The sequence below is a fragment of the Triplophysa dalaica genome, chromosome 16 (genome assembly GCF_015846415.1).
Source record: "Triplophysa dalaica isolate WHDGS20190420 chromosome 16, ASM1584641v1, whole genome shotgun sequence".
Lineage (NCBI taxonomy): Eukaryota > Metazoa > Chordata > Actinopteri > Cypriniformes > Nemacheilidae > Triplophysa > Triplophysa dalaica.
Window position 1 is genome coordinate 2,300,726 of NC_079557.1, and position 72,089 is coordinate 2,372,814.

Here is a 72,089-nt window from a genome sequence, read left to right on the forward strand (position 1 = left end):
TTAAGTCCAGGTTAAAACAATATAGATCCTTGGTATGTCCTCATTTAGATTAGATTTAGAGAGAGAGATATAGAGAGAGGGGGGGGGGGGGGGTAGGGTTGGAGAAGTTGGGTGAGTGTTGGCTTGGCTGACCGTCTGCGGTTCTGTCGCGGTTTTGAGAAATGTTCCTTTTGGATCGGACCGTGCGCTTTCATAACTCCCTCTCGTTTTCAAACGAACCGTCTCTCCCCACTCTGCCCTCTTGAGTTTTGCAGTTATGAAACGCGAAATGCATCAAAATCACTAAACTTCTGGAGGAACTGCAAAGAGCTTTGGCTGGTGTTGGCCCCGGTTTACCAGGGGTGGGGATTGGGGTTTGAACAAGTGGCAGGTTTTTTAACCTCTAAAGGCGCGAGGTTATGCTGGGATCTGGCCTAGGCTTGCTTCCCCGGAGTCGGTCGATAGCTGAGGGCAGGAACAATATGCGTCCCGGTGGGAAAGACGGTGTTTGCGGGCGTGCGCGCCGCGGTAACATCTCCTTTGTTGCGCACGGTGACATTGGCGATTGTGTTTTCGCTGTAGTCGGGCGGCATCACACGGAGACTGACTAATCTCGTTTGGATCCAATAAGGGCGAGTGTGTGTGTGAACGAAGAAGCAAGAGAGAGGGCGAGAGAGTGGGGGCTGGGGGAGGGAGGGTGGATTGATCTGGCGCTGTTAAAATCTTGTTCTGTTTTTTCTTGGAGTGATTTCTGCGCTCCGCCGTGCAGCTTCAGACCGGAGAGGAAAGAAGGAGCTTTTACGCACAGAGCTCTTCTGCTCTGCTTGTTTTTGCCAACGTTTTAACGTGCGTATTTGTGAATGAAAGCGGTTGAGGAAGAGGAGGAGGCGCAGGTTAAGTGGACGCTGTCTCCAGTGCGTGGATACCCTCATTTAATGCTCCAAAAGAAGACGCGTTTTATCTGTGCAAAGTCCTTTCTTCGTGCAGACTTGTGCGCTGTTCTGGGGGGAGCTGCAAACTTTCTTCATTTTTAAAAATAAATAAAAAGCTCAGATTGCATTCTTTCCTCCTTCAAACATTTTAGAGGTGATGTCATCGGCCCGTATTTTGGCTGCTGTTGCGCTGGCGCTCCAGGCAGCGGGCAGCGGTTGAGTCCGGGAAATCAGGTGCAGAGAGCGACTGTCGCTGCTGGCTGCGAGCGTGTGACACTCACCCGCACCACTTTCTGTGTCGTTCCTATTGCTTTTACGCCACATCCTCTGAGCTGGAACGCTCCGGACTCCCTGACGTTTCTCTGCGTTTTCAGTCTAGTGGACGCTTAAACCCCACTGCAGGGCGCAGCAGCCATGACCGAGCCCGCTGCACGGAACCCGGAGACCAGCTCGCCGCCACCGCGTCTTCATCACTCCACTACCCCTGTCCAGGTGACCTGCCTCCCACGGCGCGTTATTATGCCCGTAACGGGCCAGCACTAAAACACACGACCCCCTTCCACTCCTGTATGCGCATTCCAGATACATTTTTTTCAGTTTGAACCATATTTGTAAGCTTTCTGTGGAAGAACATTTCCGACAGGCGAGTTTGTGAATGTAACGCCTCAGACTGGAAAGTTACGCTTGGACAGACTACTTGGAAATACCGGGCACGAATCTGATTCTGAAAGTTTTTACGAGTTTTCACGGAAACGGCGCATAGGTGTGTGTTGTGTTTGAACTTCAATTCACCTGTTCCCCAGACTCGGGAGGACACAGCTGCGTACCGCTTACTGCCAGTTACCAACCTCCGCGCGCCGCAGCCACCCGTGAAGACGGTGACGCGCGCCCACCCCCTGACCCTGAGCCGCCCGTTACCGGGGAAGAGATGCAGTCAACCGGTGCAATCGGCAACCTCCGAGCACCGTGCATTTATACGGATTAAACAAACAATACAGACGTAAAGCTGTGACCCGGAGAGCCGTTTCTCGAGAGCGCACGGAGCCACTCGGACACGGAGGAAGCGATGTGGGCCTTTCTCTCCACGCTGGCTGTCGTGTAAGTTATTAAGGCTTGTGAATGACCTCATGCGTAAATCGTTAAATCATTGTAATGCGCACATTATTTATTCTGCTCTTAACAAGTTCAATTACCACGGTCTGTGTGCCACACGTTTAACTTCAAGTGACGAACTCTTAGGTCTTGTATACATAATGATTTTATTACATCACCTCTTCTGGGTTACCATGGAGACAGATGTCAATCACACCCAGCGCACAGGTGAGGCTCGGTCCAATGATAACTCCAATGGCATATCTCTGCCATTTACGTGTTTTTACTCTTTAAACTGCAGTGCACACATGGCAGTCATGTTGAGATGGTTAACATTCCTTTCCCAACCTGCAGACGGGACCAATGGCCCTGATAATCTGCCCAGAATCCCCGCCACTCCCCGGGCAGATGAAACGACTGCCTGGTCCCGTCCTGCACGAGTTTACAAAATTACCCACTAATAATACCCAAGGATGGTTATTCTAGCAGGTATAAAACTGAACTGGCACCTTCTGTTTGGCTAGAGAAGCAGCTGTGTCCTTCTCCAACAGGAAACTAGTTTGGAGACGGAACACTTCAAAAGGGGCATTTGTGCAGAGCAGGCAAAGATTTGTGAAAGTGAGACTAGATCATGTTTGAATTTTCCATGGCCTCTCCAGAAGCGCTTGTTTTCAAGGCTGGTGTCATTAAACGGGATTCCCTTAATCTAATAATTTGTAATAAAAGATATGTCATATTTGAAGTGGTTTTGGGTCAGGGTCTGTAGACAGTTGATGCAGATGTGCTGGGCTGTAAAAGAGAAAAAGAAAAGAAGGTTTTTTGTTTGAGTTACTTGCCATCTATCAGACATTTTCGGTTCAAAGCAACTCGCATCTGAGCAGAGTGAGTGTCCTTCTGGAGCACCTGAGGTTTAGTGATTTGTTCAAGGCCGTGATGATAAAGCAGTTCCTGGGTCAAATCCTCTTGGAATAAACTTTTACTAGCTATGATCTTTAACCATTAGTCAGCCACCAACCTGAGAAACACATTTACACACCGCATGCTCTGTAAGAAGAGTAATTATGAACACATTTAAACTCATTATGAAATCCACATGTTCCTAAACTTCAGCATGATTTGTTAGTGGAAGTTATACGAAAGAAATATCAAAATGTAATAACCCCACAACTGATTTTTTTTGTGGTTGACGTCACCAAACCCTCATATGTTTTCAACCCCTCCGCTCAAACCACCTGGCTCCATTCTCATACATTACGCCCACTTTTCACGCTTCAGTCAATTCCTGATGGAGAAAATCAAGTGTCCCGTTCCTCATCCTGTTTCGCTCCAAAATGAGTCAGATCCACTGTGAAAGAACCAGTTAACACCTGCATGAATTTCTCTAAACTAGTTTACAAGGCTGGTCTTCAGTAGTTGGTATGATCTTGAAACCTGAATAAACCAGTTAATTTTAGCCTCAAAGCCATTTTAAATCCAGATCTGAATGTGATTGTGTTCAATCCAACATTAACCTCAAACCAGAACCCACGTCTCTGACCCGGGGAAATTCGGCAGGTTGGGTTCGCAAGACCGTACGCCATTTAAAAGCGAGCCCGAGTTAATTTCTCCTTCCTTCCCTGTTCTGTTATATTGTTTAAACTTGGCCAGCGGTGTAAATTGTGCTTGAAGGGTGTGCTGGGTGATTTGGGATACGACTCCACCTCGCTGCGCTCGACTCTACACACGAAAGCCTCTAGGACACATTCTGTCTCAGGTTTGATGATGTCATCACCCTGCTTGTTTTGGCTCCCGACAATAGCGCTCAGCAGAGTAAAGCTCGCAGTTTCTCTCCCTCTCTCTCTCTGGCAGGCCGCAGGCTCGTTGCGGTTTGGGAGGGATATGGAGAATCCGAGGTTGCAGCTGAAGGTTTTTTTGTGTGTTTTCTTCCCCTCTTTTTCCTCTCGCTCTCTGTCAGTAAAGCACTACTGTTTTAACAGCTGAGAGTTCTTATGGGACCCGGAGCCAGTCTCACCTGCGCAGCCAGGCTTTGGCAAAAAGTGAACCGTACATGCACAAGTCTTGCGGACAGTTCTTCAACTTGTATGCATTGCGGCTCAAACACTGAAAAACTTTTAAAGCTGCAAAAAATATATCTTAATAACAAGAAAATTATGCAAAACTTTTTTATATGCAAGCAGCCAGTGAGCAGACTGAAGGCAGCTGTGGCAAGACACCTGTACATGTGTATCTGTACATGGAGAATTTGTTAAACATTATGTTTGTGAAGCAGAAACGCAGACAGCATAAATCAGTGCACATCGGGTATGCGTGGATATACATATTCATAAACAGCGTCACGACTCATGAATATCTACGCAGATGATATGCACGTTTGTTGACATAAAAGCCCAGACATGGTGTACGGGGGAGATGCACTCATGTGAGCAGGTGCACACACACAAAAACCTGGCCAGCACATGTACATCTGGTCACCGGAGGCCGAGGTGTGTGGCCGTTTAGGTACGAGAGCTCGGCGTTCAGCTGTGCCGGTCAGACAGTACTGTTGTACAGTACAACAGTGATCCGTTCCATTTACATTGTGATCGTGTAACTGAAAACTCTGAGGTATTCACAAACACACATGGAGAGCGCAGACAAACATGTGTTCGTGGCAAACCCCTCCAGTATGACCGGAGGTGAGGATAGGGTCATGTAGTCATCTCCACCTGATCTGCAAAGAGAAAACATTCATATGATGATCTGTTTTCCTACAGCTCCATTTAATATCTTTAGAAAATGTATCCCCTCTTCTCTTCCTCTCTCTTTCCCTCTATGGGGGAGAAAGCATCTGTTATGTTCTGATCTTTAGATAGGAATCTCTCGCTGCTTCAGTGTGAATCTTTGGAAGTCTGATTTTGTAAACAAATCCAGTCACAAAATAAAATCATGTCTCTGCTTAAACGGTTCCTTTTAAAATGCCATACATGTCCGTAGCACAGACGGATGACATATCATCTATATACATCTGATTATGGTAAAACTATACTCCCTGTAGACTATTTAACCCTTGTGAGGTCAAAGGTTAAAAGGGGCACATCATGGACAACAGGGTCTTCTTTCTCTTTTGAAATGAACGGTTTGGATGTACCATACAGACTCGGACCCTACTCCCTCGCCTACAAAGATTATTTACGGAAACTTAACTTCAAATGTGTGAATATTTTCCCAATTAACATGTACAAATCAAAATCAATTTCAAATAGACGGACAGCACATTTCGTTTTGAAAAGTGTGTGTTTCCCAGTGAATGAATGACGTAGGAAAGCACATTTGTGTGTGTGCTTGAGATGTCCGTACGAAATGCAAATTCATTCTATTACCCTCGTGTCTATTTAAACCGCTATGAATTTCGTCCTTCTGTTTAACACAAAGAAAGAATTTGAGATCATCTTGCTGGTCGCTTATTATTTTGATAAGTCTTTACAACGAAGTTTAACAAGCGCTGTTTTCAGTTACACGGGTTCTGTGTGTGATTCTTTGTAGAAAAGCAAAGAGACAATCGGACTTTTGCTGAATCAGGTGCGTTCAGAATCAGATATCGCACCTGTTCATGTGACATTGAGATATAGACAAGATTGTGAGCGGAGACACTTTGTGTACAGAAACAAACAACCGCCCTGAATTTTCTTTGATAGTGTGGATTTGTTTCACTGTATTTTTGACGTGTGTACATACATGTGGATATGTTGACAGGCATGAAAAAGAGTGTGCGTACATGTGTCTGTTTCACCGCAGCTGTCAGCTGGTAAGACACCTCCTCTCAATCTCTCTTTCTCTATCATAGCTGAGGCAGTGTGGGGGAGTTGTTCATTCTGCACTTCCAGACAGGGAAAGAGAGGAGGGAGAGAATGAACGAGGGATTAAAAACGACAAGATGAGAAACACTCTCTCCCAATTCTTTACATATCTCCTCCGTTCCTGGCTGTGTTTTGTTCTGTTCGCGGCGTCTCCTCTGACCCCGGCGCCGACGGGGTGAATTTTTGGGATGGGACCATCTGCATCATCCAGAATAAATCACAAACTACCGTCTTATCGCGATCGGCGCAATGTTAATGGCGAAAAGAGTCGCGATTCACACCAATCATAACATAAGACAGAGAAAACCTCACTGACTGGGAATCTCGCGGAATGAGCTCACCGATCTGCTGTTACATCAGGGGTCAGAGGTCGCAACTCATAAGAGGAACTGGAATAGGGATGCTTCTGAACACTCGAGGCTTTCTGAGGACATCAAACACACACATACACAGATTCTTCTTTAGGAGGGCTTTATGGAACCATACACATTTAAAAGAAACTATTTTTAAGACCATAATGATGTCATTCACAAAAGTCAAAAAGCAACCATATCTCAGATCTGTACTATTATGTAGAGCAGGACTCGGGACAAAAGAAGTCTCACTTTTCACGGGATGATATGTCCGATGGTGTGCCGTGCAAGATCTGGTTGAGACAGAAACTAAAAACGACTTGATTCCTTTGGTGTGTGTATTGGATCAACTCGCTGCGAAAGGACACATGAACCTGATGACATCAGAAGATTCACAGCGAAACGTCATCTGCGTGATTTATGAGCATCTGAAACACGTCCTCACCTTATTAGTGAGCGCATGCTTGGCCTCACAAACAAAGTAAATATCACATGCCACACACGCACAAGATCTCAGACGTTCGGTCATGGGAAGGTTGCGGGGTCACTGGTGAGATAAGGAGGAAGTGATGTGTTTGGCATTAATTTGCTTCACACCCACCCTCGCCCTCCGGATGAGTGACATCATACTGACCACACCCACACCACCCAGAGAGAGCAATATGTGATTCACTGCTTGTTCGTAACGGCTGCCAACAGCACGACAGGAATTCAGGGAGGGGATAAAACGCAGAGAGGGAAACGCACAGGCCATTAAAAAGACGGACGGTTTAAAGGGAAACACCAGTGGAAGTCTGACATTAACCTGTGACACAACTGTCATCACCAAACAAACGTAAACACGCTTAAAGATGACGCGTTTCGTTTCTGCGCCACCAGCGGCCCTCAACAGAATAACAAATAGAAACTTGAGTTTGAAAACAGTTTGAGTGAAAAATGACAGACTAGCAGCTTCTGCACATTAACCGAGAACCATTTATTTGCAGTGAGACATACCTGTAAGATAAATCAGAAGTAAATATTACTACACATTGGCGCAGCTAAGCCAAGCATCCATCCATCCGGCTGCATTTGTTTTAAAACTTCCTCCCGTAGACGAGAAAAATCTCAAAGATCTCTTTAATACCTTAATTGTTTTTCCAGAACATCAATGAGATTAAAAGGCCGATACTTCGAAGACTTTTGCCAAGATACCAACCTCTCCTTGACCTCAAAACATTTATAAACTTATTCTTTAAAACTCAAAATATCCAAGCTATGCTGTCCACGCTTGTTTTACTGTATGTCAAGTATGCGTGTGTCAAATTTATTTCGCCTTGAGGAATTTTAAGAGAAACATTTGAGACAAAGTTGATACACTGCTAAAACTGTGAACACCAAACCTTTTATAAGTTAAAAGCGAGCTGTAAACCTCTCCGTCAATTGGTTTTATATACGACGGCTAAACTAGCTTGTATTTTCCTGCATTGCATTTGAATGCGCTTCAGTGTGGTTTATTAATTTCTTCGCGCTCTCCAGCTGTGCTGTATTTGATGAGTTATGACAAACTGTTGGTTTGGCAGCGCGGACATTACTGCTGGCACAAAAATACCCTGTGACACACAAATCTCTCTTCCTCTCTCATTCATTATAACCCATAATAAACAGAAATATTCCCAAGATGACTACAAATACAGCATATGCTCATTTGTGTAGAGTGCAAACCTAACAAACAGTGTTTTCTTTGTTTAGCTAAAGCCGTGAGAAAGGAGATGATCAGACAAGACAGCGGGTTCTGATAGAAACCAAAAGAATTTCTTCTGGTAGTTGCCTCTGTCGTAAACATTTATACATCCCCAAAAAACGTACACCCATCACTGCTAAATGTATAGAACAGAAGTCAAATCTGCTCTTTCACAGGACTCTGTAGTTTTAACTTCTAGTAGGCGTTAGTTCCACAGGGACCTGTGGTCTCCTCTTTGGCTGTTATACCGTCTGACTTTTCCCACTGATTTATCCCGAGCAGGCGCACTGATCCGTCCTGCGGGCCTGTTCGGTTTCAACGTCACGGTCCCCTGCCAGAAAGAGGCCTGTGGTGACGGAGAACTCGACCGTGAGCTCTCAGCTGCCGAGCGGCCCTCATGCACTCGCCGCTACACACTTAAAACCTTACTCACATCCGCGGGTTTCCAAGTTTCCATGAAATTGTGAGTTATGTCTCAAATGTCAGGTTTTTCCTTTTTCTTACTTGGGAAGATTAAAGATGGCTGACCGAGTGAGGGAGAAACCAAAGCTGCGAAAAAAATCACCTCTCGTGTTCGGTACACTTGAGCATCCAGGCCGGCAAATGAGTTGAGATGTTAATGAGAACTTTCCGTTCCCTGTAGACTTGAATTGTCAGCAGGGATATGAGGTGGATTTGTTTTTGTTACCACGGTAACACTCACTAGACGTTGACTGTACTCTCTCTCTCTCTCTCTTTTAGATATATCCAGATGATGCTGGTCATGTGTGATCCTCTACAGGTGAGTCAACCTGGAATCAATATTGACTTCTGCTTCTGACACAGGTTATTGGTTCATGTTAAAGTGGTGATTTGCCCGAAATAGGGGTTTTTCTTTGGCTTTGGTGTGTTATAAGTTGCCCATGCATGTATAAGACACGTAAAATTGCACAAATTTCAGTGTCGGAACAAAAGATGTATTTTATCTAGGAGCGAATGCTCACCCAGACCTGCCTGAAACGCCACGTGTAACCGCACCCCCACAAATCTACGTCAGTTTGTAACACGATTTGACTAAGACCACCCAAATCTAAACGCAAGTAAGGTGGGCGGTCTTGTAAATCTCATTGTATCGTCCCCGGCGCAGCCTGATGTTCCGAATATGGTAAGAGGCGTTACATTTCCGTGCAGTATTCGACCAATCACTACGCACTAGTGACCTGGCCAATCATAGCACAACTCACTTTTCAGGGGGATCAGCTTTGTAAAATATCAGCACGTTTCAGAGAGGCGGAACAAAGAGAAGATACAAACATGCACGGTATGTGGAAAATACAGCGTTTTTTAACCTTAAATCGTATATACACGATTTATATTATTTACAATAATATTTATTTTAGGCTAAGGAGACACATTTGTGACAAGGTTTATGTTCTGAAAGTTACAGAACTTCATATCAAATAATGACATGCATTTGAAAAAGAAGCGTTACCTGTAGGACAGAGCTGTGCCACGCAACCCTCAGCCTCCAGGTCTCAGTAAATAAACGTCTCCAAATTTGGGCTAATGGATTCAAGTCCTCCAAAATCCACAGATTGCAATTGCATTTACTCTGATATAAAAGGCCGTTTATAAAAGTTAAATAAAAACCAATGTATTGAACAAAACACTGTTGTGTAACCACAGTAATGTCATCTAGATCCATGCAACTTTTTTGGTTGGCAGAATTATAGTATGCGCTTTACAGTGAGTCCACTGGAGAACATTTTCACTGGAGAAACTGGAGAAAGAGACGGAAGAGATAATACAGAAGAGCGCTTCTGACGTGTGTGTGGTCCCTTGCCTGCAGGTGTTTGGAGTGGATGGGGTGAATTTCAGCGTGCACGTTGAGAACCAGACTCGTGCACGAGACGCCATGAGTCGACGACATCATCGGGTGTACCAGCTGTACAGCCGCACCAGTGGGAAACACGTCCAGGTGCTGGGACGCAAGATCAGCGCGCGCGGAGAGGACGGAGACAAATATGGTAACAACACACACACACTTCTCATTTTCCCCTATTCTTGCAAACACATATGAGAAAGACCACCCACAAATCCACACACACGCTGGAAACAGGAAAGGATGGAGACAAAGTCGTCTGCTACTGCTGATACAGTGATTTATACAGAGAGAGAACAAATAAAGTCAGATCCTGATGAATTCTCTTTCCTGACAATGTGAAGACCAGAGGGACTGTATTTTAGATCAGTGATCGACTCATTTATGCATGTGCAAAAATTGGATGCTAAACAAGCAAAGACAAGGAAGAACTTGTTATACAGCATAAAGTTGGCAACAGTTTAAACGTGTCTCAGCATTTTTGTCTCAAAACTTTTTTGTGGGGGATTTTTACTCACAGTGCGTAACGTCAGGCTCTTCTGTACAAATGTCAGACTAATCTGTTAGAAATAAAACAGAGAATGAAGTATGAAGAAAAGAAATAAGCATTACCACAAATATACCTATAGATGTCCTCATCTCTAGAAGAATGTCCACAGATGCGTTTAGAGTCGCAGTCAATGAATGAAACTCATTCATTCACCTCAAGAAAACAGCTTAGGGTCAAAATTCGCACCAATACAATTTTTTCATGTTTTTTTAAAAAGACAATAAACGCAGTTTAGCACCAGTACATTTTTACTCCTAAAAAGTCATATTAAGGCATTTTATTTAAACTTCCCATTATTGTCATTGGAGATTGTTGTAATTTTATTGTCTAATATTAGAAAGAAATACTGTAGTACGATGACACTGCATTTAAATCAGCTTACATTTATAGGGAGTACAAGAAATGCCTCCAAATTGTGTAATGAAATGATCCTTTAGCGTTACAGTGTATAAAGAAATCATTTATTTGTAAGCATTACAACAATGACAATTATTGGTTATGAGTGAAATATTTTTTATGCAAAAATCGTAATGTTCTGTTGATTTCATGTTCAAACTGGACCAAATGTCTGTTTGAGAGAGAGCAAGAGAGATAAGAGGCGTTGTGAGGATAGATGTATTTACACAGCTAGCGAGGGATGTCTGGATGAGAAGAGATTGGAAGAGGACAAAGAGGTTATTGATCTCTGATGACCCCAGCGCTCATAAAGGTCACATAAAAGCAATGTCAGAGCTTTAACTCCCACATCCTGAAACACACACACAGCTGTGTCCTTAAAAGTCAATGGTGTTCATAATCTATGTTCTAAAAGGCACGCTACCATGCTATTCATATTATTTCTGCTGGATGAAGTATTGTGCAAGAGTATGCAGAGAATAAGTGAGTTGCATTGAACCTGAACACAGAGCGTGACACACTGTCACCCATAATGCAATGCATTAGTTGTCCCCACAGCGTGTCTTCAATAAAGAGGCATTTTTGATCATTTTCACAAGTTCACAAGTTCTTTGGGCCCACTGACATAAAGACATCAAAAACTCAGAAAGTTTTGTGAATGACAGACAACTTGTACATTTTGGGAATCAAAGATGTAAAATCTCATTAATGGCATGGAAAGAGTCAAATGTATTAAACTTTATTTTACTAATTTCATTTCTAAGCTTTAATCTGTTCCAAATCAGGTTTTTGTTATCTGCCTCTATTTTAACTCCTATTTATAGCTCAGTTCAAAGAAACAGAACGATCACATCAAATTATAAACCACCTCGATCTATAACTTACGTCACAGCAAAACCAGACCTCACGGTTATAATAAAGCAGAGCCGTCTGTTGTTGTCCTGTAGTAACGTCTGTCTGTCTCTCTTTCTGTCCGTCTCTTCACAAGCCCAGCTCGTAGTGGAGGCCGACACCTTCGGCAGCCAGGTGCGAATTCGAGGGAAGGAGACCAACTTTTACCTGTGTATGAACCGCAGGGGGAAGCTTGTGGGCAAGGTGAACATTTCCCTGCGTTGTTTCTTCAATGACCTGATGAAATGCTCTGATGAGCAGTTTCCTTTTCTGTGTTGATGTAATTCCACAATGAAACAGGAAGGCAGTTTACAGCCATCATCCTCATTTGCTACTTGGTCCTGCTAGAGGCGAAAAAGTGGAGATTTATTTAACAGAACAATGAAAGTTTGTAATAATGAGGCAAACTTGCGGTTTTGGAGGTCATTTATAGACAAAGTAACATCTCTGTGTTTGTGTCTCTTTGTGTGACTTTGTTTTGCTCTCAGAAGGCCAGCAATCGCAATGAGGACTGCGTCTTCGTAGAGAAGGTTTTGGAAAACAACTACACTGCTCTTATGTCAGCGCGCTACACGGGCTGGTACGTGGGCTTCACGAAAAGGGGTCGTCCTCGCCGTGGCCCCCACACGCTTCCCAATCAGCAGGACGTTCACTTCATGAAACGCTTCCCACCCGGAGAGCAGCCGGACCTCACGCCGTTCCGCTATACAACCGTCAGCAAGAGGACCAAGAGAGTTCGTGCGGCACGGCCACGCTAACGTCCGGAACCCCTAGAAAAAGGACTAGAAACAAACAAAGGGACCATCCTACATCACAGCCCATCAAAAGGACACTGCTTACCCAAAGCAGGACTGGTTGTGGTAGGCAGCTCCCGCCTTAAGTTCCTATCCGTGATAACATCACTCCATATTCAACTGGGTTGAACCTCGTGCGACCCTACTCATAAACACTAGCTGATTTACACCAGAGCTGTGGTTTACAACAGCTCATTTATGACATGGAGAAAACTAACCAAAGTAAACACGACTGTACGGGCAGAGGAAGCATTAGACTGCTAATCCACCCAGCGACCCACAATCCCGCAACGGAGAAACGATCCTCCCAACGCTAAACAAAACACAACCACACTGGCCTATAGACGCTGATCGTGTTGCAATTTTCCTAAGACAAGACTTCCATTCCTGGACGTCATCCCGCCTGAGGGAGAGGGGCAGATAGCCCAGAAGCTGGAGAAGTCGTAAAGGGACACAAATTGAGAGAAACAAATATGAGGGAAAGTCGACTGCTGGAAGCTCCTTCTGATAAGACCTGCCTTACAGGAAACATTCACTTTAAATATAAATAACATGTCATGATTTACTCGCCCTTATGTCGATGCGACTCGTGTGATCTGCTTTATTCTGTGGAAATTAAAAGGAGAATTTTTTAAGAAGCCTTTCATAGATTCATACACTAGTGGCCAACAGTGATGAGGTTGTATGGGACAAAAAACTTTTAGAATTATCCAGCAAAAGGCAAACTACAGCATATCAAGGAATGTTGCTTTTATCAAAACATACAAAAAAATGCATAGAAACATTAAAAGCGGATATAAAATAAAGCAAACGTTGACTACAGTTTTATGGTTCATTGATATTTTGTTAATCTCGTCATTCTCTTTGGTTTTGACTCAATAAGATATACATTTCTTTTAACAGTTTTAGCCTCAACACACAGAAAAGTATTCATCTACCTTTGATCAAAAATAAAAAAGAGCAAATATGTCAAATTTGTGGGACATCACGTTTGGCCACTACTGTAATGTATTCATCTCAATAACCCAGCGCAAAATAATTCACACGCGTTTAGACACAAGAAGCGAGAAAAGGACCCAATTGTCTACAAGCAGCTTCTACTCCATTTTACTATATGCATCCCATTGCAACACATTTAATTGCATTGTAATGTTGTTTGTCCCCCTTCATGACCAAATTTTTAAAACGACATGACTGAGTAAATAATGACATTATATGAATATCCGAGTGAACAGTTTCTTTAAAGCTAACGAGTGAATGGATGTAATGCTGTATAAGTGCGTGTGCATGTGTGTAATTACATAAGAGTAATATCTTTGGTTACATCAAGACCACGGGGATACAATCACACAAAAGACGGTCATTACTGGGACGGATGGAATTTACTACAACTGGAATGTCAAAGCTGAACCAAATACTATTGACCAAAGACACGTGGTAACCAATGACAGTACAAACCCTTCACGCTGCTCCCACGAGAGAAGAGCGGGGGGGAAGGGGATGGGGGGTTGCCACGAAACGACACGAGGAGCAACGTTCCTGTTTGGGTCCATGTGGAATGCTGCTACTGGAAAATCTAATGGAGAACCAAAGTCTTATACCAGCTCATTAAAGGGAAACCATTAAAAACCTTTTTTTTCCTAAATATAAATATATGAAAATTATCTATAAAGATAAATGCTGACTAAGTGATATAACTTTGACTGCTACTTTCATTGTTGTTACTATAAAAGAATTTCACTTATTTATTTTATCTCTGCGTATGGCAAACATCTTTCCAAAGCCAGTAAGCTCTAATGAAATGTGTCTGTGTTTCAAAACATACATGTGGTACGAGTCATTATTTCTTGTTTTGCATGTACTGTAAAAGTGGCGCGAGATAATTAGAGATATAATTATAGACCGCATGATTACAGAGATGTGCACTGTTAGCTTTCTTGTCAGACATGTGTTTTTTTAACCACAAAATGTGTTTGGTCGACAACAGTGTTGGGTGTAACTAGTTACTAAGTAATTAGTTACTGTAATTTAATTACTTTTCCCTTGAAAAAGTAAAGTAAGGGATTACTCTTATTTTTTCTGTAATTTAATTAGTTACTTTTGATGCAATTAAACTGAATAATTTGTGTAATGTGCGTGTGCAATATTGGAATTGACATCAAAATTCAAAGTCTAACTTTAAAATCCGTGCTTTAATGTATAATTCTCACATTTGTAATACTTTGGTCAGTTAATAATACTATATGTTGTTTAATATTATTTATTTGAATGAATTAAAATAAGCCGTTTCATGTCTGTCCTTGAATCACTATCAAGGTTGATGTAGGATATACAAAGTAATTAGTAATCAGTAACAATACTTTTTAGAGAGTCATTTGTTTTATAAAAAAAAAAAAAAGTTTGATTTGTACAGTAATCTAATTACACTATTGAATGAGTAATTAGTAACTAATAAATTATTACCTTTTCAGAGTAACTTTCCCAACACTGGTTGACAACAAAAAGTGTGGAAATGATATCAAACACTACGGTGGGACACAATCACTTGGGATAACCTAGGAACTGTATAGAAACGCGCTAAAAAACACTGCAAAATCCTGAGCACCCCCACAAAGCACTAAACTAGCTTGTGGGTTCGATTCCCTGGAAACACACATACAAAGCATCTGCCAAACTCATAAATATACCATGCAGTAGTAAACAACCAAAAAAAACTAAGCAAACACATAGAAACCAGTACCCTGGTTAAAGGGTGTATAGTTTTGCACATCTTTCTCTGAAAATTTGAAAATCTAGATGAATTATCACCTTTCCAGGACTTTTACATATTAATGCTGTGAGGAAACGCATATACACACTGAACATTTCCAGAAAATACAAAATGCATGCAGATTATTTCTACCCGTAATAAATGTGGACTTGTTGGTTATGACTAAAGCAGTGAAGTCCCCACACACACACACACACACTGTCACCAACAACCTGTAAATCCCCGCAGTCTCTGCCCAGCTGAGTCAGCGGGAAACATGGAGGATCCAGAGAGAAACAGAGTGTTCTGAGGAGAAGCGATGGAAAGATTTGCCAGCCAAACCCAGAGGAAGGTGTCTGGTGCTGCTGGAGGGGGAAAGAATGCAAAATATGTGCGTGAGAACACAGGGGTGACCTGAGACCTGCAGGAATTATGGGAAAAAACACATCCCACCGACCCACAGGAAACACACACGCCCGCCGTCTCACACACACGCGTCATGCTCACACATACACTCAGAGGTCATGTACACACATCTTGATACACACCCTGTCTATGACACGCGTCTTACACACACACACAGACAACCAGATGGACGCACAGCATCACTTATATAACTAAATATTATGAGATAAAGATGTGTATACATTAGGTTCTTTTTTCGTTTGTGTGAAAAAGGACATGGACCTTGTTCGTGAGGTTCACCCAAACATTGTCACGTGCAGCCGCAAATATTCACTAGAAGGCCGCTAATACCAGACTGTGTAGATTGAATCCAGGTCATTCTGCTCTGAAGGGAAGAACCACAGATTTAACACACACACGCTACAGCACAGCAAACCACAACGACATTAAAACACTGTAGCCAGACCCACAATGTAAAACAACGAGCGGCGTTAAACATTAAGTGCTTCTCTTTCTCTCCCTGACACCGCAAACAAATGACTTTTGACACGCAGACTCTTTCCAATCCATAAAGACATAACGCTCAAACTCTCCAGAGACACATGGCATTTCTGAAGACCTATTTGGTCGAAATGGTCTGAATCGGTTTGCTCAACTCAACATTCCCAGACAAACATTCGAATGCTGGCTGTAAAACGCCGGGCCGGCGAGCCAGACGAGTTGTTTGAAATGGGGGAAGAGTAAGTCTGGTGCGCCAGGAACCGCTAACAGGTGCAGCGTGGCGGCCCGACATTTGGGATTGCTAGTGTTTGTTTGGGAATGCTGGGGAAGACGGTTTAGGACCGACGCGGAGAGCTCTTCTCGACCAACGGAGAAAGGTTTCTCGTTGGTTTGTTGTGCATTTTTCCAATCCGTTTTGAACAGAGTTACATTTATAAAATACACATGTAAACACGCGGCTTTGCCAAGGAAAAGCCATTGAGGACGTATTGACATTTCCGAGCATAAACCCAGAGCACGTAGGGGGTTGGCAGGGTGTCTGTGCGGGACTGAAGCGTTGAGTGTGGCGGTCAGGAGATGCATCGAGCAGAAAGCGTTTTATCCAAGAGGACATTTTCCTGGATCAACTTCCACGCTGGCCATGGAAAAACATTTCTATTGGCCGATTCGATTTAAGGGATCGGGAACGGGTTTGGTGGGCCTCGCAAAGCCAGAGATTGACTATTGGAGTGAATTCTGGTCCACTTTTCCGAGAGAGAAAAACACAAATATACTCTTAAATATTGTGTGTTTCAACCCATGGTTGGGTCATATAGACAAACCCAACCGATAGGTTAAATCAAACCTTTAAACTCACATACCTCTCAAATGTGGTGTTCAACTCTTAAGATCAGGAACTTGATATTTCAGACAGATCGTGCCAGTTTTGTGTGTAATACGCATAGTCACAAATGGGCGTCAATCTGAGGTGAAGATCAGGGTGAGGTTTAGGGCTGAGATCCAAAAGTTTATTCATCATTAAATAACATTATCATTGAGGGATGGTTCACCCAAAAATGACAATTCTTTCATCATTTACTCCCTCACATGTCAGTCCAAACCTGTATGACTGCAGAACACAAAAGAAGATATTTTGAAGAATATTGACGACATTGGTTTCAGTTGACTTCCATAAACACAAAACAACTAAGACATTCCTCAAAATATCTTCTTTTGTGTTTAACAGAAGATAGAGTCGGATACAGGTTTACAAACACATGAGAGTGAATGAATAAATGTTGACCTATAAAAGTTTTTTGTGGGTGCAATATCACTTTAACAAATCATTTGTCTTCCACTATTTTCCAAACTAGCAAATTTATGTGTTTCAAAGTCAATATTAAAAACAACGACCACAATCAATGTGACATTTATTTGTAATTTTTTAAATAGGACATAAAAAAATGAAATAAGGAATGAGGCCGGGTTTTATAGCTTCCAAATTGAGGAATAAGCTGGGTTCTAGCGACACCAATGTTGCTTTTTCAGGACGCAGGAAATACAAACTGAGGACATTTAAAATACAATTCTTTTATTTTTAAATAATTACAAATATAGATCTGCAGAAATGTAAAAGTGGAAGGTTTCATACCAGCATTGATGCAGACATAATGTAGATTTGAAGTGCATTATGGGTGATTTTTCTTCCCTTCTGTAACGTCAGCAGCAGCACCTGTTGGTTGAAACTTTGTGATGTGAAACAAACAAAAAATAAGTTTCAGGCACAAAGCAGGTTACTAGATATAAATACAACATGTTTGTTTCTTTGGATTAAACAAACATGTACAAAAAAAGCAAATTCATGTGCAGTGAAAGAAAATCTCTGATAAATGAGAATGAGCTCAAACTTCAAGTTTCAACACTACCGGCTTCACTTTAATGAAGTAGAAGCTGTCAGAGTTATCATCACACAAACCAAGACAAGACAGGAGCTCTTTCAGAATAATCCACAGCCCACGGCACTCTGCCATCCCCTTATTATTTCATCAATCAAAAGCTTGAACCAGCAGCAGCGTTCAGGCTTGTTCTGATCCGGATGAACTCGGGTCAATATACAGGTGAATATGGACCACCTGCGCCCCCTTGTGCGCAGTTTAAGAGCAGCAAGGACTGTAATGGACACCACTGGGGTCAAAAATCAATTTCATAAATTACAAATAAAAATTGGACGGGTAATATCAAGGCTCAGCCAACTAGAGCAATTGATCCCCATACATCCACACGTTTGTTTCTCTATTACAAAATCAACTATACATCCTTCAATGCAAACTGAAGTACCTTAAAACATGGGGCAACAAAATGTTGAACCTTCAAACTCTTGAGAAACGCATCACAAATCGCACAGGCCTCACACACGCCACCAATTCATCCACATGATCAAGTTCTTTATTTCACAATATTTTTCATAAAAAAAAACTCTTTTTTAATATACAACATAATCTGACAAGACAAATCCGTTTACAACCAGTCGGCCCTCAATGAGCAGGCAGGCAGAGATAGAGAAACAGACTAGACATTGAATGGCAAACAACCATGATAAAGAGATAAAGAAAAATAAAAAAAATCATAAAAATGAAAGACAGAAGGGAAAGAGGCGTCCAGTCGAGCCTCACATGCATGCTGACCTCCGGTCCACACATCCAGCCTGAATAAACCCGTGATCCTAAAGCAGAGGTGTGCTGAGAAACATCAGAACGGCGGAGAGGCAAAGAATGCTCTCCAAACTTTCATTTCTGCATGTCTTCGTTTGCTTCTGCAGAGTGTCATTCTCTCTCAACAGTCCAAAAATCTTTCATGTTTCTCACCCTTGTCCGTGAACCCGTCCATCAATCGTACATTACTGTCGAGCTTTCAGTGTAGAGCTTCACCTCGAGAATATTCTGGTTATTTGAGCAGCAATAAAATACTCAAATCAAAAAAATGAGTGAGTGTGTGTGTGTGCATGTGTGTTTGTGCTTGTCATTTTCGCACCACGCAAAAGCAGAACGGTGCTTTGTTTCAAGATTCTCAAGTGTTCCCTCATGTAGCGCTTCAGAGTCTTTAGTGTGTGTTTTGTTTGGCAAAGCGTGAGTACATGAGTTCATGTGGGCATGTGCGTGTTTTTAAAGTTTATAGCCAGTCAGAGAAGAGGTGGCGACCCTCTGATATCATTCCTTGACAGACACAGCCGACAACCAATCAGCTCTCCCAGGAAACACTAGCACATAGAAGAGGGACCTGGACGAGAGTGTGACAAGTTATTAAACAACAAAAACTGCTACAGAAGAAAAAACAAAATAAGAATTTGTGTGAGTGTACCTGCTATCTAGAGATGTACGTATAGGTTCGTGAGGGCGACGGTCCATCTGGCTGTCCATTGGTGGAAACATTCAGGAAGTCCCATATAAGTATTGTGTCGTCATGGGAACTGCTAATAATCTGGAACTCATCAAACTGCAGACGGAACACACGCCCAGAATGCTCCTGCAGAAGTAACCATGACAACACACACTTTAAAGAGCCATACACACAGTTAAACATGTTACATCACAATGCGTTACTTTGTACTAAATCCTAAATAAAAGTCTACACATTTTATACACAACTTTCAGCTTTTATCATTCATTCATTTTATATATTGTTTACTATACAATTGAATTTATTAATTTAAGGAAGCATGAATTATTTATTAATTAAGTGCAGCAGGAATTTATGTAGAATAGACAGGATGCAAAAAACCACAGAGGTGGAGAAACAGATTTACCTACATTCAGTATATGAGCCATGTTGAAAATAGTGCTTTATTTTAATGTAAATACAACTTTAAAGATAAAGTTCAATACTGACACCCTACTTGAGATCCTAATTGTTTTTATGCATCATACCTGTAGGTTATTAAAATCCTTTTAAACATATTGAGATCACAATAATTACATCTGTAGTGCCCCCATGTGGCAGCTCATGGTCTTATCTGAGAAATGAATTAATTTAATTTGTTTATTTGAATGTCACTTTTCACAATAAGGTTTCAAAGCAACTCTAGGAAAAATGTGTGTCTCTACATTGCAAACCGAGAAGAGTGTTTTTATTTAAGTACAGTTCGCTAATATCTTGTGTGCATTTAAGCAAAAATGTGAGCATGATAAAGCAACATGCATTTCTTGAAATTCCAGTAAAAATGACTGATCGTATCATCAGATTTATGTTTTATAAAAAACAGACACAACACATATTGCACAAACTCACAACAAGGGTGCGCAGACACAGTGTACTGGCGGGGGCTCGTGGATCCAGAGCGGCCTGCAAATCCCAAACTTTGATTTTCCTGCAGAGAGAGGCAATGACAGAGTTTGGGTGTGAGATATTAAACAGGTTGCCAGATGGAATGCATGTAACAGACAGACGGTGCTGTGAATGTGTGTGTATGTACCCATCATATGCTCCGCTCACAATCCTCTTGTTATCGAATCGGATGCAGCGGACCAGCTCTTCGTGACCCTCCAAAACCCGCAGACAAGCGCCGCACTCAATGTCCCACAACCTACAAACAGCCAACACGGAAACAAGTCAGGTTTGACATGGAAACTAAAAACATCTTAAGCACACAGACTGTGAGTGGGCAGAACGGCTTTATGTTATTTACATGTGAAAGTGTATTGAGATGTGAGAATATAGTCTGTTTTGCACTCATGTCAGACTTAAGCATCTTTATCTAGTTCCAAAAACAAAGCAATCAAATCAAATGAAGTACTTTTCCATCGATTCATTTAGTGAAGTGCATTCAAACACTATCATTACATGTATTCGCTGCTAATCGAATTAATGACATGACCTGTGCAGACCTCTACAAGGAGATAATGTCTCGCTCACCTGATAGTGTTGTCTGAAGATCCACTGACCACCAGTCTGTCTCGGTACTGAAGGCAGGCGATGCCGCGCTTGTGACCGTTAAGTGTCCGTACAAACTCACACGTGCTTGTGCTCCATACCTGAAAACGCACACACGGTCTCTTTACCTACAACTTCGACAGCTACAAATCACCCACCGCGCACTCCCGTCCCTCTCTCACTTTAATGGTCCTGTCTCCGGATGCAGACACGATGTATTTGTCGTCGAAGTCCACCACGTTGACGGCAGCACGGTGACCCACGAGCACCCGGCGCAGGCTGATGTCTGTGGCAGACGCCATGTCCCACACTGCAATGGAGCGATCTTTAGAACACGTGACCATAAGCCCGTTACAGAACCGCAGGTGCAGAACCGCCTCGTTGTGATGGATCAGAGTGTTGAGAACCTCACCAGAAGAAACATCCCAAACCCTGAAACACAGAGAGAGACCCAGAGAAAGAGCGTTAAACTTTTGGTTTAGTTTCGGTTCACGTGAGCAACTTTTATTTTAACTACTGTAGATTGTTTTTGTGTTATCATATTTCTTGCATTTAACATTTTAAACGTCATTAGCTAAATAAATTAAAGAGATCCTTTTAAGTTAGTTCTGGGAAGTATTAAGAGCATGCAGCAGCAGCTCCAGATGGGTAAACATATATTTTCTATATTTTTGTGCCGTGAACAGTATCTGTTATTTGTGTGACACATAACAAACATACTGGTGTACATTATTATTATATTTATCAATGCAACATATGCTGTTAAAACGGCATCATGTGAAACATATGGACGCTGTAAAGGAAATATAGGTTCAACGAGTTCCTGCACAAGCTCAACATAGCGGGCTGATGTGTTAATGTGCTTAAAGCATCATCACATTAGTAAGCTTTCTTCCTGCTCCGGCAGGCAGTCTGCACTCAACACTGTGAGTGATGCAGATGTGATTAATGTGCCTTCAGAACCCTGAGCTCTTCTGAAACATCCGATCTCTCACAGGTGAGCGAGAGAGAAGCACACAGACACCGGAGAAGGTGACCGAGGCTGGCAGGATCTTTGAACAGTTGCTTGGGCAGTGAGGTCAGTGTTTCCATGGAAACTACAGCTGGAGGGATGCAGGGTTTGCGGACGGTTTTGTTTTCGAGCACAAGTCAATTAAACATCCACATAACACACATACAGAAGCTCCAGGTTTGCAGAATAAATCAGACAGCACGTCTGGTGTGTGTGTGTGTGTACCTGACAGTAGAATCAGAGGAGCCCGTCACTATGACTCTGTCGTCGTACTGCAGACACAGAACTGATCCAGTGTGACCCGTCAGAACCTTTAAACACTCCAGGGTCTGCTTATCCCAGATCTAAGAAAGACAAAGTCAGATAGTGAGACAAGGATAGACAGACAGGTATAAAAGTAGGCAAACAGACAGCAGAAAGAGATAGGTAGATAACTTACATAAAGACAGACAGAGAGACAGACAGACAGACAGAGAGAGTCAATGAGACAGACAGTTAGATATACCAGTAGACTTTAAACAGGCAGAGAGAAAAACAGACAGACAGACATGCAGAGAGTGAGACAGACAGACAGAATGTCATATAAAGAAGACAGACGGACATGTAGAGAGACCAAGAGGAAGACATACAGACAGACGACAGAGAGACAGACCAACAGAAAGACAGACAAAAACACGAAGACAGTTGGAGGGGAAGACAGACAGAAAGACCAAGAGAAAGACAGACCGAGAGGAAGACATACAGACAGAGAGGAAGACAGACAGAAAGACCAAGAGAAAGACCGACAGACAGACAGACCAAGAGAAAGACAGATAGACAGAGAGGAAGACAGACAGAAAGACCAAGAGAAAGACCGACAGACAGACAGACCAAGTGAAAGACAGATAGACAGAGAGGAAGACAGACAGCCAGCAAGAGAGACAGAAAGGAAGAGAGACAGAAAGGAAGACGGACACACAGACAGACAGAATAAGACACAGACAGACAGTTACTTTGATAGAGTTGTCTCGCAGGCCGCTGATGATCTTTTCGTCATCATACTGGAGGCAGTAAACTCCTTTACTGTTCTCTGACCGGCACTGAATCCTCTGAAGATTGTGACGTCCACAGCGCCAGTTCGCTTCAATCGTCTGAAGGGACCGAAGAAGAAAAAGAGCAAATGAACGGCTGGATGAAGCGAGAGTAACCTGATGAATGAATGGGTAGAATCTCACCTCAATGTCCTGTATAATTTTGGGATAGAGTGAATGGTAGTATGAATTGGGCGGGACTTCGTTCGTTCGGTTTTTAAACAAATATTTCTCCCTGTGGACGAACAATGAAAACCGAGTATAGCAGATATACATCACATTTAGAAAGGTGAGATTGCAACGGGAATTGAATCAGCTGGTTATGATTTATTTGACATTTGGGTCGTGAACTAATCCAGTGTCCACCCACCTCCACTGTGAGTCACGATTTACAAATTCGATATTCAACATCACCCTACGTACTCGGAGAGTTTATAAATGACATCAAACCACTGGACGTTGATGCACACGACACCTGTGCATTACTGTTAATAATTCAACAGTCAATCACATATGTGAAGACATTTTTCAACAAATACACATGTTTCTGTGTAGTGACAAAAATGAGTGCGTGTTCTCACCACTGATGTCGCTCTGATAGGCCTTTCCACAGGGGGTCTGTGCGGACCATCCTCTCGATGAGTTTCTTCCACAGCATCCCATCTGAGATGACCCTCTGCCATTCTCTACATACCAGCTCAGCGGAGCATAGTGAACGAGCGTCTAGAAATGACAAGATGTTCTCGGCTATGTGATCCAGACCCTGAGCTGGAGAGAGATGAAGGGTGTCAGATTTAGAAAGTACCCCACATCATTCATTTCAAATTCGGTGGTCGGTTTAGTTTTAGGCTCTTTTAATGCATGCATACATCAGCAGGTACTTATTTTGCAGTATACTTGAACTGTAGTGTACTTACTAGACATTGTACTGTTATTGAACCTCAACATTGTAGATATTAAAAGACATTACAGTATTTACTATAGTTTATCAATAATGTACACTGTAGTATACAGTGTTGCGAATACCAAAGTACATAAAATGTTACGGTTGAGGTGTGTGTGTTAGATACCTGGCAGCGCTGTGATGAAGTCTCTCTGTAACATAGGTTTAAGGTATGAGTTTATATGGCCGTGTTGGTAATGGCACATTCGTGAGATCAGACGTTCCACAAACTCCACCTGATCAGATTCTGACCACTGATCGAACAGCTGGATGCACAATTCTTTCTCCTTCTCGAAGTTTCCTTGAGATAACCTCTTCCGCGAAGCTACCACAGAACCGTTCCCTAACTGAAACAACAACACCAGAGACTCCAATAAATCCCTAAACCCAGGCACTGTTTGGTTTACAATGTTAATATTTAATAATAATTTAAATTATGTGAAAAATATATCATTACTCAATGTTTTTCTGCTCATCTACAGTATAAACATGATATAAAACAACATAAAAAACTCTTAAAAAGCAAAACATGCCGGCACAATATCCATCTGTGGGCCATTCTCACGAAACCGCTGAAACATCATGCCGGTGATGATTGACTTATAAAACAGACATAAAGAAAAAATCATCATAATATAAATAATTGTGTTGGACAAAAAATATTTTCACATAGGGATGAATTATTTATGAATTTTATTATTTATGCTTTATATTGTGCATTATATTTTGTAATTTAGTAAATAGTCTAATATAAATATACTGAAAAAACAATGGGATTTTCTACAAGACGATCTCAAAATTACCAAAAAATGATTAATGTAATAATCATGTATAATAAAAATAAAGAAATAGTGGAAGACAGACGTGTTCAGGACTGATATTCTTATCCTAAAGACTGTTTTAACACAGACAAATATATTTACATATAGTGTATAAACGTTTGATTTTATGTGAAGAAACAAATGGTTAAGAAACAAATTAATTTATATTTTTCTAGTTAAAAACGTATTATCCTCTTATCACACTGTGTACACAACTTCTTCCCTTCTCATTACTGGTACAGGTAGTTTTCCACATTAAAACAATTCTACATGTATAATATTCTATTAAAACGTTATTAACAGATTAAATATAAATTAATTCATTAATGTCTTATTATGTATGATTAAGATTTATTTTGTAAAAAAGTTAATAAACTGTCAGTAAAAGTTTAGAAATGAATGCCAATATCATAAATTGTTTTAAATTAATATAATGCAGTTGTTAATACAAGTGTTTTTAAGAAAATCATGTTTGATATCTTGAAACCAAGATTTTGTGAGGATCACCCCTGTATGATATAAACATGCGGTAAAGTTATGACATCGCCAGGCTCCATCAACACTTTTAATTTGGATGTCACACATTCGCAAACCAGCCCTTACCAACGTACACATACACACCTTATATACTGATGTCTTCTTCTGCAGGACTTCATCCGTGTTTGTTTGTGACTCCATCACTGTCATGTTCTACAAACAGAAAGAGAGAGAGAAAGAGAGAGAGAGCAGGTGATAGGTAAGACACAGGGCAGTGGCCATCGGTGCATTAAAATGATGCATTCTGGGAAAAACATTCAAAAATGAGGGTCATTTAAATACCCCCCCAAAAAAATCCCTGCTGATCAATGTTCTCTAAACAAACAGATCTCACACAACTAAAAACGATCGCTCATGGAGGTCATGGTGAGAACAAACTCTGACTCATCTGTCTGCTCCACACTGATCCCTGAAACTCGCTTTAAAAGGAAAAGTTTAATAAAGGCCAGTTGCTTTATAATGAACTTCTGAAACATTTGGAATGTGAATTAAGTGTTGAAATGTACAAACTGTTTAAAGTGTGTGTGAACCTGAGATAGTAAGAAAAAAAATCCCAGAACGAGGCACAGACAGGTCAGCAGAAAGACAAACAGAAGATGATATAACTAGACATAGAGACGTCTCTGAATCCACACACACCTGAACTTCCTACCGAGGGATGTACTCAACCATCTCTAACGTCAGATCTCAAATCAAAGACTTTATCTGTTTACAGTCATTTCCTCTCTCTCTCTCTCTCTCTCCCCTGCGGGGACATAAGTGAACAGACTGATGGTTTGTGAGACAGCAGCACTGAGAATCACTTTTAGTGGTTGACCGTGTCTTCTATGTGAGCCCATAAAATGTCAATATATCCAGATTACAAAACACTGCTTTATATTTTTTAGCAGTGTCGGGGTCTTTTAAGGTTATAAATATTTATTTACATAATGTGTATACTCATTAAAAGTCATGCAAACATTAAAATGTATCGTCCTTGACGATTGGTCAAACCACTAATCACAAATCAGAGGTCATAAGCCAACAAACCACCCACACAACATCTGACAAGACAGAGGAGCAGTGAGGAAGCACAGAGGAGAGAGGAGGAAAGAGAAGCAAAGAGAAGAGGAGCAGAGAGAAGAAGAGCGCAGGCGAGGAGGCGAGGAACAGAGAGGTAAAGAGCAGTGGCGAGGAGTGATGAAGAGGTGCGGTGAGGAACAGACAGAAACAGAGAGGAGGTACTGAAGAGGAGAGCAGAACCTGGTTGTGGGCCCGGGAGGTGGGGAGGCTCTGCAGGCATCTAAGAGCACACAGACTCTCAGCCACCGAGGAACAACCCAGCCAGACAGAACGAGGCAAAGAACACTGTGTGAGAGATAGAGAGAGAGAGCAGAAGATGTGATAACAACAGAGAAAAACAAGACAGAGGGCATAAAGAGAGAGAGACAAAGAGTGAAACAAACGTGTCAAAACATCAAGGCAAAAACAGAAGTAGAAAGAGAAAGCGAGAGAGAGAGATAGAGAGAGAGGGAGGGAGGGAGGAAAAAGAGAGAGAGCAGCAGGCACGCAAATAATAAATGATAAGAGTGATGTGACAGTGACAAACATGAGTGTGACCAAGAGGAGATATGGAAAGTGAAGGATAAAAAAACAGTATTAGAGCAACAGCACACACACACACTCCAGATACAGAACAACAGACAAAACCATGAGTGGGCGGAGCAGAGAAATGGGAGTGGCCAATCAGGCCGACACCTTTTCTACGCACAATTAAAACACGAGCAAGTTTGGTGTATAGTTATGTGCTTTGATTTCACACAAAAACTGACACAATAAACACTTCTTCTTCCAAACACACATGCAGCTGTATTGAGATATGTATTTACCGAAGAAATCCAGAAAGCACTTTTTATAACAAATTGAATGCATACATTCTCTCCTTAAAAAATATTATTGGGGTAATGTAAGCAGTCAGTTGCTGAATGCTTAGTTTACTTATTTACTTTTTGTTCAACAGATTAAAGTTAGAGAAATCGGCCATTTCACAAGGTCACGTTATAGTAGGTTGAGATCTCGAAGTCATAAAACTAACGATGCAGAAGCTCCGAGTTCAGGGTAAATTTAATATCAAATTCAAAACAACATTGAGGGGATTGTTGACATTAGCGAATGTGCGTCTTGTAAACTTTGGCTACTAATTATTAATTTAGCTTTCAAAAGATTTATCACCAATGACACAACGGACATATAAATCATGTTCAGATATGCGCTGCACATAAAAAAGTATGTGTTGTATGACAAGCATATTGAACACATCGGAAAAATAAAAAAAATGTGTATATAAAACGCATTTTGTGAGATATGAAGCGCGTTAGACTGTTTGTGATATATAAATCGCATATGGTGACGAAGCGCGCAGTGGCGCAGCGGTGCCGCAATGAGCGCTCGGACGTTTTCTTGACTTTTATACGGAACATATAAACCAAATCCTGATTTGAGAGTCCGTTTAGTCACATTACTCAAATAAATCATTTCAGCGCGCTCTTATTACAGCATCAGATTCATATCGATTAGGTCCCCTGTCTGTATTGTGTTCCTCGCCCTAACGTTAACCAAGCAGTCCAGTATACTGGAATAAATATAATCGTCACCTATTTGGGTTAGTGTGTTGTTCTCACGTACCATGAGCTCCACGGTTTTGTCCTCCATGTCCGGATCCATATTATTATTGTTCCGTTCGCGTCCAACCGTGAAAATGGAAACCCGTCCGTGAACCCCAGCGAATCCAGATACAACAAACAAATACAAACCACGAACAAAATAGACAGACCGTCAAAATAAAAGTCCCATCTACAACGATTACCTCCCCCTGCTGTATACTTTATGTACTGCGTTGGGTAAGTATTTGCAATAACAGTCTTTGACCGGATCTCTATAACTATCAGACTGGAGGCACGTCATCAAATATACATATCTGTATATATGTGTGAACATTTTGAGAAATGGATAGGATGATAATTAAAGTCCGTTGTAATGTCCACGCTTGCGGACACTGTAAACTGTAAAATGATTGCTTATTTGCATAATGTATTATTATATTTTATTGCATATTTTTCTTTCCTCTACTTCCAAAGTCTCTAAATTCAAATGAAATTCTAATCCAAAAGCTGGATTTTTATACAACAGTAGCACTTTTATTTGGCTAAAGAAGCTGGGAGGCGGGAGCAGAGGCAGAATCTTTGTTTCCGGTGTCACGTGTCTTTGCAGGGAGTGTTCGTACGTGAGGGGGCGGTCCATCTGCAGTTAATTGACTTTGATTGGTCAAACCGAAGGTCGATCTCTTTTTGGGTCTTTCCCAATGAATACACACATACGAATGAAGTTCTCTTGAAAACTGGTCAGTAAAACAAATTTATTCTGGTAGATACAAGGCCTCCGATTCATATTTTTTAATAAAATCATAACCCACATTTTATTATAGCGTTTCACTTTATAGAAAGCAAAACTGCATGAACAAATGTTGTCAAAACATATTTTTTCTTTATTTAAACATTTCATTTTTTTCCTTTATATTCAAAATGCGTTAGAAAGCATGCAAAGCATTAATCTGTGCTACATATTTGGTACACAATGACTGCTTATTTTCAAACAAATTTTCATCTTAAAAAGTTTTATTTTTTCAAGAATGTGGAAAATAATAAATGAATACAACGACTAAAATAAAGTATGAGTGAGTGTCTAAACTTTCGATTGGTAGTCTTTAGATTTATTTTGCCCATTATCCAGCATTATCTAGAGTTTTATTTGCTTGCACAATAACTGTGGAAATGAGGTAAGATAAATACTTCTGAATATTGTTCAATTAGTATGAAACAGAACAACAATTTCATGATAAGTTTAGAGTCAAATAAGTAAATAATACCCAGAGAACATGCAAACTGATACAAGTATACACTTTGGATAAATTTGGATGTCAAATGCATACATGTACATGTTTTGTAAAGCAGAACACAGGCAGCTGGTTTAAGCAATTTCAAATTTATTGTTGTTTCTCCCCCATTCGTTAAAGAAACCCTTATAAAAAAAATCCCACACCGTCATAAAATACAACAGCAGAAATTGCTGATATAAAAGAAAAAGTAGGAATGAATTTAGGGTGGAAATGAACAGAAAAATAGACTTATTTCAAAAGAAGCCAGTCCAAAGACAGGTTAGGGTACTTCCAGAACACGTTCTGTGACTTGGTTTCAAAGCGGGAGGAGAATAAACAAAAAGAGGCCGAGTTCTAATCCAATCAGATTGCTCAGAGGCTGAGCCTATTCATTAATCGTTAACATCTCTGTCATTTACTTAATTAACAGACGAGTCACTTTTCTTCTGAAAATGTGCGAGTAACTGGGCTCCACTAAAACACACACACTCTCTTTCTCTCTTCGGGCAAGAAAGAACGACTCGTCTTGCCATATTTCCTTGAATCTTCACTGATTTCTCTGTCCCGACTACCTAGTAGTCATCCAAGTCAAAAAACTCGTCATCTCCCTGATAATCCATGCCCTGAAAGTCCACACGGTAGCGCAAAATACCTGAAAGTGACAAAGTTGCACAATAATCAGATTGACGTGTGGGTCAACTGTGGCTGTTATCACCAATAACACCTCATGATGTAGTGAGCATCTCTGTTTTGTTTATGAAACAGATGTGGACGAACTGCGAGCTTACCTCCTATTCCTCCGAAGCCCTTGACGAACTGTGAGCCCTCTTGACTTTTATCCGTCACGATCTCCAGAGTCGCTCCGAACTTCTTATAGAAATTGGCGAACCACTCCAGGAGAGGCATAGACTCGATGAGCTCGTGCTCCTGCCCGGTCTAACACACATATAAAAAAAAAAGACTTTTATAATTAAAAACAGACACACTGCCTGAGTTCGAATGCTGTGCAGGGTCTGACGTTATGAAGCAACAACAATGAATGTTTGGTTTTATAGAGCACAATAATAAAATGTACATGACTAAAAAGTTTACCTTTCGAGATACATCTAACATAAACACATAACATTTGGTACGTTGGTAACTCTTTGTGTTGTGCGTGTAAAACACCAGCTTATTCCGCAGGACAGTTTGTTTTCAAAACCAATCTTTGTGGACAGGTGGAAGCGTTAAACACAACAAATGACCTTTTACACACAAACGCACCTCTTTGTCTATGAAGTGAGATTTGTCCTTTTCTTGTTCAGGGGTCAGATAAATGACTTTCTCATCTGAAACACATAACAGAAGAGACACTAGTATACACACTTCCGTTCAATATCATTTTACTTTAAACCCCCTTTAAAATTGTCTTTATTACATCGTTGTGTGCCCTTAAAGGGACAGTTCATCAAACTAAGAAAATTAAGTACATTAGTGAAGTATAGTTCCTGACATCAAGTCAGATCTGTTGTGCAGGACCTGACAGACGACTTCAATCTGAGATAGTGTGTACGATAAAATATATGCGTGCAAAATTCTCTTCCGTCTCATCCATCAGCGTGAGTGCGTGCGTACCGTTTTCCAGGTCGATGCATTCTGCCCCATGAATCCGGAAGACGTATCTCATCGTCTCCAAGTTTTCATAGACGATGAGAATCTCAACAGCTCCCATCTCCAGCGCTTTGAGCGTGTCATCTACCCCAAAACAATACTTCCCTGTGTCCTGACTGATCTCATCAAAATATCTGCCTGAGAAAATCAATATTCATGAGTTTAGATGAAACCCTTATTTCAAAGTAACGTAATTATATCAACGGATCACATAAGACTAGATTTGTACCAAGTGACACAAACTACATGGAGTTCTTAAAGATTTGAGCCTTGAGCCGTTTGAAATTGATTTCTGACATGTGCCCTTTTTAGAGATTTAATGAAACGGTTTATTGAGATTAAAAAGGTACCTATTAATTTTTTCTCCTGGATGAACTTGACATTTGACAGAACCTCAGCAGAAAGCTCAATGGCCTGATTGAAGCCGTTTTCACCCCCGTACGAGATGTCCACCAGCTTCAGCACTTTTCCCTGTAACCTCTGCGACCAATCAGACACAACAACAACCATGTTAAAGACAAATTTCAGCCAATTACAGCGAGACTAAAAACAGAATTTATGGCATAGCCACTCACAGAGAAACAGTGATTCAGCCAGAGCCAATGAGAGTTTCTATTCTTACCTGATCAAACATGTCCGACTGGCTGAGCTCTGTTTTGAAGTCCGCCGATCCGGCCAGCACCAGTCCGGCCACGTTCACCTTGTCATTGGACACATAGAACTGGACAGCCGTCTCTGCGACCTTCCGCACGTAATTGTGTCTTTTCTCCATCCGCAACCGAGCGAAACGCAGTGCAGACTGACCTCCTCTCCCTGACAAACAGCCAACGCAAAATCATCCAAACAGCGCCTCACTACATCAATGCAGTTGGAATATCTGAGGATTTTCAATTATATGCAACCAAGTTATTTAATAATAATATTTGTAAGTTTTTCCTAACTCAAAGCTAAAATGTCCTTTTCTGTAAGAGTTATTTGATAATTTGTAAGTAACAGTTCATGCAATGAACTGCAATTGATTTATTTCGTCACTGAAGTTTAGAAATGACAGATGCTCTCTGTCACAAGACAAGAATGGATCGAGAAAATAAGTGCACTAAAAACTTTTATTGTGAATTATGGAAATGCAATGTGTGTGTACCGTGTTTCTTGGGCAGGTCCACAGTGAACTTGTGCAGCACTTCTCTGGTGTTGCCTTGCAGGGTTCCAAACAGAGCTCCACTACCATCAATAACTATAAATCCAAACTTACTGTCGTCCGATAACAACGCAGTGAGGGCCTGAAGAGAAAGAAAGAGTAAGCGAGTGAGAAAGTGACTGAACGATAGACATTAAGAGAAAGGAAGATGATTTTTGTGTGAAATCTTGATGTGGATTGTGGTATTCACCTCCGTGTGGAACTTGTTGTCACACAGATACAGAGATGTGTTGATGGGTTTGAACGGCTCAAAGTCGATGTTGACTTTCTTTTCTTTCCCTTCGTCCGTTACTATGGTCCCGCAGTACACCACTAGACCATTATGCGGAACTGCAAGAAACAATTAAAACAAATAGCTCAAATTCACTGGTTTGTCATAACTTCTGATAGGCTCCTTTTAATATCCTCAATGTGTGAAAATTATTTCTTGTGCTTAACACAAAGTCAAAGTTTGAGTCCATCTATCAAACCTTTTCTTACGCTGCCAATAAATGAAAACAGTCAGTGATGTGATTGATCACGGTCTTCTGTTTTACAATAAAACACAACGAAAGAGAGAGAAACGCACACCTTTATTATAGAGCTTTAGTCTCTGCTGTACAGAAGTAATCGCACCCAGAACCGACAGTCTGTTCACTCGACTCTTGATGTTAGACGCTGTACCAAACTCATCCGCCAACATCTTTGCCACCCTGGAGATCTGATCTTTAGGAGGAATGATGAGAGAGATCATGCTGGTCCCATTACTGAATGAAAAAGAGAGAGACAGTCAGCTGACAATCATTATTTGAGTAAAATAGGATCATCACATCATTTAGAACCACAAAAAATGAATCGGTGATAAGACTCACAACCTCAAATTGTTTTCAAATGGAGCCCGTCAGATCCAATTCACTTTCAGACCAGATGTTTACAACTCACAAAATGAGTTTTACAAACACATTAGTCTTTCTTTGTTTAGTATAAAACACACTGTTAATCCCACCCGCACCAAACTCAAATCGGTGTCACGCTGGTGCCACAACATAAAGAGAACAGAATAGTGCTTGTGTTTATTTACACACACAAACACAAATAACAAGAATTTAACCTCTAATGTGACTCTACCGTAAATTTGGTTAATCAGTCAACATGACATTAAACGTGTGTGTTTGTGTGAGAATTATGCATACGACATATACACACACATGTGCACCCTCTCTATAACCGCCTGTCAGAAGCACCACAGGTATATTTACACACTCTTTAACACAAACAGTCATGTACTCCTAAAAGTTACTGTGATGTGCACGTTAAATAAGGAAAACCAGCATTTCAAACAAATTGCAGAATATAAGGATGGGTTTAATTCTACTGAACTCAAATAATTAAGTGCATAGAAATTCAAAACACTGTCCTGCAGCACATCAATCAATACAGTATGTCAGTAGTATATCACATGGTAATGTGTGTAAACCTCAGTGATATTTAACCCAGAACTAATGAAATATCTGCTGATACTTTGACACTATCGGTTCAGACTTTAGTAACTTTAAATAATGTTTTCCCACATGCTAATATTTGTGCAAATTTTTCTTTGATTTTTGAATGCACATTTGTCAAGTTTCGACCTCTAAACCAATTTGGATCCCCAGGTGGTTTGAAGTCTGGATCCTGAAGCAAAACTAGTTGATACACACGCAAACACACACACACCCGTGCTTGTTCTCACGCAAACACACAAGCTAACACACACAGGTTTAACTTCCATTGTTTTCAGGCTCATGCTAGTGATATTTTCCTCCCACTACTGCTAAACCCTCCCTTACACAAACATGAGGACATTATTACAGTTAAACACGGTTTTAATGACCTTTGCTCGCGAGAATATCTCTTAAAAAATTATAATAATTGTGGGGTCATGTTTTAAACTTAATCCTTTGTGGTATAACCAAATCAGTACACAGACACACACAAAGACACACGCACGCGCGCACACAAACACATGCTCGTACCCTCTCGCCGCTTCCAGGCTCCGGATAAGTTTCTTGATCTTCCAGATCTCCACATTTCTGTCTGCCGCGCATGGATCATCCGCCATATTCAGCCCTGAAACACCAGAGAATGCTGCAGTTAACACCGGCTACGACCGGAAACTGTCTGCGTGTCCGTTTCACTGTGCGCCGGAGACTCCGGCCTGACAAGCGCGCTCACGCCAGCCCTCGGTGAACACGCATGTGATCGGAGGCCCGACGTTTCCTTTTATTTCCTCACTAACAAAAATCTATTCAAACTACCATGTTACCTCTAAGGTATTTTGGACATATAACGTAAATTAGCCGGAAATCCTGCAAAGTAACAGTTATCTTGGACTATACCATGTAAACACCATGCTACACGGCAAACTATAATTACAGCAAAATACCACGGTTTCGCAGCCATCGTCGATCGGTTATCGCGCGGGTGCTCTTTAATACCCCAAATAACGCACCACACCATATTAAATACCTCTCTCTCGGTTCTCCGGTCAGCCGGTGTCGTTCTATCTCTGTCTGTTCCACCCGCGTCACGCCGCCGCCGGTTCCTGCGGATACACGTGGTAGGCGGAGCTTCACATTCACTTCCTAGTTACCTGCATAGCAACGGTCGAAGGCCGATTGTTCTGTTTCCTGTGAGACATAACGGTTCTGTTCCTGCAGATGGCGCTCGGTGGTCCACAGATCCAAACTTCCCAATGAGTCGCGTTCACATTTCTGAAGGTCGTTTTGAACGCATTGACACACTAGGTGCAGTCGTTAATGTTCAACAATCCTAAAAACATTGAAATACACATTTAAATATATGCATCTAATTTTTAAGCATCTTAATTAGAAAACACTTTTTAACGACATCCATCCTATCCAGCGCAGAGGAATGTATGAGCGATTATGTCACCACCTCGTCTATGATTGGTCAATCCTCCCAGCGATGGGAAAAGTTACAGATCCACTAATGCATTATGGGTAATGGCACTGACAAACATAAACGCTCATTGAATTGAAAAAACTGTTCCCTAGATTTATCCAACCTGACCAATTTAAACGCTGTTTAATGAACTATGAGTTTAACTAGAACGTAAATCGACGTGCGCACAGGGGATGCCGGGAAATGAAGTGTTGCCTTGTCTGGCATATACAGTGCTGAATTAACACTAAATCAAAAATCATGTGTCTTAATATTTACATGACGTTTAAGAGTATTTTAAAGTAAACCAGCGTACATGTCTAAAAAACATTCTATCTAGGCGCCTTTATATTTAGTTCGTGGGGTGTTTCTCACTATCACCATGAGAGGGCGCCATCGCTCAATCTGTGAGATTAAACATTGGCAACATGACTCCACAGTCAATACTGTGATCATTAGAGGTCCATTTTAAAGACAAAGATGATCAGTTGATTGTGTATATTTCTGTATTGTATTGTGGTAAATGCAGGTCGACTTTTGTTATGACTTCAATCATCAGGGCTGCTTTATATACAATATGTTTAAACCTGTGGTTCTCAAACTGGGGGACCGTGTCCTCCTGGGTGGGCCCAAGATGGATCCAGGGGGCCACCGTTTTGTGGCATTATAAAAATATAGAAATTTATCATAAGATTTGTCCAATCACAAATCTGAAAAATAAGACCACCAACCAAAACATTTGATGTTCCAGCATTGTTTAATTGAACATTTTTTTTATTGAATTAGCATTTTAAGTTTGTTAGGTTTGAAAGTTTAACACATTTTTACACATTTTTGTCATGCAAAAACATATAAACTATGAAATATAGAAGTTTATTATAAAATATGTGCAATACAAATCTGAGAAAATGAGACCACCAACCAAAAAATTTGATGTTGCTTAGTTGAATATGTTTTTAATTACAATAAGATTTTAAGTTTGTCATGTCATGTTAAAGCATTTACATTGCAAATACAAGTATCACTTGTCTTTAGAAAGTAGTGCAAAAACATATAAAGTGAAAATAGTAAGACTTGAAACTATATAAAAACAGACATAAAAATGTGGTACAAACAAAGATTTACAAATTTATATAACAAATAAGTTATATAAATGATATCAACATAAGAGAAACACCAGACAAAGCAGATCATTCAGTGAGAGCCTGTGATGGTTTACGCTCTCTCTCTCTTTCACTTCTGTTGAAGTGTTTTGGGTCTCTTCTCTTCTCGCAGGCCATAAACTTCCTGCTGAAACTGGCTGTGATAATAACGATCCTAAGACGATAATCACAGTAATTCACACACATTGAAACACCGCAATACAGAACCCCAACGTCCCGCACACACACTCGCACCCGCTGATCCTCATGGTTATTTTGGGAAAGGTGGATGAGTCTCCTGCAGGGGTGCGAGGACGCTCGCTCCCAAGGAGTGTCAGGTCAGCATTTATGAGCGCAGAGACAGGCAGTTACCAGAGGAGGCAGATGGCCAGAGAGCCCATCATTTACACTGCGGTTTCAGTACTGCCTACGTCTGTGTGTGTGAAAAACATCAATATATTAAAGAGTCTTTAAACAGATTAAACTTCATCATTCTGATCTGAAGGTCACACAAGGGCCTGTGTTTTACACTTGCTTGATATGTATGCTGCAGTATAGTCCTCCGTGTTTAGGTATTGATTTTCTGTTTTCTATGACATTGTGAAACCTTCAAATAGAAATTAAAGGCCTGTTGGTAAAATGAAACAATTATGAAAATCCTAATTAATAAAACATATTGGTAACCATTCCCTTTTTCATAGCACATTTTGTTTTATTAAATAACTAAGCTCCTAGGGTCTGTCGTACTTATTTCAATACTAGGATTTGCATACTTTGAGAGAACACTACTTTGAATAAGTGAAATGAAACAATAAATTCACTGATATATTAGTGATACAAACCCAATTAGAGGTCTTTAAAATTGCATGGAAAGAGAGTGCAAGCTGTTACAAAAAGGCACTAAAAGCAGCAAAAGCCGAGCACTTCCGTAACCTCATAGAAAATAACAAAAACAATCCAAGGTTTTTATTTAGTACAATTGCTAAATTAACAAACAAACAGACTCCACCTGACCTGGGTATTCCGCCGCACCTTGGTAGCAATGAATTCATGAAATTTTTTACAGAGAAAATCGAAATAATACGAGACAACATAGCTAAAACCAAACCTCCAAGTTTGTCGGAAGAATTAGTTTCAACCGTCAGACAAAAAGAAAAGCTAGAGTGTTTTTCTCCTATAAATCAGGAAGATTTAATTAAAATTATTGCAACATCCAAACCGACGACATGCTTATTAGACCCCATTCCGACTACTTTATTAAAAGAGTTACTACCTGCTGTAATTGAGCCCATTTGTAACATAATCAACTCGTCTATTAATCTAGGACATGTCCCAGGACCCTTTAAACTGGCTGTAATTAAGCCTCTTATCAAAAAACCAAATTTAGACCCAAATGAACTTGGAAGCTATAGACCGATTTCAAATCTCCCGTACTTGTCTAAAATACTAGAAAAAGTAGTGTCAACTCAACTGTGTACCTTCCTACAAAATAATGACATGCACGAAAAGTTTCAGTCTGGCTTTAGACCGCATCACAGCACTGAAACTGCGCTCGTTAGAATTACAAATGACCTTCTTATTGCTTCAGATAAAGGAAACATCTCACTCTTAGTCCTGCTTGACCTTAGTGCTGCTTTCGATACTGTAGACCATAAAATACTACTAGATCGTTTACACCATTATATCGGTATTCAGGGACAGGCACTGCAATGGTTCAGATCTTACTTAACAGACCGATATCAATACGTCCATTTAAATGGGAAATCGTCAAATCTTACGCAAGTCAATTATGGATTACCACAGGGATCGGTTTTAGGACCCTTGCTTTTCTCCATATACATGCTGCCCCTCGGCAACATTATTAGAAAACATGGAATTAGCTTCCACTGTTATGCAGATGATACTCAGCTATATATCTCATCAAGACCAGATGATTCCTTTAAGCTATCCAAACTGGCAGAGTGCATCGAGGACATAAAACATTGGATGACTAGTAATTTCCTCCTTTTAAACTCTAGCAAAACAGAAATATTACTTATAGCACCAAAATTAAGTAAACCGAATATCTCCGATTACAGCCTGCAAATTGAAAGCTGCACTGTTACTCCAACAAATACAGTTAAAGACCTAGGCGTTATATTAGACGGCAACCTGTCATTTAAAAATCACATCTCAAATATCACAAAAACAGCCTTCTTCCACCTTAGAAATGTTGCCAAATTACGAAATAGTTTATGTGTTGCAGACGCAGAAAAGCTTATTCATGCATTTGTGACCTCACGGCTTGACTATTGTAATGCTCTACTTAGTGGTTGTCCTGTATCATCGATAAACAAACTACAGTTAGTTCAGAATGCAGCTGCCAGAGTTCTTACTAGGTCAAGAAAATACGATCACATAACCCCAGTTTTATCATCGCTTCACTGGCTACCCATTAAGTATCGCATTGATTTTAAAATTATTTTAATTACTTACAAAGCCCTGAACGGTTTAGCACCTACTTACTTAACCGAGCTTTTATCACGTTACAACCCATCACGCTCGCTGAGATCTCAAAACTTAGGACTTTTGACAATACCTAGAATAACAAAATCCACCAAAGGTGGACGAGCTTTCTCATACGTAGCACCTAAACTCTGGAATAGCCTTCCTGATACTATTCGAGGGTCAGACACACTCTCCCAATTTAAATCTAGATTAAAGACACATCTTTTCAGCCAAGCTTTCACTTAATGCATAGTTAATGAACAGCAGCTACGCTAATTATTCTCTTTATTCTCTTTCCGCCTCTGCCTCGGGATGCCCATCCCGAGGTAGGAAGAAGTTCCACCATGTCCAGACGACCGACAGATGCCCATCCCGAGGTAGGAAGAAGTTCCACCATGTCCAGACGACCGACAGATGCCCATCCCCAATTTGAGATTACACCAGATACAGCTGCAGACTGACTGACCATCCCAGCTCCATCTAAGGCAATTCCACCAGCTGCCAAGAGAAATATGACCATCGGACCATCCCAGCTCAGACCACTACATCCCCAACCAAGAGCAAAGACGGACTATTTGTCTTATTAATGCTGAAGTTACAATATTTGGTATTAAATGCTAAACTAAAATCACATGTCACCAGTCTGAGTGCAGCTATGACACGTCAGAGGGGATCTGGCCCTCCCGGTTGAGCCTGGTTTCTCCCGAGGTTTTTTTCTCCATTAATCAATCATTGGAGTTTGGGTTCCTCGCCACAGCAGGGCAGTGTTGGCCTGCTCACCGGGAGACTGCATTCATTCATTTATTTATTTAGAAATTAGATGTTATTTATTAGAATGAACTTACTCGTTGTATAAATACCATGCACTGTGCTGTGTTTTAACTTTTCTGTTTTTCTTGTTTGCCCCTGTAAAGCTGCTTTGAAACAATACACATTGTGAAAAGCGCTATATAAATAAACTTGAATTGAATTGATATAACATCTGTAACCACATATTGAGAACATTCTTTGAAACTAGAGTAAATAAAATCTCCCCCCAAAAACTTTGATGTTGAGTATATTATCGTCTGCTTAAAAGGGCTAGTTCATCCAAAATAACATTTCTTTCATCGTTTATTTTTCATTAGGTTTCCAACGTTCTTAAAAATTAAAAGTTTTATTATTTTGTGTTCTGCAGAAGAAAGTCATACAGGTTTTAATGATACAAGGGTTAATAAATGATTTATCTGTTTTTTATTTTTGGGTGAACTTTTCCTTTTTATCTTCTTTTATGTCTGTAGCACTAATGCTGCTGCATGATTTACTTACTTGTTTAAAGGTCCAGTGTGTAGTTTATGGAGGATCTATAGACATGAATGCAATATAATATACGTAACTAATTCTTCGGAGGTGTATATAATATGTTGTTATCATAGAATAAGATATATTTCTATCTATATACATCGCAGGTCCTCTTGCATGGAATTCTCCATCTTGTTTCTACAGCAGCCCTAAATGGACAAACTGCTCTAGCGTGTTTCGTAAATACTTATCACCTTTGACAAAGAAGCGGAAACATGACCACATCTTAGTCCTGTGTCAGCCGCCGTAGTGCTTCTAAAGGGAGGGGTGGAATGAGCCATTGGTTGCACTTCGCAACCTCACCACTAGAGGCCGCTAAATTTCAAACACTCGACCTTTAAATCACTACCCACAGACATTAGAAATGGTATTAGTAACGCTCATCCTATTTAACACCACTAATAACCAGTTAAGTCTACTGTCAACAAGCTCTATATCTCATAGCATTAACCCCAAACACAGCTATAAACTGACAAATCCAAACTAAACAGCGGAATGATGACATCTGTTAAATGGATCAACTAACCATGAAGCAAAAGTGTGTTTGAAACCAGCGCGATTATCAACCCAATTTCTCTAAATCTCTCCCTAAATCTCTCTAATTACTCGGAGCAGGAGCGGCGGGTCTAATCTCGTTTGTTCTTCCTCTCTCATTTCATTGGATGGTGTCGTTATTGAGGTCTGCTGGGTCTCTGCTGCGGCCAAGTCAGAACTCCTGCCAACAGATTTGTTACAAATGGAAAACTCGGTACCAGATGACTCTGCGAGGAATGATAGATCGTTGCGGAGGAGACGAGAGAGCTTTCAGGCCCTGCCAGCATCTACTGGCAAGAGAGGATGCTGGGTAATGGGCAAAATCTGGAAGGGCTCCGATTTGCTTCAGGTATGGAAATCTCTGTCACAGAAGACATGATTTACTCACCCGAGTATGCGGAAAATCCCATGATGCCGCAGTTTTGTGATATGTTTGTCTTTGATAGGCATCTGGCACGACAGAAGTGGCGGTCCACATTATTCACCGTCAACACTTCGGCATCACATCACACACATGCCCATGCAAACGCAGCATTACTGAACAGCACACACACGCCTCAGATATCACTCTGAACATCACTCTTCTGATTTTCTAAAATGTGTTCTTATTTATAAAACATGAAGTGTTTGTTTTAATGCACACCTTTCATTGTCAATTAGAGACAGAATTCTCTCTCACTCACACACAACTGCCAAGTCCCAGTTCAGATGTCAGATGATGTTGTTTGTCGCCCAGGTGGAGGGCCGTTCTTCTCCTCAGGGTGAATGTTTTTCCCGTGAAGGTTATTTCAGGGATGACAGGCGACATCCGCTGAGGTTCCAGGTTTGAGTTGTTCATCCCTCTCGACTGAAAGAAACCCTCGGGAGACTCGAACATGACATCTACAAAACTCAATGAAAACTTCACTCCTCAGGATATAGAGTGAGACACTAAGTCTGTTGCCATTTATGTGACAGGCAAGCTTCACATTATAATCCTGCACAGCATCACCTGGTCTGCGTGTCTGTCATGTAAGAAACGCCGCCGTCTGAAGTGGTTTGCGCTGCATTAACTGCGGTGACAGGCGGCTGCATCTCTGCTCAAGAGTTTATAGATCTCAGGAATCTGACAGTTCACTTGAAACTGGCAACAGAAACACTTTAACTCTTAACTGAGAGGAAACCAGACCCCCCTCATGTAGAGACATCCTTTTCATGCAGATCTAATATTTGACTCAAAAGCACATTTATATACTTAACTGCAAAAAATTAATTTAATATTTTATCCCGTTTCCAGTTAAAATTCTTAAGTATAAATGTAACGGGAGGAGACACTGACTGTTTGACCATTTGTGAGGGTGGGTAAATGTCTGTCAGGTGTGAACGTGTATCCGTGAGGCTGTTACAGGTGTGGCCAATGTTACTGATGAGTCAGTGGTACAATGCGATTGGCAGATCTACTGAATATAAGGAGCAGCGTGAGGTCCTTACGGGGTGTTTTTCTTTGTTCTGGACCGTGAGAGACGCCGTTACGAGACGAGCGTGACTGCCTCTGTGCCGGTTTCTCAGGGTATTCAACTCAACTCAACGCACGCAGTGACGACGATATCCATTGACCCCTGGTGCCGAGAGGTCCACGAGAACAATCAACGCGCGCTATCCATTTCTATTGAGGGAAGTGGGAATTCTTAATGTTCATGAAAGGCTGACGCTGATGTGTGTTATTTGGGACTGATTGGCCTTCCTTTGCCTGACAGTTTGGTATTCCAGTTCCGGGTTGCCTCGCTGATCCTCGTGTCCTGGAGATCGCCGGAGCCGGGACTTGTGCAGTTGCTGCTGTCGTCACCTCGCCGTGGGCGCTTCCCCTTTGCGCTACGAGCGACAGTGGGCTGGGTCGTGAGTGACGAGACTTTTGGTTGTGTGTGACGAAACTCTGCTTTTGAACTTAATACAACTGTGACGTTTTGCTTACGTAACCTTCTCTCGGTCTAGCGAGGTATTGGCTGCTCGCCTAGGATATATTTTCCATTGTCTTTTTATTCGAGTCTTTTTAAGGCCAACAGACTAATCAAACTAATTTGTCCTATCATGATTTCTAATGTGTGAAATTGAGGTTGAAGTGGTTACACCAGTACATTCTTAAATTTGTTTTTGAAGTGTAGATCTCACGTGTGATGGGGTGCTGTTGGATATGACTATTGGTCTGATTGGTGTGTTGATCGTTTCTTGATCGCTGTTTAGCCGGGGGGCGCCATAGTATACCATTACTCCTAGTCCTTGAATTGAAGCATCTATATCTGGGTTACCTTCAAAATGTATACAATGATATTTAGTTTTTAAACTGTTGTATAAATAAACTTTGTATTTTTATAAGACGTTGGTGTAGCCTGTTACTTGTGTATTACAAGGGTGGAATTCCTGCGTGCGCCTGAGTTGGCACGTTACATTTTTGGCGTAAGTCGGCAGGGCCCTTGATATACACAAGTAATATGAGTCACGGCGAGCAGCCCCAAGTAAATGCATTAATGCCATGGTTTATGGGGGGGCCATGGGTCCCAAAATTTGGTGGAGGGGAGCCCTCGAAATTTCAAGAATGGAGAAACCAAATTGAGGCTTTTATTCGGGCTCAGGGGCTGAGTGAGGTACAGCGGGTTGATTTTGTGCTGAGTGCATTGGAGGGGAATGCTAGAAGAGAAGTCCTGCTGTTGGCTGAAAGAGAACGAAATACGGATGTAAAAATTCTAGATGCCCTAGCTTCATTGTACGGTGGTCAGCAGCCTGTTGCTCAACTACGTATTCAGTTCTTTAATTGTAAGCAACAACCAGGGGAAGGAGTAGGACCATTTACCCTTCGTCTGCGTGAACTGCATCACAGGTGGCGAGCCAGAGAACCCCTGACTGCTGGAACAGATGATGAATTGCTGCGAACTCAATGCGTTATGGGATTGAGACATGGACTGATAAAACAGGAATTGTCAAGACAGCTCCGCCGAACCCTAACATCTACTTTTGTTGATATCTGTAGAGAAGCGAAGGCGCTAGAACAAGAACTGGCCCCAGAGGAAGAAGTTCAGGTTTGTCCAACTCTTTTGACTCCTCCATTAAGGTCAGCAGCAACACCGACCGGAGTGAAGGACCAAGGGACAAATGCTTCTGACTGGCAACGAATGAAGGATTCATTACGAATGGAATTGCAACAGGAATTAAAAGAGCAGCTAACACTCTTGGGGAAATCCCTGGTAGAAGAACTGAAGGGGCATCTGGGCCAAGCTTCAGCAACGCGATCCCCAGCAACGGAGACACCATTCCAGCCACATTGGCGTCCCCACTCCGATCGTGACCCCCGTCGCCAACGTTTGGGGTCAGCTCCCCCCGATCCCCAGCGCTACCAGTGGGATGCTCAAGGCCGTGCCATCTGTCATGATTGTGGAGAAGGGGGACACATACAGCGATTTTGTCCAAGGAGACGTCCAGCTCAGCAGGGTTTTCAATATCCCCGGTCACAGCAGGGCCAGTGAACCGGGAGGGGCCCTCAATCGCGCCCCCACAAAGGCCCTCTATGGTGGGTAAGTGCCCAGAGGTTGAAGTGTTGGTCCAGGGGCGACGGATCCCATGTATAATAGATACTGGCTCTCAAGTTACACTTTTTAGCCAATCCTTGTTCCAGCGTCATTTTAGGGAAGAATGTATTCAAGATCCCAGTCAAATATCGTGGTTGGCCTTGAGAGCTGCGAATGGCCTTCAGATTCCTTACGTGGGTTATGCAGTACTGAATTTTGACATTGGGGGTGTGGAAGTGCGTGGGAAGGGGGTAGTTATCGTAAGAGACGATTGCATTAACACGGAATATGGACTTTTAGGTATGAATGTCGTAGCAGACTGTTGGGCGGGCATCTTACAGGGTAGACACCCTGGTATGGCAGCTTTTAAATCGGTATTCTCCCCTTCTGCAGAGAAAGCATGGGATGCAGCCTTCGCCGCCTGCCAAAGGGTAAACACCTCCATGCCTGAGGTAGAGCTCCAAGGTGTGGCTAAACTCCAGCGACAACCACCTGTAGTTTTACCCCCGGGAAGTGAGATGATCGTCTGGGCCCATGTCCCACAAGCTACTAACCAGTCTAATTGCGCTGTTTTAGTTGAAGATTTGGATCACCAAGGACAGGAGTGGTGTGTGGCCAGATCGTTGAGCTGGTTGCAAGGTGGGAAGGTCCCTCTCCGCGTCTGCAATCCTAATCCATTTTCCCTAGAGTTACCACAACGGCGCCCGCTGGCTTCAGTGACCCAGGTAGATCCAAAGGATGTAAAAGGACGTTCCAGACTAGTGTTACGAAACATCGAACCCCAGTTGGTGGAAATTGATGTTATGCAGGTGGAAGACACACAGACTGAGGATCACCCAGCCCTTGCCTTGTGTGGTGAGGACCTGACCAAAAGCCAGCAAGCCCAAGTGACAGCACTCTTGCGGAAGTGGTCTCACGTGTTTGCGTCCCATGACGACGACTTTGGGAAGACGGCAGTTGTTACACATCAAATCCCCACAGGCACAGCTCCACCGATTCGAGAAAGGTATCGACCGGTTCCTCCTAACCTTTACCCCGATTTGAGGACACTACTACAAGGCATGCTAGAGAGTGGCGTTGTAAAAGAGAGCTCAAGCCCATGGGCTGCCCCTGTTGTTCTAGCGAAGAAAAAGGATGGGTCGTGGAGATTCTGCGTTGATTATCGCAAGCTTAACGCAGTGACTCACAAAGACTCTTTCCCGTTGCCGCGGATAGAAGAATCCCTTACAAGCCTCACCAGGGCCCAGTGGTACTCGACTCTGGATCTGGCAAGTGGATACTGGCAGGTGGAAGTGTCACCTGCAGATCAAGAAAAGACTGCCTTTACCACCCCCTTTGGTCTATACCAGTTTGAACGCATGCCTTTTGGCCTCTGCAATGCTCCAGCCACGTTTCAGAGGTTAATGCAACGCTGTCTGGGTGCTCAGGTTTACGATTCTCTTCTCATTTACCTCGATGACGTTATTGTGTACTCTCCCAACTTCAACACCCACTTACATCATCTGGAGCAGGTTTTCGGTTGCCTCCAGGAGCATGGCCTAAAACTGCAACCTCGTAAATGCCATCTGTTCCAGAAAAAGGTGACCTACCTGGGACACGTGGTCAGTGGCCAGGGCGTAGCAACAGACCCAGAGAAAACTGCAGTCATTCGCAATTGGGCTATACCAGCAACAGTGAAACAGGTGCGTTCGTTCCTGGGGTTTGCAGGCTATTACCGGAGATTTATCCCTGCTTTCTCCAAGGTAGCTGCCCCCCTCAACCAGCTCCTGCAGGGAAATGCCCACCGCCCCTCCTCAGCCATCCAATGGACCCCTGAATGCCAGATCGCTTTTGAGTCACTTAAACAGGCTCTCCTAAGTGCTCCTATACTAGCCTATGCTGATTTTCAACTTCCATTTAAGCTATACACAGACGCAAGTTTGAATGGCCTTGGAGCTGTCCTTGCCCAAGTCCAGGAGGGCAGGGAGAGGGTTATAGCCTATGCCAGCCGTAGCCTTCATCCCTCAGAGCGCAATGACCAAAACTATAGCTCCTTTAAGTTAGAGCTGCTGGCTTTGAAATGGGCCATCACCGAGAAGTTTAAGGACTATTTGTGGGGGACTCAGGTTACAGTGTTCACTGATAACAACCCTTTAGTCCATCTGGACACTGCAAAACTGGGGGCGACGGAACAGAGATGGGTAGCTCAGCTAGCCAATTATTCCTACGAAGTCCGTTACCGACCCGGAACCGCTAATAGGAATGCAGATGTGCTTTCTCGAATACCAGGGGAGACAGCTGAGATTGTAGTGCATGCAGCACGGAGCGCTACAACCCCACAGTCACCCGAGAGAGTGGGACGATGGGAGCGCCAGCAGAAGGATGACCCTGACCTGCAGCAGTTACACACATGGAAAACACAAGGTGAGCCCCCGCTAATAAATAATCCTTCTACTTTGTCTCTACAGCTCCGTTGCTTGCTGAGGGAGTGGGACCGGCTGGAATTTCACAATGGGGCCCTTGTCAGACTTGTCACTGAGCCGGACACTGGAGTCCCAGTGCGACAAATCATTGTGCCAGTGGTTCAAGCCCGACAAGTGTGGGAAGAATACCACAAAGCTGCAGGTCATGCAGGTGGCGACAAAATGATCTCGCTATTGCGGAGGAGATTCTTCTGGGAGGGGATGAGCACAAATGCCAGAACGTGGGCGGCCGAATGTCTTAATTGTGTAGTAAGCAAACGAGGAGGAGCACCAAGTGCACCATTGTGCCCCATATCGCCCAGTTACCCCTTTGAAATCGTGGCAATAGATTATCTGTCCCTTGGAAGGCCTTTTGACACTTTCCCATATATCCTGGTGGTTACAGATTTGTTCTCCCGCTATGCGTTGGCCGTCCCCACTAGAGACCAGTCTGCTCCCACTACCGCAAAGGCTCTATGGACAGCACTTATTCTTCCATTTGGCTGCCCAGAGCGTATTCTTAGTGACCAAGGGGGAGCTTTTGAGTCAGATCTGATGAACCAGCTTTGCGCAGTGTATGGCTGCAAGAAAAGTCGCACTACGCCATACCATCCACAAGGAAATGGAGCATGTGAACGGTTTAACCGTACCCTCCTTTCCCTCCTGAGCACCATGGATGCGGACTTGCACGCTAAATGGCCTAGCCAGTTGCCAGCTCTGCTGCAAGCATATAATAACACTACTCACTCAAGCACCGGGATGACCCCTCATTATGTGCTTTTTGGCCGCCATGCCAGACTGCCAGTGGACGTACTCCATGAAGTCGCAACGCCACAATACCGGGATAATGTAGAAGGTTGGGTTGCGAATCACCATCGAACTCTCCTGCAAGCCTATGCCACCGTACGTAACAACGTTGAACGTCGTCAGCAGTGGAACCAAACTAGCTACAATAGGCGTGCTAGAACCTTGCCACTGTTACCGGGGGAAAGAGTACTCCTAAGGAACTTCCGCCGTAGAGCCAAAGGGAAACTAGCTCCTAAATGGCTCCCTACACCCTTTGTGGTGGTGGCCCAGCCACGCAAGGATCAACCCGTCTTTAGCATTCGGCCCGAGACAAAGGAGGGTCCCATCCGAACGATTCACCGCAATAACTTGCGGCCATGCCCTGGGGACCAACAAGCGACCTACCGCAAGGAAGAGGGTCGTTCTAGTGAGAATCGGTGCCCCAACCGAAGTAGCCTCGGACAACACTGGCCCTTTGTTTCTCTAGCTCGACTCCCTCTTGTCCCTCAACACCAGACTGACACTCCAAGTCCTCATTGTGAGCCAGTGGACTTAGCAACTAGTACTTCCCTTACTCGTGCACCAGCCACACAAGCCCATGAAGCCCCGGGGCCTGACCCAGAAATGTTGCCTCTGGCTGAGCCTGACCCAGTAATGTTACTCCCGGTAGTTATAGGCCACGACCCAGCCCTGGAGTGTGGTGCAGCTATTAACAACCAGGGTTCTCGTCGGTATCCCCTACGTGCTAATCGTGGCACAATACCTGCGCGCTACAAACCCTAAATGCCTGGCTACTCAATGGCATTGTCCGCTTGACTCTTAAGGACTATGTTCGGGACGACCATTATTAAAGGCGGGGGGAAATGTAACGGGAGGAGACACTGACTGTTTGACCATTTGTGAGGGTGGGTAAATGTCTGTCAGGTGTGAACGTGTATCCGTGAGGCTGTTACAGGTGTGGCCAATGTTACTGATGAGTCAGTGGTACAATGCGATTGGCAGATCTACTGAATATAAGGAGCAGCGTGAGGTCCTTACGGGGTGTTTTTCTTTGTTCTGGACCGTGAGAGACGCCGTTACGAGACGAGCGTGACTGCCTCTGTGCCGGTTTCTCAGGGTATTCAACTCAACTCAACGCACGCAGTGACGACGATATCCATTGACCCCTGGTGCCGAGAGGTCCACGAGAACAATCAACGCGCGCTATCCATTTCTATTGAGGGAAGTGGGAATTCTTAATGTTCATGAAAGGCTGACGCTGATGTGTGTTATTTGGGACTGATTGGCCTTCCTTTGCCTGACAGTTTGGTATTCCAGTTCCGGGTTGCCTCGCTGATCCTCGTGTCCTGGAGATCGCCGGAGCCGGGACTTGTGCAGTTGCTGCTGTCGTCACCTCGCCGTGGGCGCTTCCCCTTTGCGCTACGAGCGACAGTGGGCTGGGTCGTGAGTGACGAGACTTTTGGTTGTGTGTGACGAAACTCTGCTATTGAACTTAATACAACTGTGACGTTTTGCTTACGTAACCTTCTCTCGGTCTAGCGAGGTATTGGCTGCTCGCCTAGGATATATTTTCCATTGTCTTTTTATTCGAGTCTTTTTAAGGCCAACAGACTAATCAAACTAATTTGTCCTATCATGATTTCTAATGTGTGAAATTGAGGTTGAAGTGGTTACACCAGTACATTCTTAAATTTGTTTTTGAAGTGTAGATCTCACGTGTGATGGGGTGCTGTTGTATATGACTATTGGTCTGATTGGTGTGTTGATCGTTTCTTGATCGCTGTTTAGCCGGGGGGCGCCATAGTATACCATTACTCCTAGTCCTTGAATTGAAGCATCTATATCTGGGTTACCTTCAAAATGTATACAATGATATTTAGTTTTTAAACTGTTGTATAAATAAACTTTGTATTTTTATAAGACGTTGGTGTAGCCTGTTACTTGTGTATTACAAGGGTGGAATTCCTGCGTGCGCCTGAGTTGGCACATTACATATATTTTAAGTAAATTTATTTCAAAAGCAAAATGATTCCATATTTTGTCTTGTTTTCTGCAAAATTACAAAAAATGTTGAGTTTATATATATATATACATGTTTGTAATCACAATGTACCTATAAATAATCTGTGGATAATAATTGTATTATTATAGCAAAAATGAAATTAGGGGAAACTATGTACTCAGTTTTGCAACCGCACGAATGAAGCACGCAAGACTGTCTCTCAACTGTAAATTTGACAGAATTTTGACTCAGGATACATTTTTATTTGATTGATTTAAGTATAGTTGGTCACAGATAATTTATTTGAGTTATTATTATGAGTTTCAATGTGTAAAATCAATCTTGATCTTTCTTGACTATAATCAAGAAGTTCAAGATGTTTACTGTGCCTTGCGAAAGTATTCATCCACTTCATTTTATTCACATTTTGTATGTTGCTGTCTTCCCCAGATCTGTGTCTTGATACAATCCTGTCTCAGAGCTCTACTTGCAGTTCTTTGACCTAACGCCTTGGTTTTTACTTTGATATGCATTTTCAGCTCTTACATCTTTTATTGAGAGGTATGTGCTGCTCCAAATCATACTTATTCAATTGAATTTGCCACATGTTAACTTCACTCGAAGTGTAGAAACATTAACAAACATATCTAATGCTTCTGAGCTAAATGTCCCAGAAAAGAGTTTGAATACTTATGCAATGTACTTATTTCAGTTTTTAATTTTTATAAATTTGCAAAGGTGTTCAAGGTTGTCATTATTGTGTATAGTGTAGATTATTGTTTTATTTTACTTATTTAAAGTAGTTTAAGATAAAGCAGCAACATAAAATATTAATAAAATGAAGGGGGACGAATACTCCTGCAAGGCACTGTATATGGCATGCAGCTTCCTTATAAATATATTTTTAATTTTCCTTACTCTTACCCCTTCATTGCATAAACTTTGCACATTATTCCCCTTTATCTACAGATGTGTACTCTAGAGGTACATTATTGTTCAATTAGTTAAGCTGTAAATCCTGTTTAATTATGCGGCACTTTGCGGCCGTAGTCTAAAGTATACGTTTTTAAGTGTTGAATACTCAACTCCCTTCAATTAAATTTTTTTGTTTTTGCGCTTAATAGGCACGGTCTATTGTCTGTGGGGTGCAAATGTTCTGAAAACAAAAAGTCTTATTAAAAGACGGATGCATTTAAGTACTTCAGTATAATTGCGTTGTATTGTTTTTCAAACAGTGAAGAAGTTTGAACATTACAGAGTCAAAGAAACGACAGATTTTGCTTTTCATTTCTTAAATTGTTATTTTTATCATTGGAGGCAGAAGTGTGTGCGTGTTGCATTTTGTTTGATATGATTCCTGTCAGAGCAGTAAGACTCGCCTCTGAAATATAAAGTGAATTAATGAAGAATTTAAGAGCGTCAGTGTCATAAATATAAATTGGAGTTTTACCGCAAAGCTGGAGAACATTGAGGCAGATCTGCCCTAACACGGCTGCAGGCACAGCGTGCTGTTAATCCAGTCTGTGTGTGTGTTTCACGCGGTGAAGGTCAAACACGAGGGGCCGCAGGAGTTCAGATGTGTTTTTATTTGACTGACAGGCCGAATGAGGCTGTTATTCTGAACTCTCGCTTTAATAGAACATCGAGAGAAGAGCAGCTCGTCCTCCAGTGGCTCCTGAAACACATCAAAACTCACCTGCTGGTTTAAAGCTGGTGCAGAAAGATTCATCTCCTTGCAGGCCACAAAACCTCTAACAACTCTAATGATTAAACATCTCTACTGAATGCATGTCAAACAGGCCAATAACAGGCTAAGATAACAGACTTATGCTAATTTTGCTTCATCTTCTGGAGGAAACAAGTACCGGCATATGTTGTGTCTTTCCACAATCCCCGGGGCCTCAAACATCTCTCTTGTTTTCTCATAGTCTAAAAGAGAAAAATGACATGTTGAATACAGGTATTTCAGTAGACCAGATGGTGTAAATTCCCACGCCGCCGTCTGTAAATAAACCCCACAGACGCTGTCAGCTCAAAATTGCTTTTTATCAGAGGTGAGCAGCCACGAGTGAAGAGATCCCAGATCAATAAAAATTCCTGAACAAGAGGAGCATCCTCGAATCCCACCGCAACTACATCACTTAGCACCTCCTAAAGAGAGCGAAACGAGACACTGTCACTGAGAGAGAGACGGTACGAGAGCGCGAGTTGGCGACACGCGAGATGAGTGACTGACAAAATAATGGATTTTCCTGCCGGCCTAATGAATCAAAGCGTATAAATCTGCTCTTCTGAAATCAATGAGTGGATAAAGCTCATCAAATGAAGACAAAAGCTCGGCGTCGGCCGTGTCTCCAGGAGATCATTAGCTTTGACAGATGCGTGCGCCGGCGCCAACAAAAAGCGGGCGGGCGGATCTGATGGAGCAGAGAGGGCGTGTCCACCAGCATCACACATCTCAGACAACAATCAATACATCACCGCACAGGAATCATTGATAATATGAGGGATGTGACGTTATGCCAAGACGGTTTGTTTTATTCTGGGTTACAGTCGTATTTCACGAGCTGAACTGAAACTTTGGCAGAAACCAACATTACAGAAAATGTCACAGGGAAAGCTTTTCCTCCACACTGGATTAGAGATATAGATAAATATACATATACATAGATGCCGCATTGATGAGTGTTTTTATGGGCTGTGCAGTGTTGTGGAATCTCAGCTCATTGATATTTTGAGTGTTAATGACAACAGCGAATAAAATGTTGACCGTTCCAAGTGGCAGACGTGTCTGGACGATCAAATGTGGCATCTAGGTATTTATTTCTATGCATTAACTTTAATCTAATGGGTGTTTATTTGGTGTCTGACTAAAACGGAATCACTTTAATTCGTCATTTTCACACAACCCTTATTCAAAATAAAATTCAGTATGATTATATGAAGAGTTTGGTTCCCAAATAAGAATTTTTCCAAAATCATGTTCTTTTATTGTGCATTTCAACTAATATCAATAGAACTGCAGTTGGTTTGATTTTATTTAAGCCATAATAACTAAAAAAATACAGCTTACTAACACAAGTAATTCATGTTAACTCTGTTTAAAAAATTATAATAATCATGATTTTTATTATGTTATCTCATTTTTGAAACCAAACTCTTCATATGTAACCAAAGCCAAAGACTGTACAATTAAATATTTCTCATTTATTGTAGTCAATTTAGATTTCACAAGACCTGAAACTTATAAGCATGAACCTATAAACTCATATGACGCGGCCGGTGAAAAGACATGTGCGGACACAGGGAAGTACCGGATGACGACAAACTCCAGTTTTATTCAGACAAACATTTTCTCAAGGAACCGTCTTACAGTTAAAACAAAACAAACAAAGAAAACAAAAGCAAAAGTCTAACAAAAACAGAGCTAACGAATCAGCCCAAAACATGAACATTCCACCGGGACTCGATCAGGAGGAGAAAAAAACAGGGAAATAAGACAAAGCGTTGAGAGAGACATGAGAACAGAGAGACAGACAGTGAGAAATCTCTTCCTCTGAACTGGTGCCGGTGTTTGACCTGAGCGTGTATGAACTCTCGGAACCGTGACACTGCAGTTGACCACTTGTGAAAACAGGGCTCGATACTTGGTCCTCCACCTGCACCACGTCAGTGGACGAGAGAGAGAGAGAGAGAGAGAGAGAGAGAGAAAGAGAGAGACATACAGTAGAGAAGGGAATCTACACTACAGTCAGGAGGACAGGAGGACTTTTACACATCCAGACTCAGGCAAGGCAAATGGACAAAGCCACATGACATCATTACATTACATCTCCAAGTTGAACATTCAGCGTTTTTCTTTTCGCTTTTTTATACATGAATTATTGTCTTTACAGAGTAAAAAATATAGAGGATTAACAAAGGAAACTCTTGCAAATATGGCCATCAAATCTGTTTGTAATCTGTAGCTGCAGGTGTGTGTGTGTGTTTATGTGTGAAAAAACATCTGTATCGAAGCATTTATTGCACCTCTGTACAAGAGCGAAGCAGGCGGAGACGGGACAAAAAATAGAGGGTTACAGTTGCAGGCCAGGCATCAGACACACAGCAGCACTAGAGGAGGGGGGAGGTCACCTCAAAAGTCAAAGGTCATGGTTTAGATGGGCCAGCATAATTTTATGATACTGTCACATACACGGAGCTCATGACACTGATATCATCTGAGAGATTCAAAAACAGAAAGTGAGTTTCAGTCAGTCAAGGGACCGGCCCCTTCACATCAAGAACGACAACTTTATTAGTGTCCACATCAATGGTAAATAAAAAAATATCATTTTTTAATAGGTGTGATATTCTTAAAAATTTAGGGAGAATTAATATCTTTAAAGTTATCGTCGTTCGTGTGAATGGGCCTTTTACCAGACCAGGGGTGTGTTTCCCAAAAGCATCGCTAGCCAACTATGGTCGCAGGTTCCGTCGTTCCAGCATAGCTCAACGATTTTAAACCATCGTTCCACCGATCAATCGCAAGCAGCATCGCAAAGTTGCTCGGTTTGAACTAAAGGTCTAGAGCTGTGGTTAGAAGCATAGTTCCTTGATATTATGACATGTAGACTTACATGCAACATGCTTTTAAGCAAAGTAAGCAAGCGACATGCAGTGCATTCTACAGCCAGCATTCTAAGCATATGCAAATTCAATTTTACGTCTTTTAGTTTGTCAAGAAAATAGAAGCGCTGTTTTTTGAAAAGTGCCGATGCACTTGAGCCTACTTGCTCTAGGACCCTGGGGAATCCCTGGGTGGAGTGACGTAGGAGGAAATTTATGAATGATATCTTGAAATAAAACAACAGAGAGCAAAAATACGATAACAAAAATAGTTTAAAGAAACAGCGTACGTTATTTACAGCAATAACATGACGTCGTTCTGAACAGATTCATTTGAAGACGCAATTCCTCCACCACCTATGTGACGTCATCAACCATATTGTTGAACCAACGTGGTTCAAACGACAGATGAGGGATTAAGTTAAGATGTTTTCGGGAAACGCTCGTGACAAGGTAGTTAGTTTCTCAAACGATTCATCATACTATGGTGGTTGAACAGCAAGATGCTGTTCGGGAAACGCACCCCAGAATGTTTAGGATATTAAAATTGGACATTCAGCCAAAATGAAAAATTCTGATATTTACTTTGTATCTTTTTCCTCCTGTGCAGCTTTCCAATCTTATTCTTGCTTTTATTCAAATGTGGCAATTCGTAACGAGACACGCACAAACAAGCAGCATTTGGTGACCCAGACGTCTTCATGCACTACATCAGAATAATGAAATCAAAAATAATCTGAACGCTGCGGATGCAGGGAAGTGTAGTTCTGTTGCCCACACAAAACACTTTAGTGTTAGTGTTGTTTTTCTCATTTGATGTTTTTATGTCCCTTTTGAGACGTGAGAGATTCTGTCCCAATTTAGAAAAGAAATTTTTTTTTATAAAAGAGCAGCTCTGATGGGGAAATGAAGTCTGAACATTAATTTCAAGGTGAACTATTTCATCACCAAATCATAAGTGCATTGAGTATCTCTTCCACCCCGTGACGAAGGATCATTTTCTCATGTTGAGGAGAGGAAACAGAAAAAGAACAGTAGAAGAGGTGTGAGGGAGTCATAAACCATCAGTTCTTTCCTCTGTTACCCATAATCCCACAGGAGACTTTCCCTCTGGGTGCAAAACGCCTCATATAATCCATCTGTACCAGCCTCTATAATTACGGAGCGAACGTCTCCTCCTGCGAACACACACACGGCAGAACTTGCTGCCTCAAAACACAGCTGACATGGGTGAGAACTGACAAATGTGTGTGTGTGTGTGTTCATACAGTGAGAGAGACAGGTTAAATCTGAAAGCAGCACTAAACTGTTCTGAAGTGTTTTGGTCTGATCAGGTCTGACTCACAGACAGCACGAGGATGCAGGGGATTGTGGGATTGACGGTAGAGCTGAGCAAGCGTCACAGCATCAGTGCTGGAAGTGCTGAATTTATGCGAGGCATAAACCCAGACAGCAGCTAATCGCTGTGAGGCAGTCTTTAGAAGAAAAATTCACCCCAAATAAAAATTCTTTCATCATTTATTCACTGTGATGTCAGTTTTAACCTGTAGGACCTTCTCTCTTCCGCAGAACACAAAAGATATTTTGAAGAACACTGGAAACCAAACAACATTGACCCCCATTGACTTCCATTGTATGGACACAAAACCACCGAGACATTTCTCAAAATATCTTCTTTTGTGTCCCACAGATTTTGAATGTAAATAAACGATGACAGAATTTTCATACAAGGACTTGTGCTTGCAACGTTTAAACTTTCAAGCTTGACAGACCATCTCAAATCATTCAGTTCCACAAAACGAATAATTCAAAAAGTTTAGACTTTAAAGAGATCTCATGAGCTGATAAACAGCCCTCGGTTTAACTGAAGAAGATGAATTATGGGAAGCAGAAGTCACCTCGGGCTCACGCAGGTTTTCACAAGTGCACAAATCTCTGTATTTTGCGCTTCAAATGTGCTGACAATTCGAAACTCGGAGGGCAAAGCCGCGAGGCAGCGCTCTCTCCAATGAGCACGACTCCACGACAGCCGTCACGGAGAGAGCTTTTTCATTTGCCTTCTGTTTTCCTGTGAGCGGAAGCGTTCGGTAATGTTTGAAAAGGTCAGGCCGATGAGGCATTTGATTGCTTCTGAATTCTGTCGAGCCGAGACGCTCGATCTCCAATGAATGTATCATAGAAAGTCAATGCAAAGGTCAGGACTCACTTTAACACACCGATTCTGTTCAAATAATCAAAGAAAAAATGATTTAAAAACTCAACACAAATAATCACAGCTGAATGCTTCTGCTTATTTGACGCTGTTGCTTGGTTTAAACGTTTGTCATGCTTTCTCGTCACAGATTTGAAACATTAAGGCCTTACAAGCTTCCGATTTGTAGCGTGTCTGATCTGAGCTCGCCTGATCGTCAGGTCTCAACGGTGGCGTTCATGCATACGACCACAGATAACTTCACAGAAACCTCCTAGAACTGCCGAGCTTGAAACAAACCCCTGAAAAATCTTATCATGCATGTCTACCGTCGCAATCTAGAGTCCACAAACAGCCGTACTAGATGTGATCTAGAACACAGGAACGGCCCAGAAGATCTGTGTTTTTAAACATGGGAGATCAGAGGACAGGACATGAACAGCCAGCCAAAGAGAAAGAGAGAAAGAGAGAGATGATGAGGGGAAGAAACGCAAAGACTGCTTTGGATCCGGAAAAGGAACAGGAGAGAAACCGCTCAGTGGAGGGGGCGGGGCATCTGTGGGGGCGGGGCTAGAATGGCTTCAGAACTGTGCATTTTAACATGGGTCCCTGGTTAATCAGTGGAAGATGGGTGGGAGGAGCTACCAGACGTAGCCCAACTCGTCATCCTCTGCATCCTCGTCGTCCTCGATCGCCCCACGGGGGTGGAGTCGGCCGCGTCTCTCTTTCTGTCTAACCCGCCCGTGCTGTTGAGACTCCTCCTCCTGATCGTCCAGTAGGATCACGGCACCGCCGCTGCCGAAGTCACCAGATGTCTCCTGATCTTCCTCTACACACACACACAAGCACACACACACAGAGGCAGATCAAAGAGAAGGTGTTTGGTGAATGTGTGTGTTCTGAAGTAGATCATTCATTATACATAAAACATGATGTTTTATACATTTGACTGAGAAGAGAAGAAACACTGTTGAATAATAAAACTTCAGATGTCATACGATATACCATTTTTGTGTGTCTACCACAGGTTTGATTGCGTGGTGTGTAAATCATAGTCTGGATTGTGTTTTTGTGTGTGTGTATTACAAGTTAGGTAGTGTAAATTTGTGTGTTTGTGTATCAGAGGATTGTGTGCGTGCCTGTTCGTGTGTGTATACCACAAGTTGGGGTCTGTGTGTGTATACGTTAGGCTGGGTTGTTTGTGTGTGTATACTGCAGGCTGGGTTATGTGTGTGTATCCAGCAGGCTGGGTTGTGTGTGTATGTGTGTGTATCCAGCAGGCTGGGTTGTGTGTGTATGTGTGTGTATCCAGCAGGCTGGGTTGTGTGTATGTGTGTGTATCCAGCAGGCTGGGTTGTGTGTGTGTGTGTGTGTGTGTGTGTATACCACATGTTGGGTTGCCCTGTCTGCGGGATCCCGCGATCTCATTGCCGTATTTGTCTACACACCAGCACTGCCCAGTACTGGCATGACACTGTGTGGCTTTAAAATAACCATCTTCAGTACAGCGCGGTACATACAGCCCTGCAAACAGACACACAAAGGAAACAGATCAATACACTGACTATTAGCAAATCAAATGTGATGTATATAAAGCTGCTCTGACATTATAAAACAACCACTTTTCCATCATAATCCACTACATAAGACAGAAGATTGTGACCACATTACAAATATATACCACCATAAATAGTTCGTAAACATTTCAACTGAAGAACTTGAGTTTGTCCGTGCAGGATTATTAATGTTAATTGGTTCATAGAGAGTCAAAAGGTGCACTGACCTATCAGACTCTTCCTTCGGCTGTGAGATTGAAGCCTGTTCATCTCATTCTGACACGGCATGCCTGGAGAAACACACACACACACATTTTTGATAACATGTCAGCATGAGACTGCTGTGATAAAATGACAAAAACCCTAAAAGAGATTAAAAAATGATATGCCTGACGTACCAGCTACTAAACACATAATTTGACAGAGCTTTTTGAAAAATGAATTATTTTGTAACTCAAACCAGCGTTTGAAACAGGCAGCACTTTTTATTGAAAAATGAATGTGATCTTCACAAAAAAAACTAGCGACACATATCTGCTCTAAAACGCTCATCTGCTGAATGTCCATTTTAAGTGCAGTTATGTAAAAACACAAGCAGAGTTTCTGTGACCTAAAGATTTTGTGACACACGTACACATTTGTGACATTTTATTATCCTCACCGTCAGGTTTCTGAAAGCAGTAACACCATTCGTTGTTGGACAGTTTGCCATCTTTGAACGAGTCGCAGGAGTTGAACAACGGTCGCATGCACAGCTCGTATTTATCCAGGTAAATGGCGCTGAGCTCTGATTGGTCGAGGAGCAGGTCGTAGTTCATGTCCAGCTTGTTGAACATCCAACCAAGAGAGTCTTTACAGATGGGCAAAATACTAGTGTCAAAACCTGCAGAAGAGAGAGAGAGAGAGAGATGATCAAAACTTATTCGGGCACATAAATAAAAGTCTTTCTCTCTTGTATCCAAGTATCTGTCACTCACGTCCTTGAGCTGAATCACTCGCTGCGCTTTTGAGGTCTCTGTTGGCATCCGTGTGCAGAACCCCAAACCAGTCTTTGAGTCTGGACGCTAAACTTCGCAAATCTGCATCACTGCAGCCTATAAAAACACAAAAAAATACACACTTGTTTTTATTGACTTAATATGTCTTGCTGAGAAATCCTTCGCAAGACGAGACTTGAAATCACTGCGATTATCTTAGGAAAACATTTGAAACGGGTGACTCAAAGACTTCATCGTATGGTTTTTAAACAGGATGTTTGAGATTTTAAACAGATTTTTTTTCATATGGTAAATCAACAATTTAAATCCATCAATCTGTAGTGGAATAAAATCCAGAGGCTTATTCGCATGGTAATTGTTTATCGTGGGGGATGTCTGGAAACTGTGATTTTATTTGCCATCTGCGTCAGAAATGTCAGTGATTTTCTCCGGAGACCCAGGAGAAAATTACCTGCCGAATTACGGTTGTGGATTACTGTTTTTGACAAACATGGGGGCCGCGCGGTAATTTAATTCCGACCTGAATTAACATCTCTTCGTTTACCAGAAGCTACCGGCCCAAAAATCGCTTTGAAAAGTGCCGCAGGGCTACAATTTGACATTTTGAGCAGTAATGAGAATTTGAGCATTCAGAATAGATGCACGTATCAGAGACTGTATATAACGCACTACATGAAAACAATTACATGGACATCACATCTGAATATGGTCACGTGTTTGGCAACGTGTGGGACTTCGGTATCCTAAACCCCACTGTGAGATTTATGATATGATATATGAGCTAATGAGGAATAAAACGCACGCACGCACACACATACAGTACACAACACACATCAGTTCCACAGAAATGCAAAAATATCAGCATACTTTAAAACACACAAATTCACTATATCAAAGCATGTGTGTGTTTATCTGAAAGTGTTGTATTATTTTGCTAGTTGTTTGAATCACACCTCCGAACAGAGACATGATAACACAGCGGTCTAATTCCTCTATTATACTGTAGGAAGAGAGATATCGCTGCTCAGCTGTGGACACATTCATTTCCCTGTGTATGCGTTTTCTGTATTCCAAGCGTAAATCTGCTTTACTATTCATAAGAAACATAAAGAGCATTGGTTATAGCCAATAACAGGGATTTATAGAGATTTGCCTCTCTCTCTGTGTGGGGGTGTATCCACAGTGAACATGTTGGTCTGGAATGATGTTAATAAAATGTATCTTTTAATAAGAAAGAGCTGAAGATTAACCAGGTGTCAAATTCTTATTAACACACAGAAACAGAAGAAAGGAGAGAAGTGATAGAATGGGCAACCCCGTCAGAACCCGCCCCACAACACATGTACTAAAATGAGTGGGTGGACTGACGGACCCCTTCGTGTCTCATGGGAAATCTAGGACCCCTCTATAACACACTAGTGTTTGTTGGACATGTTAGCATCAAGATGAACCCTTCACCTTCATTACACTTACATTTATCATCATTTTCCTACAATGAAAGTGTTAAAAACACCGAAACCAAATCCACTGGAAAGAATCTAGCGTTCTAATTTTATGTATTTACTCCCAGGTGTTATTTACGGATGGATAATATAAGGCCAAAGCTCACTTGACTGCAGTTCTGTGACTTTAGAAAGTTTGATGTGAGGGAGGAAGTGCAGTAAAGTGTTTGATGGTGTAGTAAAGAGCACTATAGTGCGCTGTGAAAACAGTGCGAGTCTGCTGATGCGTGTCGACGCAGGAGTTTGTACTGCAGTGATGAACCTGCTATACGCACAGACCTCATGAATCTACATCTGCTGCTAACAACAGACGCACACAGACACACACGCACCCATGCACACATAGGCGTAATGGTTTTATGCCGTACAAGCTGTATATTCTATTCCCTAACCCAACCCCTAAACCTCAAGATCGTAGAAAACATTTTGCATTATTACATTTAAAAAAATATTGTTCTGTACAATATATAAGGTTTTGTGCACGTGTGGACCATGATTTGGTCACCACAGTGACACGAGTCCCCATGAGTTGGTGTGCATTCAGGTTTTGGTCCCCTCCGGGATATATAAACAAGGCTGCACACACACAGACAGAGAGAAAGAGAGAGAGACAGATGGTGTGTGTGTGTGTAGAGAGAGAAAGAGAGACAGACAGACAAACAGACAGAGAGAAAGAGAGTGAGAGATTGGTCATTGTGTAAGAGAGACACTGTACCATTATAATCACACACATTTATGAATTTATGGGGACCTAAGAATTGTTTTATGGCATTTTTCTCTTTATTAAATAAACATCAATGCAATAAGCTGTTTACACAATACAACAAGAGTATTTCAGGTGCTTTTCTTTATGCACACACCAGTGTGATTCATTTCTGGAGTAAGTGCGTGTGTGTGTGCACGTGTGTGTGTGTGTGCACATGCATTCATTCCTGTCCTATTGTTTAAGATTTTCTGGACTGAGATGAATTTGGCAAAGCTTTAAAAGAAACATATTTCCATCCAGCTGGATCTCAACACCTCTACCTGTGTGTGTGTGTGTGTGTGTTGTTAAGATGCAGTATTTCAGGTGTGTTGTATTGTGTGTGTTGTTGTAGTGTTTTGACAGAAACATGTGGAGTCTATTTCCACTAAAATCTAGCAAGAGCAGAACATTCTGAAAGTTTGAGTGTCAGCAGGAAAATTACTTTCCTGAATAACACACCTGTCTAACACACACACACACACACCCACACGCACCCATCTGTCCTAGTTTCTTAGATAAATAACCAGATCTGAAAGAAACTGGAGAAATTAAACCATACTAAACTTAAAATGACTCCACAAGACTCTACATCCAAAACCTTGATACATTCCCTCTCCTCCCTCTTTGATTGACAGGTGAGTTTTCTGCGCTGGCATGTTGAGCTATCGGCGTTATTAAAGGACTCGGCTGTCAAGCGTTGATTGTTCCGGCACGCAGCCGAACGTGCGGCGATAACTGCTGACTCTCATCTCCGGGAGGGCCGTCCTCTGCCTCTGTTAAAGATAATCGCTAACAGCACCAGGAACATTCACACACTCCATTATAAACGAATCCGGGATGACGAACACATTTAATTCGAACAGACGCAGATATTAGTAGTTCCTCACAGAAAATGATCTCTCAGAGTGATTAACATCAGGACATGAGCTCACACAAACGCTTCTGTCATTCCCTCTCTCTGCTGCCTCAGCAATAATAAGAGCACATTAAACTGTGTCATATAGTCAAATATAGAGTTTGGGAGAGAGAGATTATTTTAATTACTTCAGTTGAGGGGACAGTGGACCTATAAATGAAAATGTTGTCACTTAGTATGTAGATGTTATTTCTAGATTGTAAAAGAAGTTCATTAGCAGTTCAGTCTCCTCTTTTCTGACAATGACTATGACTATTAACTAAACATTATTGTTTTATAGCTCAATTGGTAAAGCGCAGCCATAACAATGCAAAAGTTATGGGTTCATGTATCAGGGATGTGAACTGAAATTAAAAACACCATTTAAGTTCATCATATCCTTAAAAAAAATGATCACATGTCAGTTTTTATTTTTAAGCTTGACCGCATCAATCCTTGTTTATACCGAGTACCGCAGATGATACGTGAAAAATATCATATCGCGTCCACAAATACAAATTCATTTCCACAATTGATTTATATGTTTTAGGTGAATTGTGATCACGTTTTATTAATTCATTCGCTTCTTTTATTTAAATCTGTTTTCTGCTTTGTGAACACTTTCTCCATCACAGTCGTGCTGTCATGGTTCTGCTCTTGCTTTTCTTGATCTAGTGGCAGAATCATGACAGAACCTCTTGTTTCATGTGGAGAGAGGCATTTTGGCCCTTTTGCGTTCCATACTCTTTCCGGTCTGTCTCTGTTCCCGCCCTCTCGTTTGCTCATTAGTATTGTTAATGATTTCATGCCCCACATCTGTTCCCCTTTACAATGCCCATGGTTTTCTGTCCAGTGCTGGGATATTTTGAATTTGTTTGGTCCTTGTCACCTGTCTTGTTTTGCATTGTTGTAGTTAGTCTAGTCAAGTCTAGTTATTTGTTATTATGTCAAGTGTTACCTTTAGTCTCATCTAATTAGTCTGTGTTCTTGTTTATCTGTCATGTTTAGATCTCTGTTATGTTAGCACCTCGTGGGATTTGTTTTATTTTATTATTATAGTCTTATGTAAACCCCTCAACCGCTGTCTGCGCCTGTGTCCTCTGTCATTGTCTCACCCCATTTGTGACACGTGCCTTCCTTGTTCAACCCTTGTGATTTGTAAAAGATCAATATTTCATAGCAAAACATGCTCGTGTATTAGCACAAACTTTTAATTCACCACAATTTGTTTTCTCAATGTCATGTGCGGGCTCTGTACGTTTACTTTCATTGACCAAAGAAAACATTCTGCTTAACATCTGCTGTTGTGTCCTACAGAGGAGAGAAGGTCAATATGCATTTCAGACAACATGAGGACGAATAAATGATGACAGAGCTTTATCCGCTCAAGGTCCTTTAAAGTCTCTGCATTGATTGTACAATCCAGTTTTTTAAACACACACACAAACACACACACACACACACACAGAGTGATGCAATGTGATCCTTTATTATCATCATGTAGTTAGATTAGACAGACTTTGTGCTGTATCTCTCTCAGTTTCACTGACTGCACGCGTGTTTGAAAGTGTGAATCATTTTTAATAAGAGCTTTCGTGAGCTTTTATGTGGAGGTGTTCATCCTTTAAATCATGTGTGTGTTAAAGTTCAGCACTGTATTATACATTACTAAAAGTAAGTTTTAAATGCACTCTGAGACTTCAGCTCGCCAAAAGAGGCAAAACAGACATGATTTAGTCTGGTTTAATTAGACAGAAATCAGGCCAACAGATCACAGACTAAACATTTGCATACACTCCACACACCCCAGAGAGAGAGAGAGAGGATTAAGTCGATTCTTCAAAACTTATAATTAGAGAGTTTTAGCACTCAAGCCTGAAGAGGTCACTTGTTTAGTGGCCTTTACTAAACATCATTTCTCGTCCCCTTGAAAAGGAAAAGTACATTGAAGAGAAGGGTGAACAACCTAAAGGGCAACTGATTTAAAGAAACAGTTTACAAAAAATACTGTCGAGTGAGACTAGGCCCCTTAAAGGTCAAAAATAACTTGTGCTCTGTATTCTAATTGGTCAAACTCACTCAGCATATATCTTTAAGATAATGTGTTCATATTGATCTGGGGTACAACAACATAACTCGCTGGTTAACCACCATAGTACTATGCATCTTTGGACAACTAACTACCTAGTCACGGGTGTTACCCAAAAACATAGTAACATTGTCGTACATTTGTCGTTTGAACCACGTTGGTTTAACAATATACTTGATGACATCACACAGGTAGTGGCGTAAAAACGTCTACAAGTTATAGATTTAATGTCACATTATTGTCTCAAAAATATGCATATTGCATCAAAAAACTACTTTTGTATCTATTTTTATTCTCCGTTGTTTTATTTCAAGATGATTCATTCATTTGCAAGTTTCCGCCTACATCACACCGCCTAAGGATCCCCAGGGTCCTAAAGTACGTAGCCTATGCACATGCGCACTTTAAAAACAGCTCTTTAATACTCTTGACAAACTTAAAATGACATTTTATTTATCACAAATGATGAATATAGAATGCACTGGTTGTTGCTTGCTTCGTTTTCTCAACAGCATAAAGTCTACATGTCATAATAATAAGGAACTATGCTTCTAACCAGCTCAGGAGCTGTAGTTCCAACCACGCAACTTTTATCCTGTTTGCGATGGTCGTTGAAACCATGGTTTTGGGAAACACTTGAATCGTTAAACTATACAGGTACAATGGAACATGCCACCATAGTAAGCCAATGATGCTATTGGGGAAACAGACCCCTAATCGATGGCACACACCGCTGTTTTCATGGCTGCATTTCTGTCACTAGGTTGTTAACTGGTAACAGGTGTGAAACACAGGTGTGGCCACAGAGGTAGCTGATCTTTTCACCTGAGCATTTAGTAAGGGCATCTACAGTCATGCTGCTAAGTAACAGATGTGTTGTCTTGTTCATATAAAACATTGTGTACATGCAACCACACACGATAAGCAACCACACACACACACAAACACACAATTTATTTCTATAGTTATTATACATAGCTAGATCTAAATATACTAAATAAAAGTCTAAAGTAGTTCACACAGCGGACGAGAAGCGCTGACTACACTCTTAAACCAAACTTTTTTTTGCATTTTTACAATTATTATTTATTTTATGATGTTTTTAGAAATGACGAGGTCTCCAGAGGGAGGTTTTGCTCATTTAAGGTCTAAAATTGTCCATAAAATATACAACACAGACACATTCAGTGGAAGAAACAAGACTATAATCTCATCTGAATTGGTATGGTGCAGTTTTTCTACTATAATGACTTTTTCAATGGGATATCATAGGGTGCTGTGCAATCACGCCAAAGTTTTATGAAGTTTTTATTAAAAGAGGGCACAAAACTGTTTGAAAAACTCTTTCCAAGAACTTCCTAATAAATAAATATCACACTTAATATTGCACAGGCACAATGATATCAAATGACATCATTCACCAAGAGTCCAAAAATACTGACTGCCTTTCAAATTGGTTTCCAAACAGTCTGTTTAAGCAAACACACACCACGCATTGAACCAATTCAGAACTCTGTTTGTTGCGGTCAGCTGCACAGAAATAAAAAAAGTCCAATCTCATTTCTTTAAAATCTTTTTCAACTAATAGCAACTATTGTAAAAGTAGAGTCGGGCTATATTTGCATTGTGAGTCTCACTGGTTACATTTCAAGGAAGTAATTAGTTAGTAACGAAATACATTTTTGAAGGAACGCTTTTATATCACCCTGTGCAGCAGCGTTGTGAATAGACGCCTGTGCAGACAGATGGCGGAGTTAATTTGCTCTTATCTGTGGGGCTTTGACATACAGCTGCAGAGATTGTATTCCTGATGGAGGTTCATCATTCCTGCATGTTTGCTTTCTATGCCTGCAGCCCTGCTTAATTAAAATGAAACTGGGAATGTGGTTAAAAGAATTAATCTTTTTAAATGAGCAGTTTCAGTAAAGACAAATCCGAAGCGTGTGGGTAAGTGTGTGTGTTGTGGAGGGAAGGACTGTATTTTTCCTGGATGGGAGCATATGTTGAGTGGGTGTTGTCTGTTCTATAGTTTAAGAAACCTCCTCTTGCTCTTCTCTCTGTAAGCTCGTTCTCAAAGCTCAGAAACTTCTTGCAAAAAGTGAGACATTAGCATCGGGAGCGTGTTGGGGAAGGTGGACAGTGGAAAACTTCCAGCAGATTCTGGGGTGAATGGGAATGTTTGGAGAGTGATTAACTGAGATCTTCAGCGAGTCATCTCCTGCCAGAGTGGAGGATTATGGGTGTTTCACGATTCAACATAGACTGGGTTGGAAAAGACGAGCAGATCAAATAAAAAACCCTTAAACCAACAATACAAAAACAAACACACTCTTGTATTTACACATGAAGCACAAACACACTAAGGTGCATGTAAGTTAGGGCTGTGACGATATACCGTCACCGGCAGTAACCATGATATATAAGAACCGTGATTATCAATATCATGTTCATAAGTTCAATGATAATATTGTAAAATGTTTAGCGGCTGTTTAAAATGGTTGCAAACTCTCTCCCTCTCCCTCCCTACACTCTTTAATTGTAACTCATTCACCAAAAAGAGAAATTACAAAACAAACTAAATGAACGATAACATCATTATTTACTTACTAAGCAGCAACATATACCGTGATAAAACCATGATCTTCGGACACGATAACCGTGAACTGAAAATCTAAAATTGGCACAGCCCCAATAAAAAAATAAAACCATTACAGCGAAAATGTTGGGCGCCATAACCTAACTGAAAATCTGATATTGATTTAAAGTTTTACAAAAAAATTCAGTCAGGCTATAGTAAATTACATAGTACGGAATCTGCGTTTGTGAAAATCACAAATGAAATGATGCTGTCCACTGATAATGGGAATGTAGTTGCTTTGGACCTTATAGATCTCAGCTCAGCATTCAATATGGTCGATCATAACATTTTAATTCCTCGTTTGTAAAGTTATGTTGGCATTCAGGGTACCCGTGTTAAAATGGTTTAGGTTCTATTCAACCAATAGGAATTTCTCAGGTTTTTTTCTATTTGAAAACCTTCTTCAGAAGCACACCTCTCTTCTGGTGTTCCACAGGGATCAATCCTAACACCCAAGCTTAAGTTCTCACGGTACTCTGTGTGCGGGAAAACCTTGGTGTCTTATTTGACTCAGGACTTCGGTTTCGACAAACAGATTAATTGTGTTGTTAAATCATGCTTTTTTTCATTTACGTCGCCTTGCTAAAGTTAAAACATTTCTCTACCTTAGGAATTTTGAAACAGTTATTCATTCAATCGTGGCCTAAGGCTTAGAGAGTTGGACTCGTGACCAGAAGGTTGCCGGTTCGGCCGTCAGGTAACGATTGAGGTGCCCTTGAGCAAGGCACCTTACCCCTAATTGTTCCCCGGGCGCTGCAGTGATAGCTGCCCACTGCTCTGGGTGTACGTGTGTTCACCACTTGCTGTGCGTGTGTTCACTACTCAGTGGATGTGTTAAAAGCAGAGGTCACATTTCGGGTATGGGTCACCATACCTGGCTAATAGGTCACTTTCATGTTTTTTCACTCATGCATCATCACAACACGTCTTGACTATTGTAATTCACTTTATTAAGGAGTTAAAAGTTCATCCATTTGGCATCTACAACATGTTAAGAGTGTCGCTGTTAGGCTGCTGACCGATAGTAGAAAATTTGATCCTATGGCGTTTAAACAACTAATGTATTTTAATGTGTTTTTATTTTTATTTATATAATATTTTTCGGCTGATTGTTAATTTATCTTTCTAGGTTTTGTTTTAAATTTTCTGTACAGTACTTTGTTTTTATATGTACTTTATAAACTAACTAACTGACTGACTAACAAATTGACTGACTAACTAACGAACTAACTAACTAACTAACATATACATTTTATCAGTATCAAAGCCAGAACCTTTAACGCTTTAATGCTCTTTTAACTGAGCCACAGGAACATAAACCTGAACATGCACATTACACATGTAGGCTTTCTTTATTCCCAACACATAGTTATTTAACATTTGCAATTGTTCAGGTAGAGTAAATGATTGTTTTTAAGACTGCAAAAAACTCAAGATGCTTGAATGGACTAAAGGATAAATAGCTGTCTGGATGGAGAGAGTAATGGAAAGTTGAATTGGGGAAAGATGAAGTCCCGTCAGCCCACAAGCTGTTTGTTTATGTGTGTCATCACAGAGTTTGTGAAATCTTGCTCTGGGACACATGGCACATGGCCTTTTTCTTCTGAAGCATCTGTGCACAATACCACTAGCTCCTGATGAGATCTGTGTGTGAAAGCAACTGCAGGCCACATATATGATTAGATGTTTCATCACACAGAGTTTGATTAATTAATTGGCTTGCAGTCAACGAGAGAACAGAGAAAGAGAGAGAGAGACTGCAGTTATCCTCTGCGCTCTATCAGTAAGTGCACGACTAACAGAGGGAAACACTGATAACACCAATCATTAATTAATTAGCTGTGCTTTCCTTTGTCTCTTTTCAGGCTCACTGTGTTGAACTTTGAGTTCGTTTTACTTCCTTTAATCAAAATACAGTGTTATCCTCAGGGCCGCCCGCTGACGGTGTCTGTGTGCACGCTCAGCTTTTCTGATAATTCATAAAGTCTGGCAACAATGCAAATTCATGTTCACACACAAACACACACCCTCCCACAAGGAATTGCGCAGGCACTGCGTGCTGGCACCGGTGAATTATGGGTAATCAAAGTATAAAGTAGGACGTCCAAAGACAGAACACTTCTCTAAAGAAGGGTCACCTTTAACGCTCATAAATGCAAACTATCTCAGGTGTTCCAGTCCTAAAACCACTGTGATCTGTAATGAACTTCTATCAAATTTAGCAACCACCCAGAGCACCTTAGCAACCACGGCCCAGCAAGCACAGCACTGTTCCAAAATCACCTTGGCAACCATGCAACGCAATACTTTTATATTTTAAGTGGGTCACTGTGCGAGGAAAAGTACAGTAACAATCACATTAAATTATGACTCGGTTCAAGAATTTATCACATCTATCTGATGTGTAATGTAATGCAATAAATATTCAGTATCAGCATCAGTGTGAGGCAAAGACACAAGAATATCATGAAAACTGGCTGTGAGAGACACAGATATGTCTGACCTTTGAATAAAATGTTCATAAGAAAGAGTCACAACCTCTGATGACATTTACTCGAATGCATTAAATAATAATGGTAGACAAACCTGACATTCACACACCTTCTACTTAAAAAACGCAAACATCCACAGAAATGTGTTTCTGAAGAAAATGAGCACAGACTTAGCTTACATGAGGCGGGCATCAAATATACGTTGACTTAAAAAGAAAAGTTTACTAACGTAGTTTGTAATAATAAACGTTTCAGACTGGATAAATAAACACAGAATATTTATTTTTAGAAGATATGATAACATCCAGCGAGAAAATCATCCGTATGATTTCCATCTCGACGAATTGTTATTTATTATCTGAATACACAAATGATCGGGACGTGAACATATGCTGGACAACAGAACTAACCCCAGGAACAGTATTACTGTATCACACAGAAAACATCAATGACACAAATAGCTCTGGATGTAGTTTTCCTCGGAGAGACTCATATTGCTTTTTTCCTCTAAGGCCCAATGAAGAAAGATGAGTGTGTGTGTTATCGTGGTGAGCGTGTGTGTTTGCCATATACACATGCTCTCATCTTTCTACACTGTTTTCTCTCAGGTAATCTCTCTTATTCTTCACTTTTCTCTCCTGCTGTTGGTAAAAAATCTCTCTCTTCTATGCTCGGATCATATTTCTCTCTCTCTGCCCGTCCCCTGTCATCTGACATCCATCCCTTCACCCTCACACACCTCCGCTCAGCTGCAGGGCTGTCTGTATGTAGACACTTATAAGTTTGCAGTTATATTCCTCTCAATGGTCAGCACTCGGCCAGCACACACACCACCTGAAGGCTGCTTTGATATGAACAGTTTTCAAATACTCTAAATATTAATTTGTGATTTTTAACTTGAAGACATTAACGTCTTTTAATGAAGCTGATTCATCAGTGGAACTGAGAATTGATTTATCTGCAACAATGATAACAGATTCAACAATGACACCGAGAACCGATTCATCTGCGATATTGAGAACTGATTCACATGTGACACTGAGAACTGTTTCATCTGAGACATTGATTCATCTGAGATGTTTAGCGTGTTGACAATGTTTATATGCTCTCCTACTTGTAAGTCGCTTTGGATAAAAGCGTCTGCCAAATGAATACATGTAAATGTTAAATGACATTGAGAACTGATTCATCTGAGACTGATCATCTGAGACAATGACTTATCTTTGAAACTCAAAACTGATCTATCAGTGACACCGAGAACTGATTCATAAAACAAATCAGATTAAGATGAAAGACAACATCAAACGAACAGGTAAAAAGAAACTATAACGATGGAATGAATTTTAAATACAGAATCTTTCACACTATTCTCCTCGCCACTCTCTGTAGTAATCGCTTCCTGATGTCTACAGCACTTTTCCAATTAAAGATCGTGTCGGTTCTCTGAAGTCATTAAAATACTGACATCAGAACTCACTATCAGACTGAACCTTCATCTCTGCTCAGATCTTACATCATAACAGAGAGCGAGAGAGAGAGAGAGAGAGAGAGAGAGAGAGAGATCTGATGGGGATATTTTTGGCATATTAACACAAACATGTTCAAACTAATCTAAATTACACACCTAGAGGAAAATGTTTTTGTTCATTAGGATACATAAAAGAGTTACATTTCATTTACGTTTCGATACATTTTAGATGTTTCTCTTAGAAAATGGAGGAAAATAGATTTTTTATTATGGCTTAATACTCTGCGTGAGTCTGTGAACTATTAACATACTCTACAGTATAACTATAGAGGCATATGATAAATGTGGATCTTTTCTAAAACTCAAGGAGTCGGATGTCAGATTTCTGCTGTGATTTTATGACGAGAAACATGTCAGACAGTACAAAGACATCCCAAAATTAAGTTATTAAAGAGATCTCAGACACGATTTTTCCTTCCTACGGGGAATAACACAGAACCTGATATGAACTCTGTCCAAACACAATCATCCTTTCATCTCTCCTTCTCTGTCTCGCTCTGTCTATTTTTTGGTGACCTTGTCCTCGCAACGTCCAGTGCTGTGTCCAAAACTCTACATTCCCCATCACTTCATCTGTCCCCTTAGGAAGCACACACACATGCAAATCTCAGCATAAGAGGGAATTGTTTTTCTGTGTCCTTCAAAAGCTTTGTTTGGACATCTAGTTCTTCTTTAAATCAGACTTTTGCTTGTGCAGATTTAGACGTAAAAACTAAATAATAAAAAAGGGGTATATTTATATTCAGAGGTGCCATGACAGATCAATCGTTACATTATCGACCGCTGAACAAAGAGAGCAGATTTCATCACGGGCAAAACAACAGTGTGAGCAGTCAGCTTACAAGATCAGATCGGAAAAACAAATCAGATTTTTATACAGTGTAAACAAAGCCCTGGTCTCCATTCTGAATGTCATTTTTTGTAGATTTGATCTCTGTACAGCGAAGGATCCAAGCCAACAGGAAATGACTTACCTTTTTTCTCATTGTGTGCTTTGATGACTTCCTGTGATGGCAGGCAGGGACACGGACCCTCACACTTCACAGAGATACTCTTGCTAGAGCTGCAGGCCTGGAATTCAAGTTTACACTGTGGAAAAACAGAGAGGATTCTGGGTAAGCAGACAGGAAGTGTGCGTATGGCAATCAGATGTTAAAATATGGTTTATCGACACACTTGGTTTTACCCGAAGGGGAATATAGGAATATATTTCATTTATATTCATAATCCATGAATGATGAACCAAAGAGAGAGAAATGTGCAATAGAAGTCTTTCTAAATGTGGACGTGCAAGAGATTTAATTTGATTATGTAGTTCCTTTTCATCATGATAAAGATTTGTGGGTTTTTTTACGTTTGAAATGTCCTTGAAAATGAAAATTGCTTTTTAGTTCCATTCTGCACAAATAAACTTTTAAAACTTTTAACTTGCTTGAATTTATTATTATTTAATAAAACTGTTTTTTCTGTGTTCTTCGTACTGCTCCTTCGATCTGTTTATCTCTCCATTTTTCACTTCAGCCTGCAATGTCCCTCTCTCCC

General features: G+C 41.4%; 4 protein-coding genes across 6 annotated transcripts in view; 1 reads left to right on the forward strand and 3 right to left on the reverse strand.

The window, feature by feature from the left end:
* Window positions 1-760: 760 nt before the first annotated feature.
* Window positions 761-14,075, forward strand: fgf18a (fibroblast growth factor 18a). Of its 2 annotated transcripts, none has more exons than XM_056769579.1 (5): window positions 761-2,009; window positions 8,657-8,696; window positions 9,744-9,921; window positions 11,711-11,817; window positions 12,102-14,075. In XM_056769579.1, the coding sequence occupies exons 1-5, from the start codon at window positions 1,978-1,980 to the stop codon at window positions 12,369-12,371; spliced, it is 627 nt and encodes a 208-aa protein (XP_056625557.1). In that variant the 5' UTR covers window positions 761-1,977; the 3' UTR covers window positions 12,372-14,075. The 2 variants fall into 2 exon arrangements, with proteins under 2 accessions (XP_056625557.1, XP_056625558.1); XM_056769580.1 differs by having other exon boundaries at window positions 12,105-14,075.
* A 4,393-nt stretch (window positions 14,076-18,468) lies between these two features.
* On the reverse strand, window positions 18,469-28,147 carry fbxw11a (F-box and WD repeat domain containing 11a). 2 transcript variants are annotated; one of them, XM_056770188.1, is made up of 14 exons: window positions 28,015-28,130; window positions 26,593-26,697; window positions 25,435-25,503; window positions 24,120-24,339; window positions 23,631-23,817; window positions 23,194-23,284; window positions 22,972-23,109; window positions 22,205-22,323; window positions 21,150-21,399; window positions 20,950-21,068; window positions 20,510-20,620; window positions 20,326-20,404; window positions 19,399-19,563; window positions 18,469-19,317 (listed from the first exon to the last, which is right to left on the reverse strand). In XM_056770188.1, exons 1-13 carry the CDS (start codon window positions 28,051-28,053, stop codon window positions 19,402-19,404), a joined length of 1,689 nt encoding a protein of 562 aa, XP_056626166.1. In that variant the 5' UTR covers window positions 28,054-28,130; the 3' UTR covers window positions 18,469-19,317; window positions 19,399-19,401. The 2 variants fall into 2 exon arrangements, with proteins under 2 accessions (XP_056626166.1, XP_056626167.1); XM_056770189.1 differs by lacking the exon at window positions 26,593-26,697 and having other exon boundaries at window positions 28,015-28,147.
* Window positions 28,148-29,351: 1,204 nt separating this feature from the next.
* On the reverse strand, window positions 29,352-34,714 carry etf1a (eukaryotic translation termination factor 1a). Its single transcript, XM_056770364.1, has 11 exons — window positions 34,599-34,714; window positions 34,106-34,199; window positions 32,682-32,857; window positions 32,302-32,441; window positions 32,055-32,193; window positions 31,536-31,726; window positions 31,264-31,393; window positions 30,878-31,051; window positions 30,527-30,591; window positions 30,052-30,199; window positions 29,352-29,915 (listed from the first exon to the last, which is right to left on the reverse strand). Exons 2-11 carry the CDS (start codon window positions 34,189-34,191, stop codon window positions 29,836-29,838), a joined length of 1,329 nt encoding a protein of 442 aa, XP_056626342.1. The 5' UTR covers window positions 34,192-34,199; window positions 34,599-34,714; the 3' UTR covers window positions 29,352-29,835.
* A 17,902-nt stretch (window positions 34,715-52,616) lies between these two features.
* The window catches only part of spock1 (SPARC (osteonectin), cwcv and kazal like domains proteoglycan 1), an 86,074-nt gene continuing 66,601 nt past the window's right edge, over window positions 52,617-72,089 (reverse strand). Inside the window, exons 7-12 of the mRNA XM_056770212.1 lie at window positions 71,522-71,636; window positions 58,638-58,754; window positions 58,322-58,543; window positions 57,888-57,950; window positions 57,491-57,628; window positions 52,617-56,933 (exon numbers count right to left, since the gene is read on the reverse strand). Coding sequence (XP_056626190.1) covers window positions 56,746-56,933; window positions 57,491-57,628; window positions 57,888-57,950; window positions 58,322-58,543; window positions 58,638-58,754; window positions 71,522-71,636 — 843 coding nt within the window. The 3' untranslated portion in view covers window positions 52,617-56,745. The remainder of the gene's footprint in view (window positions 56,934-57,490; window positions 57,629-57,887; window positions 57,951-58,321; window positions 58,544-58,637; window positions 58,755-71,521; window positions 71,637-72,089) is intronic.

Bases quoted from the DNA above. Each gene is read 5' to 3' on its own strand.
- fbxw11a (XM_056770188.1), bottom strand. From the start codon at position 28,053: ATGGATCCGGACATGGAGGACAAAACCGTGGAGCTCATG. The intron at 24,340-25,434 runs GTGTGTATGTGT...TTGTTGTTTCAG, and splicing joins AGAAGACATCAGTATATAAG to TTAGGGAACGGTTCTGTGGT. The intron at 21,069-21,149 runs GTGAGAGAGGGA...GTGCGTTTTCAG, and splicing joins CCGGAGACAGGACCATTAAA to GTATGGAGCACAAGCACGTG.
- etf1a (XM_056770364.1), bottom strand. From the start codon at position 34,191: ATGGCGGATGATCCATGCGCGGCAGACAGAAATGTGGAGATCTGGAAG. The intron at 32,858-34,105 runs GTACGAGCATGT...TTTTTCATTCAG, and splicing joins AGCCTGGAAGCGGCGAGAGG to TAATGGGACCAGCATGATCT. The intron at 31,394-31,535 runs GTAAGAATAGAA...GATTGGTCGCAG, and splicing joins AGTCGGACATGTTTGATCAG to AGGTTACAGGGAAAAGTGCT.
- fgf18a (XM_056769579.1), top strand. From the start codon at position 1,978: ATGTGGGCCTTTCTCTCCACGCTGGCTGTCGT. The intron at 2,010-8,656 runs GTAAGTTATTAA...TCTCTCTTTTAG, and splicing joins CTCTCCACGCTGGCTGTCGT to ATATATCCAGATGATGCTGG. The intron at 11,818-12,101 runs GTGAACATTTCC...TTTTGCTCTCAG, and splicing joins GGGGGAAGCTTGTGGGCAAG to AAGGCCAGCAATCGCAATGA.